At 44.9% G+C, this 65,093-nt stretch overlaps 3 protein-coding genes across 5 annotated transcripts; 2 read left to right on the forward strand and 1 right to left on the reverse strand.

The window, feature by feature from the left end:
* Positions 1-2,728: 2,728 nt before the first annotated feature.
* On the reverse strand, positions 2,729-27,011 carry PTTG1 (PTTG1 regulator of sister chromatid separation, securin). Of its 2 annotated transcripts, XM_086471038.1 has the most exons (6): positions 26,913-27,011; positions 26,423-26,601; positions 25,422-25,515; positions 24,376-24,525; positions 23,881-23,995; positions 2,729-2,755 (listed from the first exon to the last, which is right to left on the reverse strand). In XM_086471038.1, the coding sequence occupies exons 1-5, from the start codon at positions 26,992-26,994 to the stop codon at positions 23,916-23,918; spliced, it is 585 nt and encodes a 194-aa protein (XP_086327164.1). In that variant the 5' UTR covers positions 26,995-27,011; the 3' UTR covers positions 2,729-2,755; positions 23,881-23,915. The 2 variants fall into 2 exon arrangements, with proteins under 2 accessions (XP_086327164.1, XP_009945021.2); XM_009946719.2 differs by lacking the exon at positions 2,729-2,755 and having other exon boundaries at positions 23,839-23,995.
* A 1,215-nt stretch (positions 27,012-28,226) lies between these two features.
* Positions 28,227-40,607, forward strand: SLU7 (spliceosome associated SLU7). 2 transcript variants are annotated; one of them, XM_086470934.1, is made up of 16 exons: positions 28,227-28,239; positions 28,782-28,958; positions 29,584-29,737; positions 30,008-30,088; positions 30,676-30,840; positions 31,932-31,997; positions 33,587-33,634; positions 34,140-34,271; positions 34,550-34,647; positions 36,089-36,156; positions 36,362-36,501; positions 37,436-37,597; positions 38,044-38,148; positions 38,308-38,382; positions 38,638-38,742; positions 39,723-40,607. In XM_086470934.1, exons 2-16 carry the CDS (start codon positions 28,795-28,797, stop codon positions 39,900-39,902), a joined length of 1,743 nt encoding a protein of 580 aa, XP_086327060.1. In that variant the 5' UTR covers positions 28,227-28,239; positions 28,782-28,794; the 3' UTR covers positions 39,903-40,607. The 2 variants fall into 2 exon arrangements, with proteins under 2 accessions (XP_086327060.1, XP_086327061.1); XM_086470935.1 differs by lacking the exons at positions 28,227-28,239; positions 33,587-33,634 and having other exon boundaries at positions 28,552-28,958.
* Positions 40,608-55,054: 14,447 nt separating this feature from the next.
* C1QTNF2 (C1q and TNF related 2) lies at positions 55,055-57,261 on the forward strand. Its single transcript, XM_009955948.1, has 2 exons — positions 55,055-55,295; positions 56,648-57,261. The coding sequence occupies exons 1-2, from the start codon at positions 55,055-55,057 to the stop codon at positions 57,259-57,261; spliced, it is 855 nt and encodes a 284-aa protein (XP_009954250.1).
* The last annotated feature ends 7,832 nt before the right edge of the window (positions 57,262-65,093 follow it).

The following is a 65,093-nucleotide window of genomic DNA, read 5'->3' on the forward strand; positions in this document are numbered from 1 at the left end:
ACCGATGGGGAACTTGAAATAAAATATGAATATGGTCACATTTCATTAGGAGCATAATGTATCTTCTTCACCCTTATTTAGGTAAATACATTTTCCCCACAGCTAGTGGAAAAATACATCTCTCACAGCTACACTGACATCTGGTTAGTTGAAACAAGAGGGCAAAACCGAAGATGAAGTCATTTTAAAAATCTTGAGCTTAAAAAAAAAGGAAAACTCACAGCCGGAAAGGACCACAGTGACACCAGAGGCAGCCATATGCTCGAGCTCAGCAGAAGCTTTCGGGTTAAAACCGGCCCGCTGTGTCGCAGGGCGTGAGAGCTGAGTGTTTCAGAAGCGGGGCCGTGGGCTGCATGCTCTGCAGAGCAGCGGGTATTTTGCTTGCTGGGCAGATCTCATTCATCCCCTGTGACTGCACTGCCAGGTGCAGCTGCAGACCGGCCTCACACCCGCCTGCGTGTATGCTGGGCGGGCACTGGTCAGTGAGAAACTTCTGCTCAGCGTGGTGAACCCAGATCTCAACACTTAAAACCCAGACCATCAACCCTTAAAACTCCTCCCTGATGTTTCTGGTCTTCTCCATCTAAAAATTCCCCATTTCTTTGACTTTCCCTTTTTCCCCGCATTTCTTTAACTTTCCCGCAGAGGAAAAGTCCCCATGTGCTGGGCTGGCTGCTTGCCCTGACGCCGTCTGTCCCCACTCAGCCCAGGGCAGGCAGCCTCCCTTGCTCTCCACAGTAATTCGAATTTCTTCCCTGACTCCCTGCTCTATAGGAGCTGCATGGTGTACTGGGCTCTGGGGAACCTGCCCTGTCCTCACTCGGGGTTACAGCACACCAAAAACAACCAAGCCCTTTCTACACTGCCCAGGTCTTCTTCCATCACGCCTACCAAGAGCAGAGCAGCTCTACTCACAAATTAAGGATCAACAAGAAAGTCTTGACTCTGTGGCTTAGGTACAAGGCAAACGCTGCCCATATCTTAACCCAACTTAAATATTGTTACTCCCTTTCAGTAACACTAATGTGCACGTTTACAGGCAAAGAGTGTTCATGTGCAGAGAAGCTCTTAATCTTCCGTTGCTCTATAAAGATCATGTTCACCACTGAAACACCCAAGATCAAAGTTTCAGGGCAGGCTTCAAGAAAAAGCACACCTAAGCTTTACTCTTGAGCTAAACTCTGCCAGTATCAAACAGTTCACATCAGACATAGGTACATTGGTGCTAAACACACCCTGCTCCAAGATTACATCCCGGGTTCTCACCACATCAGTGAAGACCATCAGCAATGTCAGATAAGGAACTGCCTGTAGGCATTCCTTCTGAAACCTTCAAGGTGATAAATGCATCAGGTCCATAAAGACTTCAGCCCAGCAACTACAGAGGCACTTTCATTGTTGCCCCACCAAAAAAAGGAAAAAAAAAAGTTTTTAAAAAAATCTGGAATGGTTAATTTGTATTTAAAGAAAAATTTCACATCTCGTGATGAAACAGTATTAGCCCAAGCACATATTTTGGGCTTGGCAGAAGCAAGTGCATTTGTTCCCAATATGCTTTCTGAAGCTCCCGGTTATTTCCTGGATGCATTTTTAATTTCAAGCAGTAGTTACATTTCTACTGCCAACGTCTATGTCACAAATAACAAACATTCAATTTCCTCTCCTGTAGAATTATTCCACCCTGCTTATCTGGAGGTTCAATTCTGTTGTCTCCATTTTAATCACATTTTCCAACAACAGAGTACTTTGTGCAACAGACCATTTTCCTTCATGAAAGATAAAAATTATTGCATATTCCATTTCATTTTTCGACTGACTGATGGTTTTTGCATTTTTTCACTAATTTAAAGAAAAAATACATGGCAAAATACATGCCAGGCATAAACCAGTAAGAAAAACACATTTACACCTAGTTGGCCATCTATATACATCGCAGCTGGTTAAAACAGTAACATGGAAAAGTGTATAATAAAAAGTTATTTCATATTTTTAAAAAGTTCTGGCCATCAGCAATAATAATAAAGTCTTCTAATACTGCATATTATTTTTAGTAATCTCTATAGCATATACTTACAGTATAGTTACAACATAGCATAGTTTCAGTTATACTCACAGTAAGCCATAATAGGCCACAGCCCTGAAGTCAATTTCAGCAAGACTTTTTTACTGAAAAATACAAACATTTATGGGCTCCATAATTTTTTTAATATATATTCTCAGATGACAGGACAAAACACAGTGTAGAGGAACGTAAACAGTCTAAAACACATATTTTGCACATTGGCACAACTGCAGTAACAGCTGTATTAACAGTGCCCAGATGCAAGAAACAGGAGGGATAGCTGGAAAGCAAATTTTCAGCATGCTAATAAGGGTAATGAGAACTGAGCAGTTAAAAGCCCTCACAAGTTGTGAAACTCCATCTCTATCTATTCTTTAGAATTTCAGCAATAAATTTTTACTCTAAACAAACTAGAAGTTTCATACCAGCTGGCTATCATGAGGACAGAGGAAAAGGCCTACCTCTCCGAATGCAGAGCTGTCTCCAAACCCAGTAATCCTCCCGCCCTTAGTCGGGATGTCTGATCACCATACCCACAGCAGATGCTGGAGGTGACACACGTGCTGTCTCCCAGCCCAAGGAAAGGCAGGCAGGGTGGTAAGATGAACCATTCGTCTGAATCAAGTCCTGACAGACATAGTGGAACAGAGTGAGCTCAAAAGGACTGGTCAATCCATACGTTTCAGACGTAATCTAAACACTCAAAAGTACAGACAGAGGGGAAAAAAGTAAACAGGAGAGATTAGATGACCATTTCTTGCTCCCTTCCAATTTCCACAATTATAATAATTCAAAAGAACTGGCAATGTTTCAACTGCTGAAAGTACACAGATATTTACAATATTTGTCACTGCATAACTACTATACTATACATTACTAACCTAAAAAAGGTTAGGCTCTGTATAAGATGTTAAAAGCAAACAGGCAAACATCAATCAATCACCTTTTTGTAACCCTCCCATTATTTAAAAAAGGAAGGTGACGATCACCCAGCAAGGACTTTATTTGGAAAAATACATTCTGAAAAATAACTGTAATGTTAGTAATCCATTAGAAGCCAGAGATTTTTTCTTTAACAGGTTTAATATATAAATACTTGAAATATAAAAGACTACTGTATCTATATTTTATAACTAGACTGCAGTTATTGAAATTATTTTTTTATTAATAACAAACAAACTTTCAATACATACATAGTCTGTTTCAATTCACTGAAATAAGCCAGTGTAATACTAGAATAATGAAACAGCTGAAGTACTGTGATAACTGGCATATTTAATTCCGACAAAGGTACATGACAGTTAATAAAATAGTCTGAGAGCATTGAATTGTGACCCGGTTAAGGCACCCTAACCCCTGCAAGCTATTTATATACCACTACTCAACCTGTGGGCTGTGGACCGCTGCTGTCAGACACCAGAAACTGGTCCACAAGCGATCTCATTGAGAAGATGAAAAAACGCACATCTATCCCCACACTGTTGGCAGCGACGCAGGAGCGCTGGCAGACGGAGTTGGGAGCCAGTTTCTGGATGCTGCCAAGGACTGCCTGCAGGTGCAGACGGCTCCTTTTTGAGCATGTGAAATGGTCCAAGATTTTTGTTTCAAAGGGGCTCCATTAGAAAAGGCTGAGAACTGCTGAACACAGCCAGCCTGGAGGGACCTGACACTGACTTTCTCTGGGATACGCTTCCCTCCTAGTCAGGATTTTAAATCTTGTTCCCCTTGAGCTCACTAGACCTGATTTTAAAGAAAATAAGTTTAGGTGCTATTTAGATTCAACATAATCACATCTAGAATATTTAGTCAAGTATGTTGACTAAAACTAATGGTTACAGTGACATATTTGATGCATGCACAGACTTTTAACTTAAAATCACTGGAGTTGCCAGTATGGACTTGGATTTCCAGTATCCGCTAAAGGATTAAATGCAGCTTTGAATGAATGTTTTGAGGCTTCTCCTTAATGAATCCCCTCAGGAAGGTCACAGGTAGTTACTGCCATATTTGAAACCTCTGTCTTGCAAAAGAGTCCCCATTGCAACCTCAAGCCCTTGTCCTGCCATCATGGCAATCCTCAAACCCCAGCTCGCCCCGGGAGCTCCGGGCCCTGCTTATCCAGCAACAAAACTGTTTTAAGCACCTGTGAAGTTTTGTCTCCGAAGCAAATCGAGATGGAGTATAAATACTTGAAAAGCTGCAGAAGGGAGAGTAGCTGAAGCCTTGCTCACAAAATTAGGGAATTGGTGCCAAAATGGGACACAAATCTATTTCAATAATTAAAACTGTCTTTTCTCCTTTTTTAATTACGGGAAAAGATAGATAAGGTGTTTAATTTGACCAATAAAAAGACATAAAAGCATACATTTTTATCATCAAAACCCTCCCATTTTCATAACCATTCCTCACAAAGAAAGAATCTCAGCATTCTCCCAGAGGACCATGAAATGCAGCTGGTCCAAATAATGGTCTGCACCAAAGCTATGGCAATTAGCAATTTTTCATCCACTAGCCAAAAAGAAGAAAAATAAGGCAAAAAAACCCTGTCATTTGGCTGAACCTGGAATGATTTTTCAAAAATTATCTTCTGAAGACAACACACATTCATTTCAGGTACATTACAAGGTATTTTTTGGCCTAAAAAAATAAAAACTTGGGGTTTTTTTTACTATTATTGTTATCGCATTTAGAATTAGAGCAATTAAGAAAATGAAAATAGTATTTTTAAAGAAAAAATCAAGGTTTAATTCAAAAAAATGTTAAATATTTTTCCTTTTTGATTATTTACTGCATATTATTTGCTGCACTCAGCTGAGCTTTGTAAATAACTTCAGTTCATTCAAAACTGCATTTTTCGGCAAGGAAACAATTCAGAAAAAGAAAAGAGTAACTGTCTGTCTCTAATCAGGCTAATAGATGGAGGGATGGGAGCTGCCTTATCCCACAGACTCCAGAAACCCATCTCTGTACCGTTCTGACTCAACAGGGAATTTGTTGGAAATTCCACCACGGAAAACTGTGGCGTTTCCTCAATCCCTTTTTTCCACACTGTAAAAGAAACTTTTGGATGCCTAGTAAAGGATTGATGGGAAAGAAAACCAGGTATAGCCAGTCAAATCCCTCGACTGCAATCGAACATCGTTGACAGAGAGAGAGACAAAAATACATACATCAATTAACTCACATCCTCTCCCTGTTTAAATAGTTGTCATTCAGGCAGATTAAGATACAGATTTAAAAGAAAAAACCAAATACACGTATATCATAATGCAAGGAAAATATTAATGCACATTATGCTACCACCACCCCTCATTTCTGACTTGCCATTGGATTCAGAATAAAGTCATAACAGCACTGGAAGGACAATAGCAAAAAATTCCTGCCCAGTGAAGAGAAGCATCAGAAAATGTGCAGGTTCCCTGACACAACAGTATTGAAAAGTCATTCTAAATTTCTCATCACTTTAGTGTAAATATGACTCAAAATGACTTAAAACACTTGATCTTGATTCTGCTGCTGTTTACAAAACATAAATCTATCGAAGCTGACAGAATTACTCTGGTTTAAAGCTGGAGGAATTGAGGAAGAATTTGGCGTTTTGATTCAATCTTTAATGTGCAATTTACCTTTCACGTATACAAAGCATACTGGCACTCAGGCAGAAGATAAGCATGTAATAAATAAGCTTAAATTTTTTTTCAGCTCTTACTCACAGTGGAATCCCAAAATTCATTTTATTTTATCTTTTTCCCACTCTTCAGCTTTTTCTCTTTCATTTTCCTTCCTCCTCTTCAATCCCCACAGGTTTGCATTTCTCATTTTCTATTTTACATCACTCCGCTTTGTTCTCTACAATGGAAAGACAGACAGGCAGGCAGGCAGAAAGGCAGACAGACAGACAACAGGGAGAGAGATACAGCCAGTCCAAGGTAACAATCTCAGACACCCACATTCTGGAGGATCTGTTTCTCTCTGAAAACATTTTAACTTTATAGAGGGAAGGGAATCAAGGCTCATTTGCATATGGGTTCATTCCATCTATTCAGCTCACATGTTTACAGCTCTGGAAAGTCCCTTTCTGATTCCCTGGTTGATAAAGAGCCCAGGAAGGTAACAACAGCAGGGAGAGGTGAGAACTGTTTTGCTGACCTTGCAAGCGGGGCTGAAATGAAGCTCTCCATTCACCTTGCTCGGAGGACCCAACTGGGAGGTTTGGGCGCTTTTTATCCTTTAGATTTCAAGGCCCAGACCATGCATGTAGAGCTAAAGACTCAAGGCAGAGAAACCCCCACTCTTGCACAGGAGGAAGCTCTGGTCAGGCGCTCAATACTTCAGCTTCCTGTCTGTACACTCCGCGGTCTAATCTGGGGAAATCCTGAAAACATTATCAGATGCCTGATAAGCTCTTTAGCTTTCAAGTACATAGTGATTCAGTTTCGGTCAAAACCTCATTTGAATACAGTTTTAAAATCTAAATAAAAAGCGAGACCCTAATGGAGAAGAGATTGGACTTGTATTTTAACATCACTGGTATCCAAAGTAATGTGACTGATGGTTAAAACCGGCATAAACAAATCTACTTTTCCATACCTCTATCAAGATGCTCAGTGGGTGTAACTCAAGCTTATTAAAAAGGAGTGGAATTATGTGTCTGGTTAATTAAATGTCTTTATTTATCCACAAACAAATAATGCAGCAGAAGCAGCAGCACAGATTTCTTACTCCATCCCAACGTTTTTCACCTTTGACTGTTTCTGAGAGACAGGGATTGCTTGAAACTCTGGTGCCCACTCATCCCACAGGCTTCTCTGGTAAAACTGGCAAGTGTGGCAATCCTTGTTTTGTTCAATGTAGACACTTGTTTACCAGGCATTAGACAGATGTTTCCAAACCCATTTCACAGCTACTCATCACAGGCTAATAGCAGGTTCTACTCTGATCTGTGGATTTAGCCCTGGAAGAGTAAATCTCCACCACCACAGTCTGAACCCCCAACATTTTCCAGTTCAGGTGGGTGCTGAATCAGGATTCACCCACAGGAAATCACTCCCACGCCATCGGTCTCCATCTCAGTCAGGCCAGCGAGCTCTTCTAGGATACATTCCAGGAGGTTGTCCTTCACACACAACATCTGATCTTGAGGAGAAACTGACTCTTTCTACAAGTCTAGAAGCAACAAGGAACATTTTCCCAGGTGTTGTAGGTCTGCAAGCAGCCAGGGCTTAATCTGCTTTCCAACCCCAGAGCATAAAACAAATCAAAAGCTTTTCAGGAGAGCTCTGATTTCTGCTGCACTCACCCTAAGGTGAGTTTTCACCCTGTTTTCACCCTGCACTCACTCACAGAAACAAGCTCATGTATGGATCAATTGCTTTGTAGAAGAGGAAAATTGGGAAGATATTTATTGTTAATAATGACATTCCTCCGAGTCAGTACAAAGGCTCAGGTTGTCCATACTCAGGCCAAAAGTACGTACCATCTTTTGTTTCATCCCAAAATCCGGTTTACAGATCTCCAACTAGGCTAACATAGAAGATAGATTTCACAAGAGCAGAGGTTTCAGATGTAAAACCACTCACCATTTTGATACCTATGGTAAAATATATAACAACACTAATTAACACTGGAAGGCAGATCCATTGACACTGAGTCCAGATCCAGATGAGAAATAATCCCAAAGTTTTGAAAGCATCTGGAACTGGGATTTTGCTTTTCAGCAGCATGAAAGACCTAGTGTTGGCTAATAAAAATACCATGTCTGAGCTCTCAGGTGCTGCCCTGGGTCAAGTTTGGGCATGGAGAAGCAAAGGCCCTAGTAGGACTTATCAATAAGGATACTTAAATGATTTGCATGAGTCATTGCACAGGAGGAGAGGAACACGCGTATTTCAGGCTGGGATTCAGCTGCATTTGCAGTGCTCACTGGTACAACGTTCAAAATGCATCCTTGCTCTAGCCCCAGGTTTAAAAACCTCTTTGTAAAAGACACTGAACTAAATTATTCTGTTCCCTGTTGACCAGCACATCCTTGCTGGTTCTTAAAGTAAAGATTATTCAAGTTTCCTGGGTCCCAAAAGGTAGGTTTCATTATGTGCATGTGTCAAAGCTGGATAACCTAAAGCAGAAAGCAGCTAAATGGGAGCCAAATCCCATGGTGAGAGAATCACATTCCTCAGTCCTCAGCTCATCTTCCAAGCAAAAGCAGAAAAGTGACCAGTAAAGCCTAAATATTTATACAGGCCTTTAGAAAGGAAAGATGACAGGACAGGTTCTCCACTTTGTTTTGTGAAACAAAGGCACAGACTAAAGGGGGGAAAGAAAGGAAAGCTTGTGCACAGCAACTGATAAGGGAAGAGACAGAAAATAATACACTGTGCACTGCTCTTGACAGCTTACATCAGTCAGGATCGTTATTATCACCTTAGCATCTAATCTGGAAAATTTTGACTAGCTGAATGTGTTTTTTGACAGGAAGTCTAGATCTTACCCTAATTCAGTGCTGGAATTTCTTAAGGCAATATTATGTTAGGCCAAACAAGGTAACACTACAGCCCCGAGTGCAGCACTATCAGAAAGACAACGTGTGGTCATGCAGTTCTTTAGAAAGGCATTAAATCACAGCCCAGGTGCCGGTATCATCACCCCCAGGTGGTTCCACCTTCTGTGCTTTATTTTTTGCTGCTCACTGTATTCTGTATAAATGTAAAGGGCTGATTTCCTTCTTTCACTGGGGAGGAAGGGAGGATCTCTCCCAAACTAGTTAGAATCTTTACAGCAGTATACATGCAGGCATCAGAGACAAATCGGACCCTAAATATAAAAAATATTTCACAAAAATATAACCTTCAGAAATCAAGGTAGACATATAGTCATTTCTTGCATGATTTCATAAATCTTCCATCCCTGCTTATAGTATTTCTTTGGGACAGACAGTGAGATAATACTGTGAGTTATGAATTCCAAGAGGAGATGGAGCTTGGTCCCATTGAAAACTATGGGAAAATCCACACTACTTCTGAAGAAAAGGGAATTTCTCCCTCAATACGGTTAAAAGGAAATTTTCACCTGGTTTCTCTTGACAGATGAGTTCCGTGGGTCTTTTTCTATGATATACAGCCTTACACAAATATATATATTATTTTTTACTTTTGTGCATCTAGTTGTCAGGTTCCTTTAGGCTGAATTGACTTACAAATTTTATGAGCTCTCCCACTGATTTCTGTCTCATTGCTTTAATAGCCAATACAACTGATTCAAAAGAGATTGGAATGACAAATAAACCTAGGAAACACTTCATAAATCATGCACCTTTCACAGACCACTTTGCACATTTACAAAGGCTATTGTCGTATCACAAGCCAGGTAGGATTTGATTAGCAAATTTTTATTTTGTACTGTGATGGGCATATAAATTAGGACACAGTGCTCCCACCCCTTATGCAAGCAGTGAAGAGCTATGTCAGGCATGCTTGGGTAGCAGAGTAGAGAGGGGATGGCATAAACAGCCCTTCTGCTTACTCCTGATGACCTGTGTAGCCTTCAGAAGCCACAGAGCTCCGCTGGTGGCCAGGGCTCACAAAAGAGGGAGGAACATGCCAAGACAGGAGAGCTGCCGCTACCCTCCATGACACGTTTTTCTAAACTGGGAAGTGTTCCCAGTAGGAAATGCCTGCAGAGATTCATACAGAGGCATTAACCTCCCCCCAGAATCTGTTTGTGTACGTGAGTGCATGTACGTGCACATATTTCTTATCCTAAAGGAAGCATTTTGTTCCATAGTGGCACAGAGAGCTTGGATGTTACCAGAATGGCCCACAATCCCTGCAGCTTTGCTAAGGGTCCTCCCAACAGCCAGATTATCTGTCCTAGATAACTCCTGCTAGAGTTATTCTACTCAGGTTTATCATTCTCTTAATTATCTTGCTGTGACTGGCTTTAACACCTGTGAAAGCAAGACTGTGAGAGCCGGCACAACACGGTGAGACCCCACTACAGCGCACCCACAGATCTGTTGCCGCACCTCAATCCTGGCCTGCAGCACCTCTGCTGCCTCTCTCCTGCCTGAGAGCTGCTGCTCCTGATAAGCCCTGGGCTTGCGTGCACCCTGCGCTTGTGCCAAATGGCTCTCACCAAGATGAACGCAACATTTCAACAGGTAAAAAAAAAAAAAAAAAAATATATCTACTGCTGCCCCACCAGCCAACTTGAGTGAAAAGAAATGATGCAAAGTAGTATCAGGCAGCATCGTACGATTTCTGTAACAAGCCTCATAGATGGCTTCACTAGATGCTTTGCAGTCAGAAGTTAAAGAAAACAGGAAGGTTTCAAATGAGTTACAGAGGCAGGAAGTGAGTCAGCCCTGAGCAGGGGGGACAGCAAACAGCAACCCCTTCCACTGCCGACAGCCAGCATGGGACACAGACCCGGACGTCCAGAACCAGAGTGAATGAACCTGAGAGCACAGAGCACCAGCAGGCCAGGAACAGAGAGGAAAAGGCACCCTTCTTCACCAACCACAGCTCAAAGGAGGAAAGACTTTCTCCATGCAGAGGGCTGTCTTCTACCAGTTTTCCTTCTGCTTGTAGAAGCAGCCTCACCACCAAGCCACCAGCTCGTCCCCTCCCTGCCCAGGCACTCCAAAGCCTCCTGCGCAGTTCTGCTCAGGTGGAGCTGCTGAGAAGAGTCCTCCAGAATAACTCAGCTGAGACTGGGATTTCACGTCCCCTTGAGCATCTTGAAATTTGAACACTAGCTTCTCACGCGCTCAGATGAGTACTGCGCTATTGGAAATAGAAACACCAACACCTCCTCCTCCGTTGCCATCCTACTCTGCCCACACACACATGAGAAGAAATTGCTCTGAAAACACTGTCACATCAGCCTCCACAGAACAAGTAGGCCAAGGAACATCTTAGCAGGGCTTAGGCATAAACAAGACTCTAGCTGCTTGCCTAGAAACAGATGCTTATCTGAGAATTCATCTGGAGTAAACAGAAGAGCCATAAGCCATCAGTGCTACTGCAGCTCAGCAGCATTAAGGCAGGAGTTCTGAGGATCTGCATTATGGGGAGACATATAAAAAGAGGACCAGGTCCTTTTGTCGGTGTGCCTCCAAGGCACAAAATTTACATCTAAAAATAGAACCTGAGTTTTGAAGTCACACAGAGAGCTTTGAAATTTATGCTCTAGATATTTGACAGTATTGCACATCACACAAAAACATTGCATTCCCAGTTGCAGTACCAGGAAATAACAGTCAGCCCTTATGCCTGGACAGTCACAGAAGCACCAAGATGGTAAACTGGCAGCAAATTCCCACCAACTTTTGCAGGCTCCTAAACAGGGCAAAATAATTAAAGAATTAGCTGTTCCACAGGCAGTGCACCAGGTTCCTAATAACGTTTGTCTCTGTTGCAAGCATACTGTTGAAGCTATTAGAAGGACAAATCATTTTTTGTTCTCTGTTATTAATCAGAAAAATAGGATGGTAGTTCCAACTGACAAAAAAAAAAAGCGCTGGAGAAGGACAGGCAGAACTGAGTTCCAGCACTAGAAAAGGCCCTTGCCCCTTGCTTCTTCTGAGAATACTCTTCTATAAAGCCGCAAACCACTGTGGCAAAAGACTTAAGAGTCACAGCATGGTCACATACACCAGGTTGGGGAACAAGGACACAACAGAAGTAGAATATGAGCTTCCTTGAGGCAATTAGATTTCAATGCAAAGCATTTCCAAATCCTTCCTATTTTGAAAAGAAACTCAGAATAAGGCGTGGGAAGATGGCCACAGAAGAATAAAACACTTCAGAGGAAGGTTTACTAACACTGAAAGAAGCTGTTGAAAAAAAAGCTGAGGCAAGACCGGGTAGAAGGTGAAAAGCAAAATCCAGCACCTGGTTGCAACTTGCAAGTTTTGAACATCTTCCAGTGGAATAATTATTCTTAGAAAAGCGCTGTGCTGTTGGAATCAATTTCCCACAAGAATGTTTCCATTTTGATTTTGATTTTTTTCTCTCACACATGCTTTCATAGGTCAGCATGCTTCTGGAACCAAGGAACACTGCATTTACAAAATGAAGTTTCACTCCTAAATTTTACAGATTAAGATTTTGTAAGTCAACTTTGAAATTAGAAATCTTGGTTTCATAAGAATGGGACACTTCAATAAAAGAATTTATAAGCTTCACAAAATCCAGGAAATTAAACATAATAGGCTCTACTCCAAGCAAAGGATCATGCAGCTGTTAAAACAGCTCCTAAGGGTTGTGTATTTTTTAAGAAGGAAGATGATGGCCAAGGACTAGTCAATAGCTAAACACCCTTAGGAAGAAAACTGTATGGACAAAGCTTTCAAGCTGAAAAGGGGTTCAGAGCAAAGGAACTGTCACTCAATTGTTTGCTGCTGGATATGTTTAGATGAACAGAACTGGGTACATTCCCTGAAAATAAACAGAATCCATCAGACACAACCACAACTTAATTCTCCTGCCTAGAGTTTCTACAAGCAGTGGGTACAGAGAACCCCAATTCTGGCTAATCAGATTTTTAAAAAGAGGTTGCTACCATGCTGAGCGAAATGCAAAACCCCCTGAACTAATAAATCCCAGCAGCACATTGTATTTGACTAAGGAACAAGATGATAGGTTAACTAAACATGATGTTAGTTTATTGATTCCTGAAGCTGGAATGGTTTTGCTTACCTGGCTTATAGAAAACTGAAGCTAAACAATAACTGATTCAAGCTTGGTTTTCTTGGGTTTTTTTCCCCCCCACAGAATCACAGAATGTTAGGGGTTGGAAAGGACCTCGAAAGATCATCCTCCTGCCAGAGCAGTACCACCTAGAGCAGATCACACAGGAACTTGTCCAGGCAGGTTTTGAATGTCTCCAGAAAAGGAGACTCCACAAGTTCTCTGGGCAGCCTGTGCCAGTGCTCTGTTATCCTCATAGGGAAAAAGTTTTTCCTTATGTTAATGTGGAACCTCCTGTGCTGCAGCTTGCACCCATTGCCCCTTGTCCTATCGCTGGCCATCACCAAGAAGAGCCCGGCTCCATCCTCCTGACACTCGCCCTTTACGTATTTACAAACACTAATGAGGTTACCCCTTGGTCTCCTCTTCTCCAAGCTAAAGAGACCCAGCTCCCTCAGCCTTTCATCATGAGGGAGATGTTCCACCCCCTTTATCATCTTTGTGGCTCTGCGCTGGGCTCTTTCCTTCTTGGACTGAGGGCCCAGAACTGGACACACTATTCTGGATGCGGTCTCACCAGGGGAGGAGAGGGGGAGGAGAACCTCTCTCGACCTACTGACCTAGCCCTTCTAATACACCCCAGGATGCCATTGGCCTTCTTGGCTGCAAGGGCACATTGCTGGCTCATGGTCATCCTGCTGTCCACCAGGACCCCCAGGTCCCTTTCCCCTATGCTACTCCCTTACAGCTCAGTCCCCAGCCTATACTGGTACATGGGGATGTTCTTTCCAAGATGCAAGAGACTACACTTGCCCTTGTTATATTTCATTACATTTCTCCCCACCCAGCTCTCCAGCCTGTCCAGGTCTCCCTGTATGGCAGCACAGCCTTCTGGTGTGTCAGCCACTCCTCCCAGTTTCATATCATCAGCAAACTTGCTGACAGCGCACTCTATTCTCACTCAAAAACTAAGTCATAGAGATTTTGCAGAAGCTGCACTGGAACAACAGTCAAAGAAAATATTCCTGTTGAGGACACAGTTCTGCTGAAAGCTGATATCCCCTGATGGGGACATCCCAGCACAGAGAGTGTTTGTGCCTGCTGCAATCTGCTGTGTGCCACAGCCTGTTTCCCTCAAGCCAGGTGATTCACCAGTGCCTGGAGCAGCTGTTTTACCAGTGCTGCTCTTCATACCCCAGCAGGGACCTATTCACCACACGGGCTTCTCACATCTGCCCAAGCTGCTTCAGGAGGAAGGCTGGCCATGTTATTCACCCCATAGGCTATAGAACTGTGTATTGCTCTGGAAAGCAAGCAGTCAAGGGCCTGCAGGGCCCCATGGCTGGGATTTCCCTGCAACAGTCCCAGGGACATCCCTCGCTGCAGGAAGAGGCACACGTTGGCTTTCTGTCTCTGTGGATAGCCGAGAGTTTACCAGAGAAGGAAGAACAGGATGACTTGCACTTCATGTCCCCAGGAACTCTGCTCGCTCTCCCCTGTGCCACTGCTGAGGCACAGCTCATCTTCTCCCCATCTTCTGAGGCACAGGCTCACACTGCAGCTGGAAAAAAACACTGTAGGGAACGTGAACGTTTCCAGGGATTTTTGCTTAAACCCACTAATACCCAGTATCCCAGCTGGCTATTTACACAAAATTAACAGCAGCGTCTTGCTTGGATGTCAGGAGAAGGTTGAGCAACAGCAGTGCAGAGAAGAAAAGTGGCAGAGAAATATTAAAAGCCACTCTCCATTGCTGCACAGCAATCTCACTGTCACAGTTGACAAGAAAATACATTCGGTTTTGGAAGAAAGAGTCAACCTCTGCCCTCTGGGAGAACAGCGGTCTGTAATTTAGGATCAAGGAGAATTCTCCTTCTCATTGGGATCTGTGTCACACGCACAGACTGCTGTGGCCACAGACAGGCACGGCACCGGGAAGTCAGGGAAGGCCCGCTCGGTGCTGGGCCTGCACGGCTGCCGTCGAGCAGCCACATACGCAGAAACCATACAGCGGGGGCTCTGCCCCTGCCCCCTCAGCGCCGGTCCTGAGCTGCAGCTGCCCCTGCAGCCAGCCGGACTCAGGGAAAGCCTCTCTCCACACGCCCCTTCTCACCATTCGGCAATACAGGCTCCGTCCGGCGGCTCAGCCTACCGGCAGCGGCTGCCCAACAGCCCGAGCACCCTGGCTGCCAAAAGCCTTGTCCTCATCCTCCCCGCACCCGATTCTGCTGCCTGCTCACCCCCCAGGCTCGGTACAGGGGTGCCGCTTCCAATCCCCAGCTCCTTTAGCCCCCTTTACCCCTCCTCACACCAAGAGCTGTCAGCCATGTCCTTATCCCTCTCCCCTTTTCACAGCACCCACACTGAAGACCCCCAGATGCCATTACCGAGGTCTATGGATCCTTCCACAGCCGTCCTGCGTGATCATTCACAGCGATAATGCCCTCTCTTGCCAGTGAAATATGTTATCCTCAAGTAACCCAAATGGTGTCATCAGCCTTTTGTCCTCATCCTTCAAAGCTCCTGCCCTGGCTTTTCCATTTTTACTCAGGGGCTGGTTCTCCCATCTGTTGGAGACTTGTTTGAACGGCAAACACAGCAAGTTCAACACCTCGCCAGACAGCAAACACCTTGCCCTGTGACTCCTGTGTCGATGCATGCATTCATGACATCATAGGAATTATGAACAATTATCTTTGCAGTAAGATGTGTCCATATTTAAATTCATATTAGCTTCTGTATTCACCACTGAAGCCTGGACTTACACCACGCTGAGCTCATGATCACCACTGCAATAAAAAGGGCCCGGCTTTCCCACAAGCAGCAGCCTGGCGGGAAGGGTCTTGCCTCCAGAAAGGCAGCCTGGTCCTTCGTGCCACCACAGCAAATGGCTGCCCATACTGAAGGGATGAGGTCTGTCTCTCCTGTCAGCATCAGCAGCTCCCACCTGGTGGCTGTGGTGAGGACAGCCCAGTTCTCCCAGTCCCACCTTCCCAGTTCAGCCTCTTCGTAGGTATGCCGAGGGGCTGCCTGTGCCAGCTGTGACACAGCCCCTCGCCTTTAGCGTGGTGACATCCAGGTCTGCCTCCACTGCATGAAGTTCACCCCATGGGCTTTCCCACCACACATGCAGTACCAAACCTAAGAACATCAACTAGTTTTCAACCCACAAGGGAAAAAGGCACCAGGAAAATGGCAGTTCCCACCAGTACTGCTTAACTACACTCGTGCTGCAGAGGCTGTGCAGCAGTTTGGGTTTTGAGACATGCCAGTTTCACTATTTTGTGAACGAAAGGTCAGGATCAAAAGCAGGAGCCCCAAAGCAGCACTAGAGCACAAATCAGAATTCAAAATTTCACACAAGTGCAACACACCTCGCAGGTACCAACAATGCTGAGGCCGCAGTCCCAGAAGAAACACCCTGGAGATGGGTTGTGGCTGATGCAGCTACCCAGACCCACCACCACAGCTCCCTGGCTTCTCCCAGCTCCACATGCCATCAGGAAGACTCAGCCAGGAGCTGTGCTGAGGCAGGTTCTGCCCAGCCCACAGCATCTCCTCCAGAGAGCTGGCAGGGGCCATGCACCAACTGTGCTCTCCCCCAGCACTCACAGTTGCTGAGGGGCGAAAAGACCAGACAGTGCAGGCTCTGCAGCGAGGGAGAAGAGCCAGAGGACTATGATGGGCAAGCCATAAAGCTCAACAGGTCTAGAGCAAGGCAAAAAGGAGCTTAGATGTGTCCACATAAAAGCTGCAATTACCCACTCCTGACTGCAACACTTTAAATTCCTGACTGTTTCAATTCAGTGCTTTCTGAAAGCTTTGCTCACAGAAATTTTGTCTGAATTAGGAAAGAGCAGAAGATGCAGGATCTAGTCTCTAAGAAATACTGGAGTAGATCCCGCAGAGTTGAGGATGCACATGAAGGTAGGGCTCAGCCAAGGCTACAGTGCTGTAGAACCCTCGATTTATAGCATGCACCTCAAGGATTGATTTTAATTATACTAGTGTTTTACCTCTACACTGCTGGGCAAGGGAAATTAGGTCAAATTTACCTACAGTGCTGCCCCAACCATGCTTTTATTTTTTTCTGCAGGACCTTCGCTCAAGTTGGAAATGCACTCTTGACACAAAGAGAGACTGCCTGGTGGTCAGTTCCAAAAGACATTTTTATCAAGGAGGCTCAGGTTTAACTGTAAAAATAAAACCAAATGCATATACCTGAAGTCAAACAAAATGCCCAAATGTAAGAGGTTCTTTCCTGAATGTTTAAATAGCTCAAAAACCAGCTGTTCATCAGGGATTTTCTCCAGGAGCTGGCTTCCTGAGGAAAGTATTCAACCCCAAAATACCACAGCTGTGAGCGAAAGCACAAGTGCCATCTAAACTGGGCACTGCTGCCAGAACATGCCTCAATGGTAAGGCAAGGTAAAAAGTTTTTTTCCCAGGTCAGAAATCAGTGTTTTCTGGGACACTGTTGGCTGTTTTAAGATTTATGAAGTTTACTGTGCTGGCTTTAGCTGGGGAGAATTAGTTTTCTTCACAGTAGCTAGATGGGGTTATGTTTTGGGTTTGTGCTGAAAACAGTGTTGATAATTCTGGGATGTTTTTCTTACTGATGAGCAGTGCTTACTCAGAGTCAAGGACTTTTCTGCTTCTTACACCACCCCACCACCAACAGGGAGTGAGCAAGCAGCTGTGTGGCACTTCTGCCAGCTGGGGTTAAACCATAACAGTCCTTTTTGGCACCCAGTGTGGGGCTCAAAGGGTTCAAGATAATGACAGATTTGACTGGAACGTGCTAGATCAAGTTTATAGCTGTTATTGCTGTTTAGCTATTAATCAGCAGGCTCCAGTGCTTGCCATGGGGCTTGCTTGCCTTATTGTACATTAGATTCTAGTCCTCGTTAGTGGCTGCTTTCTGCTTTCACTGCTTGTTCTACTGCTTATCGCACTCTGCTGTGCCTGGGAACACTTTGATAACAGCAATGGCAATGCGCCTGGGCTGGCAGATGGCCAGGGCATCGCTGCCCTTTCTGTACCGCTGTACTGGACAGGCTGGAACCCCAGTGTGAAATTGAGGCAAAGGGACTGTGACCTGTGGATGAGTCCACATGGGAGCAGGACAGCCCAAAGCATCTGTGGCCATGAATAAGTCCACATCACAGAAGGTACATCGAAGCATCTGTGGCCATGGTTATGTCTGTGCCACAGCAGGTACACCTCTGAAGGGATTGTGGCCCAAGGATAAGTCCATGCTGCAGCAGGTACACCTTGAAGCATCTGTGGCTGTGAATGAGGTCATGCTAGAGCACCTCAAAGCATGGTAGACCCCTGGAGGAACTGCGGCCATGGGTAAGACCATGTTGGCAGAGGTGTACTTACCTACTCCGGCTGTAGGTAAGACCGCACTGGAGATAGAAATTGAATTTAAGATACAAGGAAAGTGTCACCAAAAAGGATATGTCTCCACACACGTCTATCACCTTGCATCATTCTGGCTATTCTCTCAATCTTCAGTATCCCACACAAAAAGCTTTCCTCCCCCCTTCAAATCCCTTTGTGCATAGCTACACCAACCATTACACCATCTCCAAGGAATCTGCTTTAAGTAACTGAAAAATGATATGCAAAAAAGAATCTTGATCAGCAAAACAGTGTCTCCATCTTACTTAAGGTCCTCAACTCTTAAGTTTTGCATCTCAGTGATATCCTTGCAGACTGGATCTTAGATGTTTTTTCAGTGTCATGTAAATCATTGTTATTTGTCATAATGATCAAAGTCTGATCTTGTTCCTGGTTTAGACTTTTCCAAAGTTAGTATTTGGGATGGGTTCAGGTCAGTTCAGACTGATATCAAGCACATAAAGGACATACCTGACATATACCCTTACGCAAAGAATTCAGATCTGCAAGAAAAATACTGACTCAGCAGTTTTCAAAGCAAATACATGTATTCTAGATTCCAAGCTCTCCCCTCTTCCAGTCTTTACATGTTCTCCCTATGCATAATCATCTCAGTTTTATCCCTTGATTAATAGAAAAGGGAATAACTTCTACTGGAGCCTGTAGCAATACTCTTAAACTGGCTGTGTGATAGAGGGATTACAAGATGCTTTTACCCATTGGCTACGTATTTTGAGCACAAATGCTCAAAGCCCAGCCTGAGCCACTCAAGACCAACATCTAGACCCAGAAGTATACCTTCAGCTCCATGAACCTCCCTCCACCTTCATTAACTGGGTGATATTAGCCCACCTCTTAGAAAAGCACACAACACCCACCCCAGTAAGTTGCTTGTACACTCCTTTTCCATCCTGGCATTCTTTGTAATCTGACTGCAAGAAAATACACATTAGGGCCATTTTATAACTTTTCCCTCTAATTTTGTAGATCACTCAAGCACAATGGGCCCACCACGCTTTTAACTTCTCCCAGTCTGCAGTTAGAGGTAAATTTATCAATTATGCTTTTCTTGCATGCTTTGCAAAGTTATGTGCAAAAAGACATGCTTGCAGTCAGATCCCTAACAACCAGTTACTAAACATATGTTGTGTATATAAATTGTATATAAACCTCATTAGACATGTTGATCTGATCCACACCTGTGTCTGAGAACAGTGAGTACTACTTTGGGGACAGTTAGAGGGACATTATTGTATTTCTATACAGTACTTCACTAACACTAATAAAACTACAGTGAAACTAAGAGTTACAAGATTCACGGCTTTGCTAACCCTAGAGAGACCAATTGCCTCCAGGCTTCTAATTTCTGTTCTTTTTAAACAAAAGATAAAAATGCCCTTGGCTGATATACTATTCCCTGTAGTCACAGGGTAAAGGCACACTGAATTCCTTAGCTCTGACTCTTATCCTCCATTTCACATTAATGAAGCAATGAAACCCATTACGGACGCCTGCACTGTGCATGATGTACCAAAGGCAAACATCATCACACCACAGCTGTCAGGCTGCAGGAGTGAGAAGCTGTAATACATGCTGTTACCATGGTGCCACCCGCTGCCAGAACATTACAAATAGGATGAATTATCTGATGCTCACTGAAGTAATTTTACTCAGCCTGCTAAGAGATTATTTTTCTATGAATCTCCAAGTCCTCCTTACAGAAATTCAGGTAAGGATTTAAAGTGACTCTCACAGCCAGAAGGCTGTCAAAGAAGATGCTTTACAGAGTGATAACCAACTAAAAAGCTACTTGCTCTGTGTACTTGGTTACAATCCAGGTTTCCCAATCACAGTACACTGTTACACTGGCCTATTAAGGCTCATTCGATCTGAGAACAAGCCACCAACCAAGCAAGTATTTGTTTTCATTGCAGCCATGCATTTAAAACCCCAAATATCTCAGATCTTTGCAGGAAGCGTAAACTGATGAAACAAATAAACCAAAACACTACAAGTGGTTTTAAACAGGACTGCTGTTGTGCAGGGTAGTGCTCAGACACCATTTTGAACTCTAGTCGCATCTATTCCTGACAACACACCAACAGAAAATAAAGCTTAAGTACAAAAGATGCATATGTCATATCAACATTAAAACAGCTAAGGAAGTTGATTTTTTTCAGTCACCCATAGAAGTCAGTGTTAATGCCTAACTGAAATGGCACGAACCAGTGCAAAATTCCCAGCGACAAGGCTCCCCATGTCTCAGGAAGGCAGCACTATGAAGGGCTGACACCACCTAGTTCTGCAGCTCAGAGGCTAAGAGTTTACATTTCCTAAATAGGAGGCTATGCTTTTGTGACTGTGCTCTCCTTGAGTCACTGCAGGCAGGAAGCTCAATCCACAGATTGAATCTCATCACAGCTTTGTTCTCTTGCAAGTCACAGGAACATGCAAATGTATGTTTAACCCCAGCTAGCTGACTGAAAAGTACATGAAATGGGGAAAAAAGCCAGCTGAAACAAATGGATCCTTCTGGTGAATGTTTACAAAATAAAGCTTTGTAAAAACAAACTTGGACCTGCATTAACCAGAAAGTCCAATGAGAACAAGAAGCCCCAGATAAGATGCACTAGTGTAGGAAACAAATATTCCCAGTCACCTAAAATTTGGTGCTGAGAGTTAACATCTAACCAAAATCTAAGTTAACTTCATTCATCTGCTATAGAGACTTCTTAACTATAGGTTTTATCATGACTGTGTCTGAAATTGGACATCAGCATTTAATTTGATCTTTTAAACCAAAAGGATCATTGCCAACATTTTAAAAAGCTAATCAATCTTTAAACACCAAGTATTTATACTACCACTACAGCTAATTAAGAAAACTGATTTTTGCATTACATTGCTGAACACAGGTTTATATTCCATATACAGGATTCCTAGCAACACTCCTGTTCTGGCTCAGAGATGGGCTGTATGATGAAACATACCTTTTGACCTCAACTATTTACAGATAAAATCCCAAAAGCCTTGTTTGCCTCTTGCTCAGGCCTAACTTTAACTGGTTTGTGTTGCTTGCCAGCAGCTATAAAAGACAGTATTTATAGAAAGTCATATGAAACACCCAAAACCTACAGAAAACATTCCTCTGCACCTAAAACACCTTTTCATAATTTTACAGAAAAAAAGAGAGGGGCTGAGTGATGGAAAGGACAAAACTTGGGACTGTTTCTTTTCCCTAGACTTTGAAAGGATTTAATAATTTAAGTAAAGTAAGATTACATTAGTGTGAAATCATTGTTTATTCTAGCATTACCTTATGTTCTACACTGCAGCAGCACTCATTCTTACGCTGACAAACCAGCAGTATTTGTAAGTGTGACTCACACTGTACTTTCTGCACACCTATTCCATTGCCCCCACAAGTAATGAGTTTTTGGACTTCAAGATTAAAGTCTATCAGTTCTAAGAGGCCCACCCGAATCATTTTATTATCACCTTTACAACATTACACAAGTGCTTATCCATTTTGGTATGAAAGTGTACAACTAGCAAGAATGTTTTAAGTGTTTTAACATGTGCACTTGTATATACATGTGTGGACATGGCACAAAAAGCTTATTTCTGGAAGTTTGAATAATAGAGCTAGGTGCTTGATAACAATGACTTTCTTAAATCAATAAAAAATAAATTTTTACCATGATAAACTTCCATAACAAAGCACTAGTGTCTCTCTCCAGACAAGATGTCTATTTGCACATACAAAAAGTTACAACCTACGTTTGTGTTGATAAGTGCCACATCCTTAGCGTATCTCATACCATGTTATCTGGTGTTTCACATGCCAACGGCTGTGCAGCTGCATAACAAGCAGCCACGGGATGGCACTGTGTAACCAGTTTCAGTGCCCTAGCAACAGGCATTTTTCTGTAAAGTCAGGCTTGGACTGTTTTCTCCCAGCTTGTTTGAACAGGTAAAGACAAAGTCAAAGGAAGATGCATTTTGTCACTTTAGTTTATAGTTACTACAGCATAACTCCTGGGGCTGGTAGACTATACCTATCAAACTTCAATCTCAGCTGAGACAGCCAAGTTATTTCAGAACCAAAAAATTAAAGTGCAATTAATTGATCAGCCAAAACATGAAGTCTCTATATAGAATTTACTTAATCATATCTTTTCCTGTGTAGTTTGGTATTCCTCTGAATTCTTTGCAGTTTCAAACCAAAGACAATAAACAAAACAAAGACCAGCTATTGTGCTATTCATTACAATTTAACACTTTGGCTGATACCCTGACAAGTTTGAGGAAGAAACAGAACAAGTGACTCCTTTTGCATCATCAGTTGTCTAATAATTCAGAAACAGCAACAGCAAATTTCTAGCCCTAACAGATTGAAGGTCAGAATTCACAAAAGGCCCATCTACTTCCTGATGAACAAAAAGCATTAGGGAAGCAAATCATGTCTTGAAGCATCCAAAACCAGGAAGCAGTGAGAACTAGTATTCTCTGCTCTGCCTGTTACCCTTTTCAGCCTAAAAGGAGCCATTCATTACTTATGTCATCACAGCAGGGCAAATACATTCCCTTCAGCACCTGTGAACCAGATAGCCTATTGGAAAACACAAGGGCTCCTTCACCACCTGCATTTTTAGGTTTCCTGGAAACAAGAGCATGAGAGGAGGATGGTTACACATTATTCACCTTTCATCTTCACATGCAGTTGGGTTGCAGCCATGGTACGCCTCCAAGCAGCACAACTGTGGGATGCAGCACTGACCCACACCAAATTAACCCCATTCCTTAGCTAGAGCATTTCCATCTTTTAGTCAACTTGCAATCATTAAAGCAGGGGAAAAGCTGCTTTGGCCACTGTTTGCTGTTACAGTGCCACAGCGCACTAACAGTAAATCTGACACGACAATTCCAGAACTCAGGTGCATCATGAAAGAACAGAAAAGCCGTCTACCTCAGCAGCTGAGCAGAATAGTCACAGCACTGTGGTTCATGTTAAGGATGAGCCAAAAGCTACAACAGCCTGACCCGCCACCAGTCCAACCAGATCCGAGTACCACCCAGCAAATGTAAAAGCAGTTTAACTTAAGTGAAGGGTGACCACCTCTACAACTGACTTATCTTACATGATGAAGAACTGGAGTTGAGGCCATTACAATGCAAGGGAAAAGATTGAACCTGTGTGCTTAGAATTTGGATAGGGTTCCACCAGCCTTTCCTCACAGAGGACAGACAATACCCAGCAGTGAGAGCCACATAACACAGTGACAATGAAAAGCAGTCTACAGCTGCAGAAGAACCCAACATATACCATCTTAGACAACCATTGTGAAGAGTAAACAAGTTCAAGAAAAGAAAAAATATCAGAAGAGTACTATCTCTAGTACACCATTTACACTAGATACATGGATTAGTTTTAAACTCTTGCATGTTTAACAGATAAAGGATAGTTATGTAAACAGTGAGGTCAGAAGGGCCCCTTAACCTATCATGACTACAAAGTCTAACCAGCAGGTACTAACTCCTAGATACAGCTCACAGTGTGTCTAGTCTTGCTTACAGGCTTACACAGGCTCTGTTTTAATTGCTTGTCACATAGTAAAATAGTGCTTTGAAAAGAAGGCTATCTATATCTTGGGTCTACTGAAAAGAGAGAAAAATCCAGTATTATACAGGTTAGATTAGCCTTTATTAAAATACAGAACCTACATTAAGTTTGAACTCAATGGAAGCTTCAGAACATATTAATAGTCATCATTCAGAGGTGGCATGTCAATGATCTCATCCAGGGTAGCAAGAAAATCAGCAGCTGATTGTAGCAAATCTGAAAGTTAGAAGTAGAGCAAATCAGTTTCTCACGAAACCCACAATAATTCATGCTCCCGAACTTAAGCTCCCAGTGAACTAGCATAAGCCTTTTCAATGACTAAGAATGACTAAGGGAAATACTGTTTGATTGCACAAGCCAATTCCACCTAACTGATCAGTTAGCAACGCACTGCAAGGAATTGCTCAGCAACACCACTTTTGAGACCACAACCTGTACCAGCTAAATTCAGATTGACTATACACCAGCTTTTGATACTAGTGTGCTACTCGCAGTTAGGACAGCAGTGGCAGTTCACTACTGCAGCCAGATAGCTTCCCTCTCAAACCACTGATGAGCATTGTATGTACCAAAACTCATGCTAAGTCTCCACTTACCAGACTCCCACAAAATCTCTTCAGTCTTCACAGGTGAAGGAACCATGTTCACACATCTGTCACATGTCCTTTCAAATATCACGAGGGGAACACCACACAGGTTGATATTGCTTACTTTGTGCTCTTCAGGAAGATCAAAACTCTCAAAGTCTGTTTGAGAAAGACACACTGCAGTTCAGTAACAGTGTACAGTAGCAGTAGCCTGGGAAGATACAAATTCTCCTAGATTAAATGAAGTGGGAGGAGGTACAAAACACAATCCAACAGTCCCTGCCTTATGGGGTGTTAACTCGCAGTTACATCTTAATTGTCTATGAAATCCCATACACTAACACTTATCGAAAGACTAGACTGCATAACAGAATCATTCATAGAATCGTTAGGTTGGAAGAGACCTCTGAGATCATCTGCTAATAACATAACTGCTGATGTAAAGCAGGAGCTTTTAGTAATTTCTTTCCAATCACTAAGTCAACTTCATCAAGCAGACCATATGTTTCACCAACACTGAAGTAGTCTTCAGTATACTAGTTTTTGCACACGTACTTCCCCGTGAACTGGATGGTTTAAGGACACACTTTGAAGGACTGAGATAGCACAGCCCATTGTAGATATTCTAAGAACAGCTTTAGAAGTCCCACCTTCAACTATTACATCCTACAGCAGTAGGAATCTCCTCAATTACCAATTACCACCTTGGCATCCACTCTTGTGAGGTCTACTTTTCAGTACTCCTTAAGTATTCCTTTGAATATCTGTCTACCCATTGCTATGAATTAAGAGGCTATAGCAAGGTTATTTGGAACTAGTTTCCTGCCACCATAATGACTCAGACCACTACATACGCGGAGCACAACTATCACAGAAATACTTAAACAAGAATGAGATGTTATTTCAGAAGTAGTGAGCAGCCTTAAATATAAGAAAGGACTCTTGAGAAATGCAATGCTAGCTTGTTTGCCACAATAGCTCAGCCAAAGTCTTACAATGTCAATACTCACGAAAGCTTGATTCTTCATTTTAATAATTACACCAATAGTTCTTACCCCAAGGATCAAAAGGAAACATGTTTTCTATTTCCGGCCAGTCATCTTCAGCCACTGCATCACAGCTTTCTAACCCAGCAGTTTTTTCAGTGGTCTTAAAGAGAAAGTCACATTGAGCTACTGTAGTTCCCCATTGTAGTCACTTTCCTGTGCTATACAGGTCTAGACCAGAATGCCTACCATACAGTCCCCAGTTACACGTAAAGTATAATACCTTCAGCACAAATGAGCTGGAGACAGGCAAATACTTCAGTTGGGTTTATGTAGTGCAGTACTATATACGGTGGCAACAAGTCACAGCACTAGAATGTTTATGCTTATAATATTAAAATCCTGATACTTAACATGCAAACAAGACATTAACTCAGACTATTTTCTTTGGAGACACATCTTTGCCATTAGGTCCCCGCCAAGCTGCTGTTCTCCTTGTGCCTCCACAGGTGTACTGGTTTTAGCTAGGAGAGAGTTATTTTTCTTCCTAGCAGTTGATATGATACCACATTTTGGATTCATGATGTAAACAGTGTTGATAACATACGGCTGTTTCGCTGTCACTGAGCAGTGCTTATACAGCATCAAGGCCTTTTCGGCTTCTCACTACCAGACCAGGGAGCAGGCTGGGGGTGCACAAGAACTTGGGAGGGGGCACAGCCAGGACAGCCAAGCCCAGCTGACCAAAGGGATACTCCATACCATATGATATGCTCCGCAATGGAAACCGGTGAGGAAGTTCGCCCAGGCTGCCACTGCTCAGGGACTGGCAAGGCATCAGTCAGCTGGTCATGAGAAATGGGTTTTGTTTTTCTTTGAGATTTAATTATTAAATTGTCTTACTCTCAACCCATGAGTATTTTCCACTTTTACCCATCCAGTTCTCTCCCCCATCCCACTGAAAGGGAGTGAGCAACCAGCTGTGTGGTGCTTAGCCACCTGCCAGGGTTAAGCCATAACAGTAAGTAAACAATGCATATATTTCCCCCCCAGAAGTACGCTGTACTCACTGTGCTTGCAGCGCAAGGCTGACTTTTCTGTCTTACCTTCTCGAGCTTGCTCGTGACTCCTTCAGTTCTGTTCACATTTCCAAGAGCCTTTCTGACAGAGTGAGAAGTGGCTGGAGATGTACCAATTGTTTTTTTGGGAAGTGGAGTGTTAACTTGGGTTCTTTCAGATAAGACTTTTGCTTGAGAGAGTAGGGAAGAAAAAAATCCAAACTTTAGCACCACATCAACCCTAAAATTTGCTTCAGTAAGCGCATGTGCTAGGAAACTAGTTGCCACAAAAATCATTGTTCACCATTTATAACCATATATGCCTCAAAACAAAAAGCACAGAGTTATTTTCATTTTTATAGTAATTGATGAGCTTAGCAGAATTGGTTAGGTAAGCAGATATAAGAACAGAAAAGTTTTTCACTGTTTAAACAGTGAAAAACAACATGTGATTTTTGCACTTCACTTGATCCCCTGCTGGCTTAGGGCAGCATATACTCACAAGATCCTGATGGGAATCTTAGCTGATTCTTAGTGGCACCAACTTCACCATTCTCCTTATCAAGAAGGATTAGCGTTGCCATCTTCAGGTTGATGACACCACTCTAGGAAGTCCATACAAAAAGAGGAAATCTTTCCTGTCATTTCTTTCACCACAACACACTTTTTAAACAAACCATATTAAAGACAACTAGCTGCCATGTGCTGGTCCCCAGAGGAGAGGTAACAAACCCATACTGCACACCATTTTGTAGTAGTTTAGCTAGACCCTTATGGTTGAAGGCCTTGCTAGTGCACATGGTAGGCTCATGGTCCCAAAGGAGCTCGTATGAGTTTGGGAAGTAGCAAGGTCTCACTAGCAGCCCTGCACAAAAAGATCCAGTACTTTTGGCTTGCTTTGTCACTGTAGTGTTTAATTGTTTTCTCAATACAAGAAAAAGAGGACTCTCCTCACTTAGCAGTCCTGTCCTTAGCTCAACTTGTAGCACTGGAACAGCCAACAGTAATGCCAGTTATTTTACTAGCACAAACACCTTTCCACCAGAAAAAAAGAAGCCATCAGAGAACACCCTATACAAGCAGATTACTTCACTGCAGTTTTTCAGGCCCGTCTCAGGCAGCACCCCCTTGCACCCGCTCCCCGCCGAAGCCTCTCGCTGCCATTACCTACGCGGGCTCCTCATTCAGAGCCGTCTGGGGAAAAGCTGCTTTGAATTAGCACAGCTTGAAGGGAAGAGCTTAAGCACAAAGTCAGAGCAAGCCTCCACAGCCGCGGGGCTCAGCACCTCCCTGGTCACGGCCCCGGCCCCAGCCGCCCTCTCCTCCCGCGCCCGGGGCTGACCCCGGCCCCAACCGGGGGACACCAACCGCCCGCCCGCCCGCCCACCCCAGGGCTCACCTTAACGGCTACCGGCAGCTCCGGGCCCTAAGGCAATGCGGCAGCGCCTACAAAGGGGACGGCTACCCTCCGTTCAGGACCGGGCCAGAGGCCGCCCCGCCTCACAACGCCAAGCCGCGATACCCTCCGCCCCGACCGCCGGCATGTTTTAAACCGTCTCCGCATCGCCCATTGGCTGCTACGAGTAATGCTCAGCAGCCGATTGGCTCAGCAGCGGCACTTCCGCCCCGCCTCATCGGCTCCCTCGAGGCTCCACCCCCTGCGCTCCGGGGGCGGGGCAGGCCCGGGCAGGGACAACCGCCCCGCAGGCCCCGGCGCCGCGTTGCTGTGGTGACGGCGTGGCCCCGCCCCTGGCAGCGGCAGTGCCGTGACGGGGGGTAGGTCGGGGCGGGGCCGCGGTGCATTGTGGGGCGGCGGTGCGGCCTAGCCGGTAAGCGAGGGCGGCGGAGGTGGGGGGTGTCCGGGGGCGGCGGGGCCCGCCTGCCCGGGTGGGGGCAGCTGCTTGGGGCTCCGAGGAGGTACCCGCGTCCCCGCGGGCTGGGCGCGGGCCGGGGCCCTGGTGGGGCGCTACTTCCTCTCCGTCGTCTGCTTTGGGGTACGCGTAGGCCCAGGCTTGCGCGTTGTGCGGGCCCCCGGCGGGCTCGCGGGGCCTCCCCGCAGCCTCCTCGCAGCCCCGGCGTGTCCGCGGGCTCTGCCGCCCCTGCAGCCGTGGGTGAGTCCGTGTCCCCCCGGGCGGGCGGAGAAGGCCCGGCAGTGCGTGTCCTGGCGCTGCGTGCGGAGCTGCTGCTGTTCGTCCCCGTCACGTATCCCCCTGGTTAGAGAAGGGGAAGGTTTTTTTCAGCACTCGTACTGGGTTTTGTGGAAAGGCATATCTCAAGGATGAGTAATACCACTGAACGGTACAAAAACACGTTGGAGAACTGTGCTGTCCAATGGTATTGATCTGTAAGACTTTGTTTCTTTCTGTTACAGGTGTAAAACCAAAATGGCATCAGGGACGGTAATGAATGCCGCTCCTTCGGGAGGGTCAAATGATGTGAGCCTGGAGGAACCGAAGAAGATGACAAGGGAAGACTGGAGGAAAAAGAAGGAATTAGAAGAACAAAGAAAACTAGGAAATGCACCTGCTGAGGTGGATGAAGAAGGAAAGTGAGTTTTGTTAAAGCTATGGTTATTCTAAAGCTACTGGTTAAAAATGTCTCTTTTCCTGTTGTGGTTACAGAATAATCATGAGGGTGAGGCATGATTTTTGCTTGAGTCATTGTAGAAGTAAATAGTTGAACTTTGTGAATTTGCTTTTTAACATTCCAGTCATCCTCACAAAGCAGGTATTTTCCAAAAAAATGTAGGTTCCGTGTTTATCTACTGTGATCTACTGACGGTGCTGCTAAAAAGACCCATCTATGCAGCTACTTACAAGTAGTATTTTAAAAGTGATCAGAAGATAATACTGGGGAACTTCACTGCGTACCTTATCTGTTCCCTCTCTCTTGCTTCTACAAGGCTTATTGCTTGAGAAATGATACTATTTTTGTGCTCAGTAACGTTGCATGGAATAAGGTATTTGATTTGGAGTCAAGTTTAGGTGAATTAGATGGCAGCAATCTCAATGAACATCTGTGTTTAGTTAAATTAGAGTTTATTTTGCAATGCATTATAACAACTTTTATCACACCTAAAGCATTGAACTTTAATGTGAGAGTTATTTATTAGGCTAAGTTGTTGTGGTTTTATCTCTCTTTGCCATGTACTTATTACACAACATCTTTTACAGAGATATCAATCCTCATATTCCTCAGTACATATCCTCAGTACCATGGTACATAGATCCTTCTAAAAGACCTACACTAAAGCACCAGAGACCGCAGCCAGAGAAGCAGAAACAGTATAGCTCCTCTGGAGATTGGTACAAACGAGGAGTTCAAGAGGTATGCAAAATAGTTTCGTCATGAAATAAAGACTTGGTTTGATTCTGTGAGGAAAGAATTTCTGGTTACATGTTTTTGAGGGAGTCAGGAGCTGGGAGTTCTTACTCTGCAGGCAAGTGGCAGTGTTTGGTAATAATCAAAGTATGTGCTCTGGGTTTGAGTAGACCATGCACACTTCAGCTGTATTGAAAAAATGACTTAATTCCTGGGAACACGTATATGAATCTTCCTACAAGTTTGTACAACACTGTGGGTTTTTTTGTTGTTTAGCATGCAGTGGCAACTAGATACCGTAAAGGAGCTTGCGAGAACTGTGGTGCATTGACACACAAAAAGAAGGACTGCATGGAGGTAAACTTCACTTTTGTTGGTGTTTTAATGGTTTTGAAAACAATGAGAATTCTAATCTTAGCGGAAAATAGCTAACTAGATAAAATAAAAGTTACTGGCTTTGAAAAAGCCGTTTTGAAAAAGGTTACAAGTATTGAAAGGTGGCCTGAAAATTTCTGAAGAAATTGTTATGTAGGAAATATGAAGGGGAAAAATGGTAGTATTCAGGGTGTTGCTCATCAGTTCTGTTTGTGATAAGCACTGCAATAATAGGTGAAAATGTTTATCTCCTCGTGTTAACTTGCTTTAACTCAAGTGCTGCTGTGCCTGTCTTTCTGTTTCGTGTCAGCTAGAAGCCACCCCCAGAGACTGTGCTTCACTTGCTTTCTTATTTGTGGAAAATAGAGTTAGAATTTGATGGGGTTAGGAGTCGGTTGCACTACTTTAAAAGACAGAAATGAACTACTTGCACTTACAATTGACAGGCTTATAGTGCTGAATTTAACTGGCTTTAGAGGAGCTTGATTGATACTCTTTTTAAAGGGATATCTAAGTGAGTAACATATTTTAGTTCAATGGATTGATTCAACCAATTTTTTTCTTTTCAGAGACCCAGGAAAGTTGGAGCAAAATACACAGGCATGAATATTGCACCAGATGAACATGTGCAGCCTCAGCTGATGTTTGATTACGATGGAAAGCGAGATCGTTGGAATGGTTATAACCCAGAAGAGCACATGAAGATTGTGGAGGAATATTCCAAGGTTGATTTGGTATGTAGGTGCTGTTGTTTAATGGGGAAGCGTTTAGTATTTGGCTTGGCTGGGAGGAGGAATGTTTGTTATGTGCACTGTTAATATTAGACCTTGTGCTGTATTGATAATGAAAAAGCAAAAATGGTTCTGTGCTTGATAGCAAGCTTCACTTCAAACTGTCAGTGCCTGGTCAGTCCTCCAGTCTTTTCCTACAGCGCGTAGCAAAGCTGATGCTACGTGTGTTCTGATCGGTGTGTGTGAACGTCTAACGGGAGTGTTTAAAGGCAGAGCCAGACTCAGTAGTACTAGTGACAGGAGAAGCAGCAGTGGGCACAAATTGAAATACAAGGAATTCTGTTTAAAAGTAAGAAAAAAATACTCTACTGTAACGGTGATTAAACAGTGGACCAGCTTGCCCAGTGGCGCTGGGGAGTCTCCGTTCTTGCAGGTAATCAAAACCTGCCTAGACAAGCTCCTGGGCAACCTGTTGTAGCAAGCCTGCTTTGAGTAGGGGGATTGTCCTTGGCAGTCTCCTCAGGTGCCTCCAGCATCAGCTGTTCTGTGGTTCTATGATGTCAGACACGCACAAATATTCACTACATGCTGCTTTAAAATCTCACTTTGGCTGCTGGGCTTCGGTGCTTCCGGGGTGAGCCGTAAGTGCTTGCAGCACCAGTCGTGAAGTGCCTTAAGCACTGAAGTTTCTAACTAGATTATGAGGACACAGTAATAAAACGTGGTTGTTTTCAAACACTGTTGAACTAAAATAAGCCGTCTCTTAAAGTGGGGTGAATGTAGTAATGGTATAGCTGCATAAACTGTAGTAAACTGTTTCATTTAACAATATAATATAAAATAGTAAAATGGTTAGTATATATAATTTCTTTTCCTGGAAGCTCAAAAACCAACATGGTAAAGCATGGGAGTAAAGGAGACAAGATCTAGGCTGCTGATTTTTTTTTTACAAGCACCCAGAGAATTAAGAAAAAACCAAAACATTTTTTTGGTAATAATGAATACGTTTTAAATGGCAGCAGTCACAAGAAATGCTTATGGTGCACTTGCTAATATAAAGAAATATTAAAACAAATGCATTTCATGATACCCAGGCCAAGCGTACCCTGAAAGCCCAGAAGCTTCAGGAAGAGTTAGCATCAGGAAAGCTGGAGCAAGTGGTAAGTAAACTAAACCCTTACTTGTTTTTTTGTGTAGGCTGAATAAAAGTATGACAGGTTACTTCTGCTCCCTGATGCTTTTACTCTCCATACAGGGTCTGCTATTGTTTTTTATGCCCTTCAGTAATTTAAAGATTTTCCTAGCACCAGCATATTCTGCATCACATTCAAGAATTCAAAGCATCTTCTTTCAAATGAGAGTTGCTTTGTTTTCCCCTTAGGGGCAAAAAGTCTTTGTGATGATTATTCTTGCTGATATTAACCACACAGAACTTTGGTTCAGAAAAAATTGTTTTCTGTGTAGTACTTTTTGTTCATATACTGAAATGCTTTTTTTGTATTTAAAGATGGTTACATCTGACTAGTGTTAAGGCTAATTATAGGGCTGTGCCTTGTTTTAGTGATGCTTAGTATAAATTGGAATGCAAAAGTATTGTATTTATCTGAGAACCAGACTTGTTTCTTCTTTAGTCGTTGCTGTGACTATTTGCAGTGTCTGTGGTTATCCAAAGGCTGAGCATATGTATTTATTTCCCTCTGACTTATAACTGCGGAGTTTGCATCTTCCCCTAACTTCTGCAAGCTCCTCTTAGGTTATAGACAATGCTTTTGATAATATTTGATGTAAAATTCTAATTTTAAAAGGCATTTCTCTAAGTTTATAAAATGGGGAAAAAGTAGAGACTGCTACTGGTCAGAAGTCGGGTTTTTTAATCAATATTGTGAGAAAACATCAAGCAAAAGACGACATAGAATTTGGCCTCCATTTTCCAGAGGTTGTCACCTTGCATTTTGTCACTAGATGGCAGAGTGAACTTAGTCTCCAGCCCAGCACAAACCACGGGATTCTGACCATCCCCACAGAAAAGGTTCTTTTTGATGCCTGTTTTCACCACAAGGCAAACATTGTTGGCTTCCATATACTTATTCCTTATAAAATGGAGCTGTAAGAAGAAAAGTATGTTTGAAACATAAGAACTATCTCTAATGGAGTGATCCGAGACTGATGTGCGTAGTCAGTGCTGGCCAATTTGCTGGTCGGTCTTCCAGGATTCACAGTTGTTTCCATCTTTAGTGCTGCAAATATTCTCAAGTTAGAGGCTAAGCAGGTTAAAAAAATTAATTCTGGCTGTGTTTCTCCAGATTAAATTATGGCTTCTGATTCATGCTCAGTATTCCTGTCAATCCTAACGAAATACTTGCATACATATCTTTTAAATTTATTTTTTTTAAGTTTTCAGTGTGAATCTTGATTATAGTTGCATGATATGAAATATTCTAGAACCATTAGTGTTCAAAGGCATAGCAAGCTCTAAATAACAGTGACAGTTCTAGAATGTGCTTCTTGGAAGGGCTTGGCAATTTCGTTGGAAATACAGTGAAAAGGTCTCCAACATGTAACAGAGACACTTACAAGCTCTTCCCTAGAAGGTTACATAGCAGTCTTTGTGCATTGTGTGCCACAGGTGAACTGTATTTTACATCCAGCATCAAGGTCTGCTTTGATTGCTCTTTATTTTATATCCCTGCTATCTTTCCTCTCTTCACTGTCTTGTCTTCTCTGCTGATGTGCTCTTTGTTTGCTGCAGAACTCCCCAAGACACCAGTGGGGAGAAGAGGAACCAAATTCACAGACAGTAAGATGATTACCCACCACATCACCCCGTGGGCAGGAAAAAGGACCTGTAGTTAGCGGAGCGGTGAAACAAGGGTGGCATAAGGGTTTGAATGTTGGGTTCGTGCCACTGGCTGCCTGTTCTTTCAGGAGGAGGTTGTTGGATTTCATAGAGGGTTCTTTGGTTTTGTTTTAATTCCTATGTGTTGTCAAACCTTAGAGATGCAAGCAGATAACTAGTTTTTAATATGTGGTATGTTTTGCCCAAGATAACTGTTTTCTTAGTATCGTCACAGTTATGTTTTTGTAACTGTTCCCATATGAGCAAGTAGAAATCCTTTAACAAGAGTATTTCTGAAAACTGGAATGTTAGATTAGCATGACAGCACACTTAAGCCCAGGCGAAAGATGCTAGCTTTTAACTACAGGGATTGTAGGATTTTTAATGAACCCCCTAAAATCATGTTTTGTACTTGTCTCTAGAGTGAATGTCCTCTTTTATTTAGAAGTTTCCCATCTCTCCTCAGGAAAGAGATCATAACAGTGAAGATGAAGATGAAGATAAATACGCAGATGACATTGATATGCCTGGGCAGAACTTTGACTCTAAAAGACGTATCACAGTTCGAAACTTACGTATTCGGGAAGATATTGCAAAAGTGAGTAAATAATTCTTTACAGATGTTCTTTTGTATTCATGTGAGTTAATTCCAAAAAATGTACACTCAGTTATTAATGAGTTTGCATATGGGTCTTGGGGTTTGGAGGTTAAGGTCTGTTCTCAGTTCTATTCTGGCTCCTATTATGACTTTGTCAAGGTCATCCTTTTACATAGATATAACTTCTTAAAATGTCTAATCTGGGGGATACAAGAGTAACTTCAGTTCTTTTAAAATAATAAATATGGAATATCTTTTATGTTGTTTTATTTTACTAGTACTTGAGAAATCTAGATCCGAACTCTGCTTATTACGATCCCAAAACAAGAGCCATGAGGGAGAACCCGTATGCCAACACAGGCAAGAATCCAGATGAGTAAGTTAAAATGGGGTCATGCTTGTATATCCGAGAAAACTCTGTTAAAAATGAGATTAATAGTTCTGTGTTTTCTTTCACCTGCATGTCCTTTTACTAATGAATCTCTAGTCAGTTATGGATAGAAGTAGTAGTGAACATGGAAAAAAAAATGTTTTATTTAGTAGCACTTTTTGTTTTAATACATGAAAGTGGTATTTTAGTATTTAGTAATACTGGCCCTTAATCTTCAGGGGTATGTGGGTCACCATTTAGTGTAATGATCTGTACGAGGATTAGAACACTGCTGTATCTAGAGGTGATCCCTGTAAGCAATAATGACGTTTATATAAAGTATTATAGTAATGAAATCTTAAACTTCATCCCTTGTTTGTTGGGAGGCATTCAGCACAGGAGACTGGCATGGAGTATCTGTGGTACCTAACTAAATGCTTGAATTAGGAGTAAGAGCTCCTGCTATAGCTGTGGAGCCTGCATCGAAAAGGTCTGAAAGCTTGGGCATTGTCTAGATAGACAACTTAAAGAATGCCATGGCCTGGCTTTTGGCTGCATGTAAGGCTGTCTCGCTTAAAACCCGAGTCAAGCGCTTGAGCTGTGACCCCTCCTTGACCTGTGTAGTGCCGTGGACTTACAGAGCAGACATGCTGTGAGTAAAAACATTTATTCAGAGTACAGTAATTGGATTAGCTCACTGCCTGAAATAGAGTGGCGGTGGCTAAATGCGAGCAAATAATGCTTTTTCCACCTCTCCTTGCCGCCAGCTACAATAATGCCAGTCAATGCTTTTTTTTTCGATGCAGATGCTTTCACTTCTCTCTAGCGTCGTAATTTGACCTTTGCTGGATCTGTGTTTCTGCCACAGCTTTGCAGACTGTAAATTTTTCAGAGTGGCTTGGGCGAGATGAAAAGAGTGGGAAATTGGATTGTTAACGTTATTTGATTTTCAACCTGCGTGTCATATACTCACTGTGAATCTCTTCAAGGGGTGTGCAAAAGGTAACTGAGAGCAGTAAAGCTATTACCAGGCTTTAACTCAGTAAAATACACTGGGTCTGGGCAGGAGGAGAGATTCACAAATCCAGAAGCTGAGAATCACTATGCTGGAGTATCACCCTACCATTTACACATATTTATGGTGCAATTAGATCCAAGTTTGGCTCATGGTGCTTGGTACCCCAGGCAGAGCCCGAGGACTGTGTCATAAGGTTTCCATGTAAACATAAGTATCAGGTATTTTGAGTTGCTGTCTAAGACTTTCATGAGTCTGTGGGGATCCCAGACTTGGATTTCGTGTGTTGAGTGGAATGCTCCTTCCTCTCCCTCCATTCTTAGCTCTCAGGGCACAAAGGAGAGTTTTTACTTTCCTGTTGGCGTTCTAGGATTGTATTTAAAAGGAAATCACGTTACCAGAATGCTAAGAGTCATGTTGTTCTTTCTGCAGAGTTGGTTACGCGGGTGACAACTTTGTTCGCTACACTGGAGATACCATTTCAATGGCACAGACTCAGTGTAAGTGGGTTTTGGTCTTTTGGCGGTTTCTTTAGGGGAATGGACTTAAAAGACTTAAGTTAACAATGCTTCTTTGTTGCAAGAGAGAAAATAAGTCTTTTTAGATTGAGGGTTTCTTTCAAATTACTACAGAATTAAAGATTGTAATTTGAATGCGTATGTCGATTTTAGAATAAATACTGAGTGAAACCTCTTGTGTACACAGTGTTTGCTTGGGAGGCTTATGACAAAGGCTCTGAAGTTCATCTTCAAGCAGACCCTACAAAATTAGAGCTACTTTATAAGTCCTTCAAAGTGAAAAAGGAAGATTTCAAGGCACAGCAGAAAGAAAGCATCCTAGAGAAGGTAACAGACATTTGGTTTTATTTAAGAAGAATTCTTTTGAGTTTGAAGTCTGGGTCTTGGAGAGCGGATAAGATTACTAATGCTATGTGAAAATGTGTCAGCTGTTCTCAGCAGCTTAGATTTATAAAAGATTTGTATATCTATACATGCCATCTCATCATTCGGATTCATTGTATTATTTAATATAGGAACCTTTGAAGATCTGCTGGTATTTCTTTGGATTTTTGGGAGCTCTTCCCTTAACTGTCAGAATTTCTCCAGTGAAAAAATCTGACAGCAGTATGTAGGAGGAGTGGGAATTTTAGGTTTATTATTTTTTTTAAATAATTCAAGTGATTGAAAAAATTCTTTTACTGTTTAAAAGTGGTATCTTCTGTAAGATACCCAAGTAACTGTCTCCCAAAATTGTTTTTAAACTTTTCTTTTAAATGTGAAAGGCAGAATTTTCAGACTCAAGTTTTGAGTGCAGTCTTCTAGATAAATATTTGTTTTATAATTTGTAACTGCTTCCTTGGACAACTGAAAAGGAACTAAATAATGCATTTAGATTCTAGCCTTGTCAACATTCAAGTTTGGAGGGGTCAGGAAGTACTGCTCTGGTTATACCAGAGCCTTTTGGTTTGCTCTGAAAAGTTTTCCTGCTTTGAGTGAGGAATATCACTGTTGTAATCCTGCGGGCATAAGAAAGAAAAAACAACCAAACCAAAACAAAACCGAACAAACAAACAAAAGCAAAACCACCAGAAACCACAGTGGCCATAGGAGGAGATGTATTTCTCTCTGAACTGGTCACTAAAGATTAAACTGTCTCCATCCCCTTCTTTTGTGTCTTCTTCAGAAGGTACTGAAGGTGATGTTTTTGAAATGTGTGCTTAACTACATAAAAGGTGGGTGTGTTAAAATCTGTTTTATGTCATTGCCATTGGCATTTTAGTACGGAGGACAAGAACATCTGGATGCCCCGCCCGCTGAACTGCTGTTAGCTCAAACAGAAGATTACGTGGAGTACTCTAGGCACGGAACAATCATCAAAGGGCAAGAGAAAGCTATTGCTTGCTCGAAATACGAAGAGGATGTAAAGATCAACAACCACACAGTAAGCCCTAGCTTATGTGCAAATTATAAAAAACCCAGATTCCTTCCCATGGGAAGGGAATGGGCTATGGTTGGGTGCAGTGCAGTATGACTTATACAGCAAACAAATTTCTCCTGTCTCAGATGTGACACTCTCCCTTTTCTACTAAGGAGAAATTTCAAATTGTCGCGGTTGCGATGTGGATCTGAGGAGCTGCGATGGCAGTCTGAGACTGAAGGGGAAGTTACTGTATTTCCCTTTGACTCTGAGTATGAGCTGACCACATCCTGTTGCTTTTCTCTTTTTTGAAACTGTACCTGTAAAATTGCAAGAGCACTTCTCATAACTGTCCCTTCGGATTGTTTGAATAGCTTACTTACAGGGCATAACCTCAGGAATAAATGGCAGCCTGCCTCTTACGGGGACTGTCGCCATGGACATAACTGCTACGGTGTCCTCTCTTGCAGTGCATTTGGGGTTCGTATTGGAAAGAAGGCAAGTGGGGTTACAAATGCTGCCACTCATTTGTCAAGTACTCCTACTGTACGGGAGAAGCTGGGAAAGAAATTGCTGTAAGTATTGTCTCATTTAGTCACTTGGAAAGAGCTGAAATGCTTTCATCTTCCCGACTAAGGTTTAGGCTGTGCTGGTTTTTCGGTTTGGGTTTTTTTTGTGTCCTTCTTTCACATGTGCTTAGTAAATGGGTATCCCTTCTCCTGTCTGTTGTACAGAATACTGAAGCAAGCTTACTGGAAGAGCAACCCAGGGAGGAAGAACACACGACAAAACCCAAAACACTGATGGAGGTGGGTTGTTTCCTTTTCTCAGGAAGGCAGATATTTTTCCTCAGCATTTTAAGAGACAGAAAGATGCGTATGACTACAAAATTATGTAAGTCATGATGAGTCTGAAAATTATTAATTTGCATTCTTAGATCATTAACATCTCTGTTGAAAAGTAAGCTCTCAAATAGCATTAATAGATGCCTGGGATTTAATGGCTTGAGCAGTACTGATGTTTGCAAATTGAATCTTAACAGTAACTGGTTTTCCACCTTACAGATACACCAAGAGAAACAGAAGGAGAAGAAAAAGAAGAAGCACAAGAAGAGCTCCAATTCAGATAGTGAGGGTGAAGAGAGAAAGAAGCAAGAAAAACTTAAAAAGGTGCGCTATACTCTTCAGTGTTCTGTGGCAAGAAGAGCTTGACAAATGCTTTACAACAGTAAAATGAAGACTGTAATGCAGTTCTTGTGGTATTCTGTGGGATGATCTTTGATGCTAATTTTAAGCTAAAGTAAATCTAAAATGCTGTTAGATGTTCTAAAGTACATTCGCCATTTCTCAGGCAAACATGCAATAAATATTTAGTTTTGGAAGACTTAGTTTAGATGATTTAGAACACTTCCTGTCTAAGCACCTATTAAAGCTGTAGATCTATAAAAGACATGGCAGAACACAATGATTTGTGTGTTGAAAAAAGATGGAGAGATCAAAGGCACTGTCAAAGCTTAACTTAGCACTTCTTATCCCAGACGTGGGCCCTGTCTCACAGTTGATGCAATAAATCCATCCACCAGGCTGTCTGCTGACTGCTGCCCCTCCGCAGGCACGGCAGCCTGCCTCAGGATATTCCGAGTGTGAAACTACTGTTAAACTGTGGTCAATCAAAGCACTGTACAAATGCAGCTTCCCTTCAGTAGCAAGAAGGAGCAACAGTAGTAGTTTGGGGAATGGGATGACATGTATTTCAAAAAGCATTTAAAAAATGACTGGGGCGGGAGGGGAACACCGACGAACCGACCCTGACCCCTGAGATCACGTGCTTGCTTATCTGCTTTTGTGCTTGCTGGGTCACGAGCACGTTTTAGGTAAAGCCAAAGAGTGTCTTACTTGATTTGGCAGTTGGAAAGGCTGAAAGTACCGTGTTTGCCATCATTTTACCATCGTGTTATGTTCAACAGTAAAAAAAAATGAGCATGAAATGCCGCCTGCTGTAGGTGGGCCAGGCAGCTGTGCATCGCTTATCCCACCATTCCGCCTCCTGCTAGTTTGTTGTCCTGGAATCTCATACAAACTGTCGTTGGTTTTCTGTGCTTAACTTTCACTGTGGGGTCTATTTTTTTTTTTCTTTGCTTGCATTTCAGGCACTAAATGCAGAAGAGGCTCGTCTTCTCCACGTTAAAGAAATCATGCAGTTAGATGAGAGGAAGAGACCGTACAACAGCCAGTATGAAACCAGGGAGCCAACAGAAGAGGAAATGGAAGCCTACAGAATGAAACGTCAGAGACCTGATGATCCCATGGCCTCTTTTCTTGGACAGTAGTCATGGTGAAAGTCATGCCAATGCACCAGACTTTTTTTCATTCTTGTTTCCAACTCTGTAGATGCTTGTTTATTTTATCTTCCGCGTGGTTAATAAGTGCGAGAAATGGCAGAGACTTTTTTTTTGCACCAAAGAAGTTGGTGAAAACTTCTTTCAACAGACGTAAGCAGTTCAATACTTACAGCAATTTTATGTATATGTGTATGTGTACACATACAGTCACAAATACAGATGTACACACACATATGTGTAAAATTGTGTATATATATGTAAAAAAATACATACACCTACTCTGTAAATTCTTTATTGGAAAAGATCTGATACTGCTGGAATTCTAAGTTCATTTGGCGCACTAATGTATGCATAAAGTCATATGTTCAGTAGAACTGACTGCTCAAAAGAAATGGTCAGCACGTGTCCCTCAATACAGAACAAAAATTGCTGAAAAAAAATCAATGCAGCTACTGAAGCCTCTTACTTGTAAAGGGAGCTGCCTGTCACATGGAAATAGTTTCTTGATCACTTTGTGATAAGTATTTTGGAAATGTAAAAATTGATTGCTTTGTACAGTTTTGGTTAAATTAATGTAAAGGTCTTAAATGCTGTCCAGCCTTTTTAATGAAGAGGTTAGGAGAAGCTGACTGTAGAGCTTTTAAATTCTAAGTCTGTTTCTGCAGATGTTAACATATAAATTTCAGTTGTAAAGTTCTGAGTTCTTTGGTTTTCTGTTTGATGACAGTATTCATCTTGCCCTCGTAACCTCAAGAATCCTGTTGCCTGGTGTAATGCCGAGTGCCAGGCTCTAATACCTCGTGATAATGTAAAGCAGCATCTGCTTCGTGTTGGGCGATACTAACCCTTAGACTGGGAGTCTTCCCCTCTAAGTAGTACCCGTTGAAGAAACGGGTGAAAAACTCCACAGCATGACTTTAGAGTTGGAAGGCTCAAGAATTATTTCTGTTACGGCTTAAACTGTCTTACTAAACGTGGCTTTTATAACCACATTTAATGTGGTTATATCAACGGTAGGGCAGGGAAGACTAATCTCTGATCCTGGCTTTTCTTCTAAAACTTCAGAACCTGATTACAATTTCCACTTTGTAAACAATGAAGGAATTTAGAGTTACTGGAAGAAAAGGAAACCGTGTTACACCTGTAACTGCTGTACCTGTCGTTTCCACCTGTAAAGCTGGCTTCCTTTTTTTTTAGTAGGTTTTCTCCAAGTCTGTTTCCCCTTTATTTTTGTTACAGAAATACTGATTCTGAATGCAGACTTTATTTTATAATACTTACAAATCTGAGTGCAGACTTTTATTTTTAAAACTTGGTTTTAAAAAATAGCACATGCAAAAAAATATAATCAACTAGTGAGATCAAAGAGCTGGGGGTGGAATTGTTACCGAAACCAAGTACTAGGAAGGAAAAACTTTAAAGAGCAGAAATTGGCTTTTGCACAAATTGCTTTTATGTTTTCACAAACAACGTGGATTTAGACAGGCAGAGGGGGAAAAACATTACGGATGTAGTTTTCCTTCCACTGTGTTAGTGACTCACATTCTAGCTTTCCACATCAGCTCGTGTCTTGACCTTTCTAGGTTATGGATAATTTCAAGGGAAAACTATTCTTTTCCACAAGTAGTTACGTACAATAAACATACATTTAAGTGTCGTGTGTGTGATTTCACACCCACTTTGAGGATTGAGTAATTTAGCATACACAGCTAATAATGGAAGTTCTGCATTAGTCTGCAATGAAGTTCTATATTAAAACTATCTGTGATATTCTCATTGATGCTCAAAATTTTAGGTGGAGTATTTACTGAGTTCCAGGGATCTTCTGGTGTGACCTGAATGCAAAGTGTCCTTGGATGATTTTTCTGAATTAGCTGATTTGAACTGCAAACTGTTAATGTTCTCAGGGCTGTTACATCTGAAGTTCTGGCCAGCGTATCTCCAGCTGCAGAGATACCAACTGCTGTTGTCTTGATCAGTGCCAACTGGAGGGAAGATGGCGTGTCAGCAGGGCCCATGTTGCCAGTTCCTTGAGCGATTTACCTTTCTAGAAGTAGTTTGAGACTTGGTTCTTTATAGACTAAAGGAGGCAATTCAGAAATAACACTGAAAAGAGCAATTTAGAATGAAGAACCACTAACTCGCCAGTCTCAGCAGCCTGTAAAGTTCAGATTTAAACTTCTTTAGTGAGTATTTTTCTTCTGTTCAGGAAAAAAAATGGGGAGAGAGGTAAAGGTGCCTGTATTTTATATGTAAATACAACATGTTCAGTGCCATAGGGAGACCTGTTTGTTACAAATACCTGCGCTGAATTCCACCTTAAGCGCACTCCCATGGATGGATTTGCTTTTCAATTCCTGATGACCTGACTGTAACTTACTTTCTGGCCTGCCCTGTCTTGCTCTGCTAAGAGAGAGCCTACCGCGAACATGGACCAGTTGCCTCTCTGGTGAAGCAGAGAGGCAGCTCTGGGGAAAAAGCAATTAGTAGTGTTTTATTCAAAATACAGTTCCTTGAGCTTGTGAATGGCGCAGGGTAGATCCAGTCTGGATCAGTCTCAACAGTTAAAGGACAAATAAAGCTTAAAACATGTTGTCCTATTTATAACAGAAAGGTTAAATGTTAAAGAGCATTGTGGATCTGATCATGAGGATTAATTTTCCTCCATCTGCTTCCCCTTGGATTTGGCAAGCAGCATGACTGTGCATATCCAAAGATTGCTTCCTATTGCACAAGAAGAATTTTTTCCTTTCTAAAAGGAGTTGGAAACAAGTTTGTAAGCTAGCTTGGACAAAACAAACATACGAGGACAATGAGCTCTAGCAGGGACAGCTGAAGTTGAGCACTCCTGGGTTTTGCATGCCCGAAGATAGAGGCGAGGTGAGAGGAAATCCCTTAGCCTGGTAACCCAGACTAGTCACGTTCTCAGATCGTAATAGAAGACAGGCCTTCCAGCACAGTCAGGGTAGCTTTGTCTGAATCTTGCTTTTGGCAAAGCTCAAAAATTATTTTCTCGGCTGCCTTTTCAACAATTGCTTCGACTGCCTCATTTTTCATCCTGTTGAGTTCTGGTGGTTGGAGGCACGCTCAGTCTGCGCACTGTGCTAGCCCGGGGATTGGAAAACATTTGCATTTTTAAAACACGTAGATTAAAACATTCTCCTTTATTTTTTGTTGAGTAGTTCAGCATTCTGTGTTATCTTTCAAGGCGTGCCAGAAGATAGTTCTTTTACTGTCTCCGCAGTTCTCTTTGTAACTGGACCTTTATGGCTTTCCTGAGTGGGTTAATGAAAGGGATGCTTTACGTGAGTGTAATTGTTGTAGGCTGTTGAGGATCAGAAGAAACCAGGAATGATAGCAAATAGTTAAGGATGAAATGGAGTTCAGCTTTTAGGAAAAAGAACAAACAACAGAAAAGGCGGGATTTTCTGTGCCCACTAGCGTCTAGTGTGACACAATAACTGCAGTTTTCCACACCACTTTTGGGTATGAGTCTTAATTATTCAGACCAAAACACCGTGGCCTGAACTACGTGCAGACAGGTCCCTGTTGTTCTGATAGAACTCCTATTTTCATCTATTTTGCCAGATGCAACAAAGAAGTAGACAGAAATAGCAGTCTAACTTAAACTAGTTATTTTACATGAAACAGATTTGCTCACATCTCTCAGCTGACCCACCAGGGTAGTAGATAGCGATGATTTTTGCTTCTGCAAAATACCAGCGCGTGTCAGACCTCAGCGGAACAGAGAACGAATTCACTTTGTGTAAGAAGACCTTGCTCAGTGGATGGATTAGCAAACCCCAACATTCCAGCCTACAGTCTTAAAAGTAATTCCAAATCATTTCAGAAACACTGCCTCTCAGCCACTCATCTGCACGGCATTTGGATCTAAGCACAGCCCTTGGCCCGTTGCTCTGTCATCTCACACCACGTCTCCTACGAGTGGGACTTTTTTATGGCCTTATCACATTTGCACATGCGTGTGTTCTTGAGTTTTAATATAAAGCTAGGAACTACAAATTTGGCTCCCACACCACCTCACAGCAGAGTTTTAACCCATTGCTGCTTTTTATTCAGAAGCTGCTACAGCAGGTGCTAACAGCACCTCGGGGAAGCGGTCGCTGGAGCGCAAGGCCTGAGGCTGCAGTCGCCTGCTGTGGTGCCCCGTTAGCCGGGCGGCTGTCGCGGCAGCACCGGCGGAGGAGACGTTGCCTCGCCCTGGCATTGCTGCTGGTTCTGCCCATCCCGGTTCGGAAGGGGTTGTGCCAGCAGCCTCTGGGCTGCCTGAGACCCAAGCAGGGGGGAGGAAAATGGTGCCTTCAGCTGGCCCCTGGGTTTGCTCAGCCGTCCCCTCTGGCTTTAACAAGTCTCACGCTGGGCCTGTGCAGAAGCGAACGCGCTGGGCTGCAGGTTTTAACACCCGAGAGGCAGCCCAGCCCCACAGCGTATTCTGCCGATACACTAACATTTTCTCAATGTTTTAGGAATAGCTGAAAGACTATTTTTAGCAAATTATCAGTTCTGTCAGAACAGAAAAGCCAGCTCTAATGTGAAATTCTCTGCTTGGAAAGCAGCAGCAGGAGAGGGGATTTTTATCTGCAGCGATTACTGTCTGCACAGACTGTCACTGCTTGCACGCAACGTAAGTGATTTTTCACTCGTCTCTGGGGGATGCTGGTTTGCCCTGAAGGACAGAAGCACTGTACCGTGACACGGGTAAGTGACATTTGTCTTTCCCGGCTTGGGCAAATGCTGCCCGTGTCCCCAGGTACTGGGATTGCTGCTGCTGCAGGCTCCAGAAGTGGGGCTGGAGTTTTTTGTATTTGGGGAAATACAAGGCATTTTCAGAAGAGTCTTTTTTTGTCTAACTATGTTATTAGATATCTAGGCAGGAGCCAGTTGTGGCAAGTCAAAAATATCTCTGAATTTCACTGTGATTTAGAAAGTACATGAGACAAAAGAAAAAACCCCAACCTTAACACTTCTGCACGGCTTGCGGTGGCTCGCTGGTGCTTGGGCTGGTTTTTACTTCCCTCTTCCTAAAATAAGCTCTATTTATTTTTATCTTAATGGGTTAGGACTGCAGTTCCTAAGCAGAGCTAATGGTCTCAAGGGTATCCTTTAAGTTTAAATAGAGATTTGACTCATTTTTATGGGGGTTTTTGGAGAGGGACAATTGCTCTCTGAAGACTGCTCACAGACTTCCAAATTCCTTTTATGCAGGGCAATAAAAATTACTCAAATCACCATTCCACACTAAGCCAGGAGGCCTGTCGGGTAGAAAAACGCTTTTCCCCTCCCATCAGTATCTCTAAAACAACCCGCAAAGCACCTATACTCGTCTTTGAAGACAGGTACACTTTATTGCCATTGCCCAGTGCAACAGGAAGGCTGTGTTTTAGGCTGCCTCCAGCCTCTGGGTGAACTGCAGCTATTTTGGCATTTGCTGAGTCATTTTATTTGGTTACAAAGTCATTGCTGCAAGGTTGGTGCCTGTAACGGTGAAACACGTTAGCGCTCAGAAAGCAAACAAGGGAAAACCCTTCCTCGCTGGGACACGGTCCCATCCTGCCGTGCTGGGGCGGGAGCCGGCAATCGCCCACGTTTAGGCACTCACGTTCCTCACCCAAAGCACGTGCGTGGGCAATAGCGGGGCTAAAATGGCACTTTTTACCCTGCAGGTGCTGGGCAATGCACCTTTCACTGGCCACACAAGCCACGCGTCCCCCCAACAAGCCTCATCTAAAGGCTGCAAAGCCACCGCAGGTTGTGCTGGGGGCAGGGGCGGGGGATGTGGGCAGCGGGACAGGACCACGCCAGCCAGGAGCAGCGCCCAGCCCGGGTGAGGCAGCACCTCCCGGGCTGGTGAGAGGGTGGCGAGGGGCAGCATGGGCAGGACAGCTTTGCTGCTGAGGGGGAAGCACCACCTCAGGCCCCAGCAGCCCATCTGCGGTGGGGACCCACACCCCCAGTCCTACACCTGTCCCATGGGGGTCTGCCAAGGCGGACGTCAGCCCGAGCCAGCTCCCTGCGCCGCAGCGCCGAGCCACCTGCCCCGTGATCAACGGTGAAAACCACACCGGCCACGGCAGGGAGGCGTTTGCTCAAAAGCAGCACAGAAGGGACGATCTCTTGTCACGTTCCCTTGCAACGCCGGACTGAAACAAAACGAACTGAGAGCCGAGTCTCGGGGCTGCTCTGTTTTACTGTGAACGGGCAGTTTATTTATTTAACGAAATGTGCTGCCAAACACGTTCTCCAGCGGAGCGGTCTGGGACCCCGGGTGAGCTCGGCTCAGCATTGCAGCACAGACATATTTTCCATCTGCCTGGCAGGAGCTTCCCCACGCTGCCTCTCCCCACGCCACTGAACTAGGTCAGGCTCTTGCTGCCTTCAGCATGCGGCGGATCTGGGCACAACATCACCAGCAATTTCCCCAGCCACACCTTGAGCTGCCCAGCAGGACTGCTATATTTTCAAGCATCCGTTCATCCCTGGCCCGTTTCGCACCCATCCCAAAGCCCCGGTGCCCCAGCACACCTGCAATGGGTCAGGTCTGAGATAAGCATAAGGGCTTTTTCTTCTCAACACTGTTAGTGTCTGAGGAAACGGCTGTGGCTTCCCAGGTCAATCCGACTGGCACCCTGGCAAAAGCCCACCGCAAGTTTTCAGCTGGTTTCATAAGAAACCTGAGGCAGAACACGGTCACATGCAATGCCTTGAGCCTCTTGGCCGACTCCAGGCCCACACCCGGTGAAGAAGGCTCTCCAAGAGAACTGGGTTCTTACAAACTTTATGGAAACAGGCAGAAAGTGAGAATTCATGTTCAACCGATCACCAGAGCTGCCCCAGGGCAGAGCGGCTATCGCAGCCCTTGTCTGGGGGTGTCCCCACCTGCACTGACCCCAATTCCAGGGGACAGTGGGAGCTGGGGCAGCTCCCCAGGGGCATGCCAGATCTCTGCATCCATATGGCAGCTTTTCTAAATCAGCCCTTATCCCAGTGAAATTCAAGGTGATGATTGCATGGGTTTAGCGAGGGGGGTTGCTCTCCTGGAGGTTGTTCAACAGCAGGGAACATTGCTGAGCCATCAGGGAGCTGGGGGCCAGGGTGCCAGCTCTGAAGAAGCTCTGCAGGACCATCAGCACAGCACAAAACCAGCCCTGTCCTTCCTTGGCCAAACTTTCCCACCCCTCCCCGGAGCCGCTGAACAGATTACAGCTCCCAAAGCAGACTGAATACATACTTCATTTTACATTATATCCATTCCCACCATGTTCTAATGGTATGTGCAAGGGAAAGCTCAAAAAAAAAACCCCACAACAACTCTGATAAGGATGAATTCTGGCAGAGTAAGGAATGATACTTCCAGCATACTCCCAATAAGCTGATAATCTGCACTGAGCAGAAAATATTTACTGGCTGGAGAGCAGCAGGGCAGGATCTGGAGTCCTGCCACCAAGCACACCCCTGTCCCAAGCCCTGTGCAGGATCCTGGCCGGAGCAGAGGAGGAACCACGCACCCACAACTGGGACCCACAGGCTGTGGCCAGGAGCACCAGCGACCCACTCTGCATGGGTGATGATGGCACCAGGGCCATTGCTGCCCTCCCGGCAGGGTGATGGGTCCCCCATAACCTCCCACGCTGCCAACTCAGGCACCCTGGAACCAGACTCTATGTCTGGGTCATCTTGCAGACCCTGTTTAGACTCTTCCCCACCGCTCCCTTAAAAAGACAAGTCTGGTCCGTACCAACCCTGGCAGCATCACAGAGCATCCAGCAAAGTGGGGAGGGAGGGAGGGAAGGGGTGGGTAGGGGGGAGCAGGGCCAACCCCCATTGGTCTCTCTGCACCTCTACGGGGGCTGTTAGGGAAGCTCTGACAATTTTGAGAGTTGTAAGGCATTTGCAAATTCTGGGTTTAATGGGCTGGTATAAGCCCGGCTATCAACACTGCTCAGAGCTATAACACCATGACTTGCTGCGGAGAAAGAAGGGACAGGGATTTACTGCGACTCAACACTTCTGTGTTGGCAGAGCTAAAGCTGAACTCTGGCTTCAGCCACTGCTTCTGGTGTTACTGCCTTACCTTAAGCAATTGCTGGGGGCTTTGTAGTTACTTTGCAAGCTTAAAACAAAATCCCAAACCTTTCCAAAGAGAGAAGCATTCCTGCCCTGCCATCCCATGTTTTGTCTCACTCATCCAGCGAGGTACATGCAGTTTCCTCTCAAAATTCACATTTGCAAAGCCGCTGCTTCACGACAGTGTCCTTTAATTCAAGCCTGGAGTGATTCGCCATTACCTGTTTGTCCAAATTTGTTTAGAAATGAGTTTTCACCCTTAGGACTAGATTTGCTTCCCTTGCTAATGCTCCAGAACCAAGTGTCAAATTTGTTCCCCAGTTTGATCTGTGCGGCCCCCGTTCCCTTACAAATTCTGCTTGTGCAGCAGTGGCTACAGCAGAGTATGGTCAGAATTGATCCAGGCAGCTCCTGAGCCTTTCATACAACACTGCAAGGGAAAGAGAGAAAGGGAAAAAATCCCCAAGCATCAAGAGCTTTCCAGCCATATGTGCGTAAAAATTTCTTCCCATGCCACGTGACAGAGGAAGAGGCGCAGACCCATTACACAATAATAAAAATATGCCTTTGGCAATGTTGAGCCAAAACCTGGAGCTGCTGCAGGAAGCTAGCAATCCGCACAAAAAGGAGTAAAACCTGAATAAAAAAGAAAGACCATAGTCAATATTGCACAGCCCTCAGAAGGACGCTGCTGCGGCAGGACAGGGCTTGGGCTCTGCGCGTGACAGCGGTCTGCAGCAAAACATCTGCTTGAAATTGCGAGGGTTTCCAGCGCCTGTCAGGGTCTCGCTGAAGAGATTAGTCGTGGTGAGTAGATGCAATTTTCCTTTTTTTTTTTTTTTTTTCCCCTCCCTCCTCTTAACCTTAACTTTGAAAGCTTACCAAATAAGGTCTAAATCCTGGAGCACTCCAACACCCGCATGGGAATCCCTAAAGGCAATGGTTGCCAGTTAAATGAAGTACTCCAGGAAGGCAGCATTCCTCAGGCATTTGCTGGGAGCACCCACCTCGTACGGCCGGAACCGCAGCCTCTCCCTTTGCTCTGGTACCGACTGGCAGCTTCTGTAACGGGGCTTTAGCTCAGGGTTTGCCACAGGCATCCCTGGCTGCCTAAGGCTGAGATGGTGATGCAGATTCAGGCACAGATGATGCATCACTCCCTTTTATCTCCTTTGACATTGCTTTGTGCAATAGCAGATAACAGATCAAACTCGTGTCGGTAGAACTACTTCACTGGCTTACATCAGAAATTAAATACATCCATTTCAGATGCTGTCACCAGCAGGACACCTTGTTTTATCTAAATCAGCCCTGTCTGCCCAAGGGCTCTTTGTGCTTCCACCCCAGGGACACCGCAGGGCAACCACCAGAGCTGAGAATTAGGCTCACGGGGATAACAATTATTTTGAAGACTAATTAAGATGCCTTGAGGTACGCTGGGAAATTGTGAAGCAGGAAGACCGTTGTTTTGTTTAAGAAAGCCTCGAGTACAGTTGTTTGTTCACTGCTGGGTCCCCTTTCGGGCTCTCAGACCATCCTCCCTCCCTCCGAGCAGCAATTCCCCCCAGACTCTCTCCTCTTCTCTCCCCCGCTGTGATTTTCCTCCCCACGGGCAGGCACGTGCCACCACCACATGGCACAGGGTGGCTTCCTGGGCCAAAAATCACTGTCCAGCCACCACACGGTGCCCACAAACCACAGCACGTCTGGCAAAGCCTCAGGGATTTCAGCCCGGCTTCCCTGTAAGCACCAGAAAGTACAACTGATCCTTCACGCCTGGGGCTCACTCTTGCAGGCAAAATCTTTTCTTACAGAAACACCTTTTGAATGCACATAGATCTATAAAACTGGCTTCTTAACTGTGAAGTAGCTCAGGCAGCTCACCTGCAGCAGGGCTGGGATGAGGGTGGTTGCACAGGGCCTTGCAGGAACCACAGCGAGCTGGGATGTTGTGGCAGCCGAAGCCATAGGGGAGACACAGCAAGAGATGTGTTCCCCCAGGCTCCTGCCTGTGAGACCCCACCAGCAGCAGCCAGCAGAAATGGGAGCTGCAGGTCGGGACTGGGGGCTGCAAGGGGCCCTGTGGGGCCACAGCTCCTGGGGATGGAGGCGCTCGGGTGAGAGAGTGATGCCCTGTAGCTCCGGTGACAGGGAGTATGCGCAGAAAAGCTATGAGAGAGCAGGGTTTTGCAGTCCACCTGCAGAGGTGCTCCAGCTGCTACAGAAGCTCATGGGATGCTCAGGTTTCAGCATGGAGCGGTCAGGAGCAAACCCTGCTGGGCATACAAGTGTCTGCTTCAACAGGCTGGTTAGGGCAGCTGGGGAGTCAGGCAGCCCACCCACTCCCAGCACCTCTCTGTCCTGAGGAAAGCTAAGCCCCAGTCTCCCCTCCCCAGCCCCGCAGCAGGGAGAGCCAGGGAATGGGGCAACCTCTACCAAGGGCCTGAGCTCCGGCAGGAAGAGAAGGACCCACTGAAGCAACAAGCAACAATGACAAAATGTCCTAAAACAGAAAGGGGATGTCACATAAAGAACATCCCATTTCAGACACATACTTGAAGTCATTCATCACATTTTATCGTCTAATTACAGTGAAGGCCCCTAAACACGTGGCTTGTTAGGAAGACAGAAGCCAGTGAACACTCAGCTCTGCGTGTACCACCCTTGCAAATCAGAGATGCTCTGTCGTTAGTGCTTTATTTGCCCTGAGGCGTTTTCTGTAACGGTGTGTTTCAGCTCTAAGATTCAGGAGTGAACATTTTCCAAAATCATCCCCTTCCTCGTTTGCTTCCTGACATGTATTCCTCAAAATTACCCAATGGGGATCCACAGCACACTTTTACAGATTACCTTGATCTCAGGGGATGCCCTAGACCCACAGCAACAATTTCCATTAATTCAGCTGAAGGACACCTTCAAACCCAGATGATGGACACCTATCACTCCACCTGTCTGCGTCATCCTTCCACCTCAGGGCCCAGGCATTTGCAGCGCATTTTGGAGCCTCTGTCCCCTCTCTCTGGGTGGAGGTTTGACCCAGCTATGATCAGAACACAAGGTCTCAGACGGAGCCTATCTATCATCTGGGAGCTCAAAGCATCTTTCCTCCAACACCCTCTATCTCAGAACAACTCAATGCTGCCCTTGTCCATCACGTGCCCACCATGAGTTGCACCATCTCCTGAGTCCAAGGGCTTGGTCTTCTTCAACCAAGCAACCTAGAAAGCACCATTGCTGCTAAATATTTCAGAAGACATCATTTCAGAGTAACCTAAGGGATGGATAGCATATTTTAAAGTATTCAAGCATTTCTGCACGCATGAGATCTTGCCCATCACCAAAATGCTGTCACCAAGGGAGAGCCACTCCACACTTGAAGGGCCGGAGAACCTCTTCTCTGGCCCAAGCTCGGCACCAACATGCTTGATAACCTCAAGCAAGCCCTGATGCTGCCCCAGGCTCTGCTGGGGAGAAGCTGGGGTATGGCAGCCCTAAGGCCTGGCCAGCCACGCCTATGCTGCTGCCACCTGCCTTGGCTTGGTTGTGAAGCTGGTCCACTTTCTTTTCCTGTACTGAAATCAGTGTCCGGTACTGGTGTGCTCTCCCTGGGTGCTGAGGAGCTGAACCTTTGCATTTCAGTAGCAGGTACAAACTACAGCTGTTGCCTGGTCCCTGCGCTCGGTCAGACGTCGTGGGATTTCCTCTCTTCCCTAAGCAGTCCTCCACCACCAGCCAGCTCTCGTAACCCCCTGGGCATGGTGCACACTCCCGCACGACAGGCATCAGTCATGGCCAAATAGTCTCCAAAACCCTATTAACAAAGTCATCAATTAAAATGTCATTAGAAAAGTTAAGAAATCAGCTGCAACTGTGCTGCATGGCCTCCAGTGCCAGGCCTGCCGCCCATACTGCGGAGAGGAAAGATGCTGATCTGTTTCCAATTTGCCTTTTGGAGCTCATCATAAGTTCTACATCGAGGAGCAATTTTCCTTTTAAGGTGGAACAGCATGAGGTTTGTTTTCCTTCAAAGAGATTTCTTTAAGAGGTTATTTATAGATCCTCTTGTGAATGTGACTGTGCTTTGCATCCCACACGCACTGCTGTGATGTGGGATGAAATGTTCTTGTGGAGCCATTAATTAACACTGACTTGGGAGCTATGCCAGAGCACAGCTCCAGGTAGTCAAATATTCCATCCAAGTACCGGTACTACTAGCCTCCCAGCCTCGGCGGATTTTGTGTTTACCACGTTTTATCCCATCAGGTCAACCAGCTGGGTTGTCTGAAGGTAGTAGAAGAACTTAGCATAAGAAACTTTAAGAGAAGGAGCTGCCTTCCTGCCCTGTTCTCCCTCTTGCCTATTTCTTCTCTATGTGAAGTAGTCACAGCTTCTTTCCAGATTATGCTCCACTTGACATTTTTCCTTGCCACCACTTATTAGTGTCATCCACCTCCAGACGCCTCTCACTTCTGCCCCATTTGAGGTGGTGACTGGGAAGCAGGGATGTAGCTTTCCTTGGGATCTCCCCACTCCGCAGGCTTTTTAACATTTTGTTTCCCTTTCCATGAACTGAGAAGCCTTTATTCAACTGCCCACGTTAATGCTGGTTAGTGATTTCCGTCTCACAAGGCCATTAAACCGACACCTTTCACCAGCGGCAAATAAACTTTGGTAGAAAAAAAGCAAAAGAGAGATGAAGAACACAATGGCTTAGCAGCCAAATCCAGCCTAGAGATCTGTTTTGCATTTCCCACTCCTCTGCATGTTCTTAATTATACGTATCACAGAACTGGGGGGCTCCCACTCAGCATTAATATGTAGCATATTGCTCGCTGGATTTGGAGCATGTAATATGCATTTCCACCCCTTTCGAGAGCTGATACCAGGATGAGAGCGCTAAGGCCAACATGAAATTTATACAATACTTTAAGCATCTGATTTCCAATGCAGGAGTTAAACATAACACTACTGGGGAGATGCTAAAGCCTCCCAGTATTTCACTTAATGCCAGGTAGGACCTTGCCTGACTAAAAGGCTACTGACAGATTGAAACGTCTGATTGAAACGTCTGGAATATCCCAGCTCATCTTCTATTGCATCTGTCTTTAACTACAAATTTGCTTCAGCACCAAAGCTTGAAGAAATATGTGAAAGGCAGTTTGCTTGCTTTTGAACCCTTGCTTATCTTCTGTATTCTGTTAGCAGGACTTTGGGATGTGATAAGAAAGCCCATGCAAATGCATGATTCTTGTAAAATATTTAACCCCCTACCATCAGAGGTATACCTATAACAAGGGAAAAGACTAAATTTCATAGGAGTCTCTTCCATCAAATAAGAGCGTGCACCTCTTAGCCTGGGGGTAGGAGTTGTATCAAAGTGATACATGGCTAATTCCATTTAAAAAAAAAAAATCCTTTGGCTTTAGCTTGATCTCTCATAATCAAAGAGCTACTGAGCAAAGAGTGAACCAGCCACAGATTTGTATGGGGCAGTTTTAGGCTTCGTGTCTCATTTCTCCAAGGGCTACTGCAGCTATAGAAGTAGCAACAAAGAAATTGGGCCATTCATCCCCTCACCAGCTTCTTTCTGTATTCATACAACTGGAAAAGAGCCCAACTCCAGCAGCGCCTCCCCTCAGCCCATGGCCAGTGCCCACCAGGGAACACCAGCCTTGCTGGGGAGCTGGTGGCCACAGCCGTAACCTCCCTCACTGGCAGAGCAAAGGGTGGAGAAAATCCTCAGCCTGAGCATGGGGCGGCCTTCAGTTCTGGGGAGGGGATGGCAGGAGGACCTTTACCCATGGGTAGTCAGAAGCTGATACCATAAGGGAAATTCTCTTTTTCACTGTCTCTGTAACCATGTGCAGAACTCAATTTCTATTTTAAATGCTGCTAATACCCAGAGTCTCAGGTCGGTCATGCAATCAGCCTGATTTTGAGCATCTTCTCTAGGCTGATGATGCATCTGAGCACTATTTCAGATGCAGCAGAGTTACTCAGGAGTTACACATGGAGCATAGCTGGTTGCAAACAGCTCCATGTGCAGACATCCAGAGGGATATTTGACTGTATAATAACTACTCTGCTCATTACCAGGTTCATGGGAACAGCTTTATTCCAGAAATCATTTTCTGTTGCTATGTCCTCATCCAGGAGTGGAGTGAGACAAAGCTCAGCTTCCCACTGTAAATGAAGGTAGAGCCTCGGATGCTCCACAAAAGCCCTTGGTGTTTGCTATACTTAAAGCAATGGCTCACTTTACAGAGCCAGGAGACAAACAACGTCCAGGGTTTTAACAGTTAGCTGTCTTTCCGAGGTAAATGTTAGTTACAAACATAAAGACTGAGCTGCTGCTCCCGCCGAGAGGCAGGTCAGCATGGTGAGAGGTTAGAAAACCACCAGTGGAGGCTGCAGCGGGGCTGGTCATGGCTGCAGGGTTGGCTGCACCCCGACATTGAGCCAGAGGCTTGGTGAGCCATTTCGCTGCAGGTTGTGCAGTGCTGTGCAGCCGAGCTGCAGTGAGGAACAGGACATTCTCAGGTAGCTCAGGGGCTCAATTTGTACTGTCAGGCCAAACGCAGTAAGGACTGCCTTGGCCCAAAGCCTCTGCAAGCCTGTCTTCTAAATTCAGCCCTGCATCACGTGGTGGGTTTTGTGCTTGGTAAGAAACCCCAGTGACCCGGCTGCAGGGCAGGTCTTGCTGGGGAAGTTTACACCAAAGCCCTTTCTCCACTCCACTAGTCCTGAGCAGCTGCTTTCTGCACCCCTCTGCCATCGCTTCTTGTGTTTTGGAGGAAAGAAGGCCCAGGGAACAAACCAAACCAAAAGGAGCGATGGCCACAGACACAGACCTGAGAAGAGCAAATTTGAAAAAAATATTGTTCAGACCTAGGAAACTCCATGAGCCAAATCCTTGAATTCATGTCACAAATAACTCCCATTTTCATGCAAGTCTCTACAACATACCATCCTGGTGGAGGGGGCACCGCCGTACCCACACACGCTAGCTACCACATGTAACAGCCACGTCCCATCTCCTTTTTACAGGCTGCGCCATGATCTCCGCTGTCCTCCTCCTCTGCACTGTGCCCTGTGTGGCAAACCACATCCTCGGGGGCTCTGCCAAGGGAGCACTGCAGGAAGGTCCCCAGCTGGCGTGCAGCCTGCCAGGACCCCCTGGGCCACCCGGCCCCCCTGGTGCTCCCGGGGCTCCAGGGACGGTCGGCAGGATGGGCTTCCCGGGGAAAGATGGCAAGGATGGCAAGGACGGTGATAAAGGGGAGCACGGCGATGAAGGTAAGAGAAAAGCACGTAACACAGTAAGGGTAAAATGTAGAAGTAACAGTGAAACAGCCCAGTTAACCGCAACACGTCACCCCAAATCTGAGCCCCAGGGCAGACATCTCACAGGAAAGAAACTCTTCTAGAAATTTCCACTCTCCCCACTCCAACATCTCATGCTTGTCAGCTCCTGCCAGGGGGCTTCAGACTCACATTATTTGCTGAGAACATCTTGACACTGTACACAATTCCTACTGGCTTCATTTTGTTATGAAGTGAGCTTTTCCCCGTTCTGATACGTGCTCTCTAGACAAGACAAAGTGGCAGTCTCTGGCTCCTGCTCTCAAGCAAAACAAAGCCAGGTGAAAAAAATCACGTACTTGCTCCCTGGAGCACTCTAACTAGGTGACAGGCACAGCTCTGACCATGCTCAATCTAAATCAAAGCATATGACAACCCTTCTTTAACCCTGAGGCAGGGCTCTCCTTTAGATCCAGCCTTACAGTCAGTCAGCATCAGGACCAGCTATGGCGAGAAAACAGTGATTTCCCGTTGCCACACTAGAGTGCAGTCCTGATCCATCAGAACGCCAGCATGCCAAAGCTGCATCTTACTCTCTTCTCCCACCCCCAAAACAGGGAATCTGGAGAACAGGTTTCCACCCACAGCTGCATCTAAATCTAGTCTTGCTACAGCAGGTCAAGAGACAGGGTATAAATCCCCATGAATTTGTCTTATATCACAGACCACTGCCATCAGCTCAAATCAGCAGTTTCAGCATCACTGTCACAGCCCAACTCACTTTCCATCTCAAGGCAGGCGCCACACTGGCTGTCTTCTGCTTCATGACTGGTTCATCCCACAGTGAGGCTCGGCTTTTTACTACACCTGGAATCTATTTTTTTTTTCTTTTAAACAATAGTTTCATGTTAAATGTAAAAAAAAAAAAAAAAAAAGAAGAAGCAGACAAGAGATTAAAAGTACTCCATCTGCTCAAAGCTACGTTCCAAAAGCTTCACAAACCTATCCCACTCCTGAAAACCCCAAACATTTAAAGCTTGTTCTTGGCTAGCTTTATAATTAATTACTCCTTTTTCTCAAGCAAGCCAGATAATTGAATCAGCCTTTTGGTCCTTAAAAGGGACAGACTGTCCTGCTCCCAAGTCCCATTGTTATCAGGTCAACTACCTACCTAACACAGTTAGTCAGTCCTGACAGATGTCCAGCCCCGGGTGGTATTTCTTCAGGATTCTCACCAGCAAGATTTTCCTCCTAAATCAAAATATACTGCTGCAACAATACAAACCCTTTTCACTTGCCATATCTTCTCTTTCACTGAAAAATTTACAAGGTTTTTTGCCTTCTAGGTCCACAAGGCAGAACAGGAAACCCCGGCAAGCCAGGACCAAAGGGGAAAGCAGGAGCTATTGGCAAGGCAGGCCCACGAGGGCCCAAGGGTTTAAAGGGTAATCCTGGAAAAAATGGGGCACCAGGAAAGAAAGGGCCCAAAGGGAACAAGGGTGAGACCGGGATGCCAGGACCCTGCACCTGTAACACCAACAAAGCCAAATCTGCCTTCTCTGTGGCAGTGTCAAAGAGCTACCCAAGGGAAAGGCTGCCCATCAAATTTGACAGGATCCTGATGAATGAGGGAGGACATTACAATGCTTCCAGCGGGAAATTTATATGCAGCATCCCAGGTATTTACTACTTCACTTATGATATCACTTTGGCCAACAAACATTTGGCCATTGGCTTGGTCCACAATGGGCAGTACCGCATCAAGACTTTTGATGCCAACACTGGGAACCACGACGTTGCCTCTGGATCAACCATCCTTTCTCTGAAGCAGGAGGATGAGGTATGGCTGCAGATCTTTTACTCAGAACAAAATGGGCTCTTTTATGATCCCTACTGGACAGACAGCTTATTTACTGGCTTCCTGATATATCCTGATCAAGATTATCTCAACGAAATATAGGATGAGAAACTGGCCTGCGGGGAAAAAATAGGAAATGCATGAGACCTCAGTCCAGCAAAGTGTAACCTGTACGTGGACATGTGTGGGATTATCGTATGATTCCACGTTTTTGGTGCTAGCAGCCTGTATTGGCTGGTTAGGTATTTACTTGATGTCATCAACCAGTCCACAGGGTACCAGGGACCAGTAGGACTGACCTTTAAGTAGCCTCATGAATCTCTAAATCTCAAAGCCACCCATCACATTTTCCATGATGATTCCAGCATGCCATGGACATGTAACTCAAATACTGGTGCAGAATGCTTTTATTATAATATTATTATGAAGCATAGAAAACACCAACCATTTGCTGAAAGCTGAGCTCGGAAGCGCCACCGATGCTGGAGACTGTATCACTGCTCCTCCTTCCCCTACACCCCATAATAGTAATAATCCTTGTTAATACAGTTACACTTTACCAGCTGGTTAAGAGTCAGGAAGTTGTCAGCTAAAGTTATAAAAGCAAAAGTAACTCTCAACCTCATCAAAGCGGTACTAACCGGCAAAGGCACCTGGTCTAAATAGGCAATGACACAAAGAAGGTTAAAGGTAAGCCTCCTGGTAAGACACAAGCAGTTGCAGTGAGCTCCACTGGCGTTCCTCAGGTTCCAGCCTCGATACACCAGCGCTGGAGTCCTGCGTCCGGTTTCGGACAAGCATCGGCAAGCTGTGACCAGAGCCAAATACCTGTGGGCCTCCGAGCCACAGCGAGGATGAAACTCACAGATAAGACTCAACTGTCAAAAGACAGCATGAACCTTCACTCCAGAAACAGATCCATTAATAATTCCTTTCTTCATCCCTGCCAGCTTTTGCTAGGAGATACTTGTGGTGCTGCTGAGATTCTCCTCAAGGGCTTAATGCTACAGCTAGACCCTACCTTACTGCTGCTTTGCCTTTTTGATGTTGTATGTCACAAATTACAGATGCCCCAAAATAAATGCCTTGATTCTAAACTGTATGGAAAAAACAGAGAGGTCCAAAGATGAACTTTCGCTCAGCTGAGCTTTTTGCTTTTGGTAAACTGAGCTTAGCAATTTCTTTTTCCTCCTCTGTATCAGCTAATACAGGGACATGCTCCAAAATGGTTTGCTATTACCAGAGCAAAGAGTTCTCCTGCTATAAAGCTGCTCTGTCTGGCTGCTTTGCCCCAGGGTGTCCAACCCTCCTGTAACACAGAGGACTCTGTCTCAGTAGCCAGATGGAAGGAGTCTCTTCCTCGCTATCAGATGAGTCGTCTTTGTTTCCAGTCGTATTTCTCACCTCCTTTATCACTTGGTGAAAACATTCATGAACTTCCAGCTCCTCTAATCCTCATATTTAGGCATTGAAGGGATTATCTCACAAGAACAAAGATTTTTTTTTTTTTAATCTTACTTTTACAAGTCAAAATATTTGCATGATTTTCATGAACTACAGTAATTGCATTATGTCTTACAAAAATCTTTTCAAATACATTTTATAAAATGAAGCTGAACAAAACTGCTGCTGGAATAGTCTTGGTATTTATAAAAGGGGTGTCCCAGAAGGTATTTCAAAACTGTGCTATAGATTCCACGCACACTTTTGGGTTTAGTGATGGATTTTGCACAGGCTGGTGCAACAGGAATATTTCCCCCCTCCCAGCCCAGCAAGCTGGGGAACACACAGAGATTTCTGCTCTCCGTGTGAGAAAGCCTGCGGGGTGGAAGAACAGGATCTGTCCGTTCCCCTGAAGCTGCTCACCCAGGCGGCGGGTGTCCTTTCCCTGACAGCAGTTGCGGAGACAATGTATTTCTCTTTCCATTAGGGTGTGCTGGGGTGCATCTGCAGGCAGCTTCCCAAAGGCAGCAGCAGTTCCAGAACTGCATTTCTCCTTCAACACCCAGCCCTGCACTCCCACCCTGACAGCCCAGGCACCCAGCGGGGGAAAGAACCGCTTTTTGGCTGGGCTGTTGCTTGCAGGTGTCTACCCCGACACATGTCCCCCAGCAACTGTCCGTGTTAGGGGCAGCTCAAGGGAGGTGGTGGGAGACATGGGAGGATGTTGCCTCTCCACAACCCCACCCAGCTGTGCTGCACCCAGGAGGGAAATTACCCAGTACAGCTTTAATTAACCCAGTAGCGCTCACAGCCCAGTGCAGCCAAAACAGAGACCTTGCTTCCCTCCTCAGTTCTTTTCCCTTGATTCAGCGCATTACCAATCTGCAGAAGTGGGTATTTTTGGTTATTGTTTGGGGTTTATTTGTAGGCAAGTTAGTTCTCCATTGATTTTATGAGCTGAACCCACTTGGCGCCAGACAGGTACCAGAGCTGGGAGGGGATGGAACAGCACCACAGGGAATAAGCCTGAGAGAAGGAGGATGGAGGGGAAGCAGCAATGAGCAAGGAGATCAGCTCAGCCTCTTGGTCTTCCCTTCTTATGTCCAGAGAAGGCCCCAGCAGCGAGCATTTCCCCCCAGCGTCAGCCCGCTCAGGGGCACACGTGCTGGTTTCCCCAGCTGAGAAGCAAGGGAAGTTATTAACTCTCTGGCAAAACATTCTTTTTATTCTCGTGATAAAGAAAACCTTTTTTAAGTCTGGAATATCAAAATGCAAATTATAAAGAGAACGACCGACCCCCACGGAGTGCTCAGTGTGACAGCACCTGCTTTCAGTTTGGGGCTGTGAAGTGCTGCCCGCAGGAGCAGCACAGGGCCACTGGCTCCAGCCCCTCCAGTCCACCCTCGGGAACTGCCCCAGCCACCCCACCAGGTCACAGTGCTGCCCTCTGTGCTGCACAGCTCGAGCTCCAGCCCCAGCATCTGCTGCCATCAAGGACTCCGAGAAATGGAACCCCCAAACCAATACAATATAGTAGCCAAGAGGGAGAGGTACAGCTTCTCCAGACCGTTTAACCTCCCATTAGGCTGAAGTCATTTAAAGATACCATGTACCGTAATTATTTCTGTGAAAGAGGGATGAGTATTTGAAGTGATACATGTGGGTTCCTCTTGCACAGGTTCCTCTGAAAAAGATTAAATTTCCTCTTATGATGCCTTAAGAGCCACTTGCATGCTAAACAAAATGTCTTCACTCAGCCCAATCCTGCAAGAAGAATCATTTCAAGCAGCTGTGGGCTCCTCTCCTCCTGCCTCAACCAGAAGAGCAGGGAGGGAAGGGCAGCTGGCAAGGTACACGTGTCTGGGTCACTACAGGCCCAATCATTGAAATAATAGAAGTGGGGAAAAAATCCACAAATCTCCAAGTTACTGGCTCAGACTCTGAAGAATTTTAAAAATAACATATTCTGTCTTGCTCCTGCATCTTCAGGCTGCATTTTGGTTTGTTCTGCCATTGTTCTCCAGCCAAGAAGTTATTTACTCTGTTTGTAAACTGAAACTGAGATTTACATAAAGTCTTTTTATTCCAGAAACACTAAGTTCCTGGAAAACCACCAAATAAAGAGCTCTGGTTTTCACAGCCAAGCTCTCTCAAGAGAGTACCACTCCCATGCACTCACCCCAGTGCAGGCAGCTGCCTGCACCCCTGGCATGGTGGGAGAAGAGCTGGGAATGGCGGTAACTGGGCAAGCACATGGGGAGATGCCATCAGGAAGGAAGGAGGAAGGCCCTGGCTGAACAGGATGCCATCCACATCTGCCACCCTCGTGCAAGACCTGTAATGCCGCAGCATCCTCCTTCACCACAAGTGTCAGAGCTGCCCTCCGCACCATGTTCTGGCACAAGCAAGTCCCTCCGGCACATCCAACGTGCCAGGGCAGGGAGGTAAGGAAGGGCAGGAGCACCTGCCTTCGGTGTCCAGCTCGCAGCAGAGAAAGGCTCCGCTGGTTCAGCCTGGGGCTCATCAGAGACCAGCATGGACCTGGCTGTGGACGCACGTGTCTGCCGCGGTTCCCTCCAAGGCAGAGGAGGGTTTCTCTGTCACTGGGGCTTGTCTCTACTCTCGCAGAGCCTTCTCCCTCCCACCCCCACCCCCAGCGCCATGCACCAGGGCGCTCCCAGCTCAGGCGAAGCTGCGGCTTCACACTCTGAGCACTCAGCACAGACGTCAGCAGGGTGGGAAGCGCTCAGTGCTGGATGAGCCCAAGGACAACTCCTCCTGCCTGGTGCAGCTTCTGACCCCTCAACTCAGCCTCCCAAAGCCCTTTTCCTCCCCTTCAGGGCTGGTCTACACAAAAGGACCTCAAGGGTTTGGGGTTTATGGGTTGGAGGGTTTTTTTGTTTTGGTTGGTTGGTTGGGTTTTTTTAACACTGTACTTTTTCAATTCTAACAATGAAAATTAAAAACAAACATCAAAACATACTGTCACTGTGGAAAATTAACATTAACCATGGACTCAATGTACATGAAGCGTTTGGAAAGTACGATGTGATGTCACAGCTGGCCGCAAAGGGAAGGTGCCAGAGCAAGGCGGATGCTCCCCTGCACAGCCCTGGCCATGTGCCCAACACGCCGCCCCAAGTGCCTCACCCGAGCAGACTGGGCAGATTGATGCCTTCAAGTCTTGATCCCGTTTTCCTTCTGGGGGACTAAGGAAGATCCAGGTGCATTTACCAGTCACCCTGGTTTGCCCTGCTCCCCAGGTGAGCCCACTCTCAGTTATCACTCATCAGGCAGCACTCCAACGCTAAAATTAAAAAAGTCTCTTTTTTCTGTTCTTACAGGTTTTGTCAATGCTGCCTTGCTCAGTAGCACCATGTCCCTGAAAACCGCATTGGGGCAGGCCCGCAATAACATGGAGGCCGCGTGGCTGCTGGCAGCTCTCTGCACTGTCCCGGCTGTCCTGCCTCCCGGCAGCCACGGCCCCGCTCCCAGCCCCTTCCCCTGCCAAGGGCCATTTCTGCACTTGGAACAAGCCAGGCACAACAGTGGAAACTGCAGTTACATGAGGACAGCACAAGCCCATGGACCCACAGCTCCCCGTGCCCCACTCCAGCACTGCTGTAACCCCCGTAATAGCCTTGTCATTCCTCCCTCCATTTTTCAGTGACCGTGTGCAGGAGAGGCTGTGTCCCCTGGGCGCTTACCAGGCAGGCTGAGAAGTGAAAGACCTCCACAAGGAAGGTTATGGTCACAACACTTTTAATTTCCACACAAACCACCGGCTGAGAGGAGGAACAAGGAGATGAGTGCTCAGACCAGGAAGGAGCAGGGATGAGGGGATGAGGTGCTCAAAGGGGAAATTCAGGGGGGGCTGGCTTGTGCATCCCGCCAGTTCCCAGGCACAAAGCTCAGATATTTCAGGTGGCTGGGCAGCAACAGGCCCGTGAGCCTCCCCCGCAGGCTCCCAGTACCCCAAGGCAAGGCACGAGCATCCCAACACAACCCACTCTGCATCAGCAGAAAGCTAGGAGCTGCTGCCATTTGAAAGCCTTTGAATAAAACAGGCTCTTAAAGCTCCATAGAAGCACAGCAGCATTTTCCTCAAACCCCAGAATGTTATCTGTAATATTTTTCTTACCTTGCACTGTCACAGGCTAGTCTGGCACAGATACACACCCAACAGCAGCTCACTGGGATTAAAGCTCTTTGTACCAGTCAGCCAGGCTTAAGAATTACAGTTCCTAAGGACAGTCCTAATGCTGTAATACCATCTTTAAAAAAAAAAAAAAAAAAAAATTTCATAGTTTGCTTCTGCTAACAGCAGAAGAAAACAGATTGCAGCTTTCCAAACCTATGAACCCCACAGGCAAAGGGACAGCTCTGCTCTCACCCTAGCCTCATCTCCGCCATCTGTAAGGGCACAGAGCTCCCCTGCCTCTGATCAGCTTGCCAACAGTTCTGTGTCAAACCTGACCCAGCTAAGTCAGGAAATGGAGGGCACAGCTCACAGGATCTTCCTCTATGCATTTTTTGCTGGATCAGGCCCTCACTGCCCAGCCCCACCAGTGCAGGCTCTTGGTAAGAACAGGACAAGCCAGGTTTAGGCACAACTGACCCCAGTTTAACTGCTGAAGGAACAGGACCTGCTTACCTGTTGCTGCTTAGGGCTGTGCCTCCTTGCTGCTTGCTTTGTGCTGGCTTTAGATCCCTCTGTGAACCAACATCACCCTCTAAAATTGCAGAAGACTGACCCAGTAAAAAAACCTAGGTTCAGTAAGGCAGATCAGATAATAAAAATGCACAAGGAGCAACAGAGGAAGCGCATAGACAGGGCAGAGGAAGGCACAGATGGACACAGAGAACCAGAATTGATAAAGCTCTTCCTCCTCAGCAGCAGGAAACCATTACACTGGGTAAAAGCACTCAAATTAGCTTAAATTAGTGCACAGCTGGGCTGAGCCAGCTTCAGGACCCTGGTGAAATGGGAGGCTCCTGGGTAGTAACAAGCTGAGCTGCTCACCGGGGGAAGGAGGGGCCCTGGGGGCACTGGGCCCAGTGCAGGTACGAGGTGGTCCCTGTTTGCACTGGCTTCCTTGCTGGGTACGAGGGAAGCACCTCTCTGTCTAAGTGGTAGGTGAGGTTGAGGGGTACAGGGGTGAACAACAGGCTGCTTGATGTCTTCCTGACACACACAGCCTCCCTGGCAGGACCACAGGCATGAGCAGATACTGCCTGTGTTATATCCGGGGCTTGACCAAAAAGCCCATTTTTTTCCACCCAGGCTCAGCCCAGAGCAGCCCAGTTCCTTGCTGACATGGCCACAGCCTCTCTCTGCACTCAGTGCTGTCCTTTACCACAGCACTTCCACTGCACTGCTTCCTCAGCTGAGCCCCTGCCTCTTCGGAGCCCTTTGTGCTAGCAAGTAAGGTACGAGTTGCCTGAGCCACTTCTTCGTTGCTTTGCAGTTGGTGCCCTCCGTTATTTTCATATAGCTTTGTTGCCTAAAAGCAATTTTATTGCCCCAACACTCAGAACGCTAACACTGGTGGTAAAGATTCATTTAGTTGAACTGATTTTTTTAAAGTGAAAAATCTCTCAATGTTAACGATTTCATTGACTTACAAACACAACGGCATGAGTGAAGTTTTACTGACTGCACCTGTGCTTTACCCAGCCATGCCTTACTAGTGAGGAAAGAGTGACACAAAACTTCTCAAAGCTGATATAAACTCTATGCAAACCTACTTTGTGAATCTCCATGAGATTTTACTTTTCTCTCTCTCAGCCTGTCTTTTAAGACATTTGAAAATTAAATCACCGCAGTTCTGTTGTGGCTAAAGCCTATATTTGGATGGAAAAAGATGTACTGTAGCTGCAGTCATTTTTTTACCATATCAGTGAGTTAATTATAAGGACTGTGTGTTGTTCATTTGACTATCAGACCAACAGCACTGGATTCCCTGTTTTACGCACATGGCCTTGCAGCACTCCTTCCTTCAAAATAAAGCAGTTCTAAGGTTCAAGGCTACACCTGAGCTCTTATCAACTCCAGAATTACTGCTCTAATTTGTTACTGTGAATATTTTATGGTATCAAAGACACTGCTGGTTGTTTGGGTTTTTTTTAAATCCACAGGGCTGACTATTTGAGCCCTGCTAACAGCTGTGCTACAGAAAGGAGAATCTTATTCATTATTTGTTTCCATTTTTAATATCAATGCAGTTACTGAAGGAAACCTTCGGCTACGTCATACTTAATTTATTTTCAAACGGAACAAGTGAAAGACATGGACCACATTCTGGAAAAATAAAACTTTTTGGCTGCAAAATTAAAGCCAACATTATCTGGAACAGTTTTCAATTTCACATGGAATCTCATGATTTTTTTGAACAATTCTGATTTAAAAAATAACAAGAGTTTTAAACCAATAGGTGCTATGGACATGACTTTCTGAAAATCCACACCATGTTCGTATTCCTGAAACTTTA

Source organism: Leptosomus discolor, chromosome 10 (genome assembly GCF_034619465.1).
Source record: "Leptosomus discolor isolate bLepDis1 chromosome 10, bLepDis1.hap2, whole genome shotgun sequence".
Taxonomy (NCBI): domain Eukaryota; kingdom Metazoa; phylum Chordata; class Aves; order Leptosomiformes; family Leptosomidae; genus Leptosomus; species Leptosomus discolor.

Bases quoted from the DNA above. Each gene is read 5' to 3' on its own strand.
- C1QTNF2 (XM_009955948.1), top strand. From the start codon at position 55,055: ATGATCTCCGCTGTCCTCCTCCTCTGCACTGTGCCCTGTGTGGCAAAC. The intron at 55,296-56,647 runs GTAAGAGAAAAG...TTTGCCTTCTAG, and splicing joins AGGGGAGCACGGCGATGAAG to GTCCACAAGGCAGAACAGGA.
- SLU7 (XM_086470934.1), top strand. From the start codon at position 28,795: ATGGCATCAGGGACGGTAATGAATGCCGCTCCTTCGGGAGGGTCAAAT. The intron at 34,648-36,088 runs GTAAGTTAAAAT...TTCTTTCTGCAG, and splicing joins ACAGGCAAGAATCCAGATGA to AGTTGGTTACGCGGGTGACA. The intron at 37,598-38,043 runs GTAAGCCCTAGC...CCTCTCTTGCAG, and splicing joins TAAAGATCAACAACCACACA to TGCATTTGGGGTTCGTATTG.
- PTTG1 (XM_086471038.1), bottom strand. From the start codon at position 26,994: ATGGCAACGCTAATCCTTCTTGATAAGGAGAATGGTGAAGTTGGTGCC. The intron at 25,516-26,422 runs GTGAGTACAGCG...TTTCTCTTTAAG, and splicing joins AGCCTTGCGCTGCAAGCACA to ACCACTGAAAAAACTGCTGG. The intron at 23,996-24,375 runs GTAAGTGGAGAC...TCTAACTTTCAG, and splicing joins AGAGATTTTGTGGGAGTCTG to ATTTGCTACAATCAGCTGCT.